This window comes from Lactuca sativa, chromosome 2, assembly GCF_002870075.4.
Source record: "Lactuca sativa cultivar Salinas chromosome 2, Lsat_Salinas_v11, whole genome shotgun sequence".
Classification (NCBI taxonomy): Eukaryota; Viridiplantae; Streptophyta; class Magnoliopsida; order Asterales; family Asteraceae; genus Lactuca; species Lactuca sativa.
Window position 1 is genome coordinate 91,423,313 of NC_056624.2, and position 72,089 is coordinate 91,495,401.

Sequence of the window (72,089 nt, forward strand, 5' to 3'; positions counted from 1 at the left end):
CTAATAACTTCAATTGAATTTCATTCTCAATACACAAAATAACTCCTTCATTCGATTTTCTCAATTTACTAAACAATCTCGAATTTCTTTCTTTCCAAATGTGAGCAACACAGCTAGCAAAAATCCATTTTTTGATCAAATTTTCAATAGATCTCGAATTTAAGACTGACGACAATTTAAGAACAAGATCATTCCAATTAGAATAAGAGATGTCAATTCCAGCCTTAGAACAACAATGTTTCCAAATACTATGCGAGAATTCACATTGAAAGAAAAGATGTTCATGAGAATCAGGAATTTTTAAACAGAAAGGACATAGAAAAGAGCCTGATTTCTCCCAGCATTTAACTCGATCTTGAGTTTTCAGACGATTCAGAACAGCAAGCCATAAAATAAATGCATTCCTGGGAATACAGTTACTGTACCAAACACAGCTAACCCAGCTGACTTTACTCCCAAAATTATTGATATCTTTCCAAACATGTTTGCAAGAAAATTTTTTATTCACACCATTCAAATCCCTCCAAACAGTAATATCCTTTTGATTACCATTATTACAAAACATGGGAGCATCTTTCAGACCAGGAAATTTAATTACCCAATCAGCAGGCCATCTATAAGCATCATTAGTCAAAACATCACTGACTAAAGATTTTTCACTAAATCCATTTCTAAACCAATCCCTCCTTGAAATAATTGTACTTAATATGCCAATTGGGTGCCACCAATCATGCCATAAAGAAGTAATTCTACCATCACCAACACATAAAGAAGTACTTAATATGCTTAATTCTTGAGTTCCACAATAGAAGTCTTTGCAATTTAAGCAAATGGATGATGAGCATTGTTTAATTCATGTGTTCCATAATAGAAGTCTATACATTCTAAGCAAAGGGTTTTTGAGCATTGTTCAATTCATGAGTTCAACAATAGAAGTCTATGCAATTTAGCAAACCTTTGATGAGCATTGTTTAATTCTTGTGTACCATAATAGAAGTCTATGCAATTTAGTAAAGTTTTGATGAGCATTGTTTAATTTATGGGTTTATAATAGAAGTAGTCTATGCAATTTATCAAAGCTTTGATGAGAATTTTTTAATTCTTGAGTTCTACTGTAGAAGTCTATGCAACTTAGCAAATCTTTGATGATTATTGTTTAATTCTTGAGTTCCACAATAGAAGCTGATACAATTCAGCAAAGCTTGGATGAGCATTGCGTAATTCTTGAGTTCCACAACAGAAGTAATCTATAAAATTTACCAAAGCTTTAATGAGCATTGTTTAATTCTTGAGTTCCTCAATTGAAGTCTATGCAATTTAGCAAATCTTTGATAAGCATTGTTTAATTCTTGAGTTACATAATAGAAGTTGTCTATGCAATTTAGCAAAGCTTTCATGAGCATTGTTAAATTCTTGAGTTCAACAATAGAAGTCTATGCAATTTAGCAAAGCTTTGATGTGTATTGTTTTATATATTGAGTTCCACAATAGAAATGATGCAATTTAGCAAAGCTTTGATGAACATTGCTTAATTCTTGAGTTCCAAAATAGAAGTAATCTATGAAAGTTACCAAAACTTTGATGAGCATTGTTTAATTCGTGAGTTCCATAATTGAAGTCTATGCAATTTAGCAATGTTTTGATGAGCATTGTTTAATTCTTGAGTTCCACAATATAAGTATTCTATGGAATTTAGCGAAGCTTTCATGAACATTGTTTAATTCTTGAGTTCCACAATAGAAGTCTATGAAATTTAGCAAAGCTTTCATGCCCATTGTTTTATTCGTGAGTTCCACAATAGAAGTCTTTGCAATTTAGCAAAGTCTTGATGAGCATTGTTTAATTCTTGAGTTCTACAATAGAAGTCTATGCAATTTAAGCAAAGGATGGATAGGCATTGTTTAATTCTTGAGTTCCATAATAGAAGTCTATGCAATTTTGCAAAGCCTTGATGAGCATTGTTTAATTCTTGAGTTCCACAACAAAAGGATATGCAATTTAGCAAAGCTTTTATGAGCGTTGTTTAACTCTTTATTTCCATAATAGAAGTCTATGCAATTTAGCAAAGCATTGATGAGCATAGTTTAACTCTTGAGTTCCATAGTAGAAGTAGTTTATGCAATCTAGCAAATCTTTGATGATCATTTTTTAATTCTTGAGTTCTATAATAGAAGTCTATGCAATTTAGCAAAGCTTTGATGAGTATTGTGTAATTCTTGAGGTCCACAATAGAAGTCAATGCAAATTAGCAAATCTTTGATGAGCATTGCTTAATTCTTGAGTTCCACAATAGAAGGCTTTGCAATTTAAGCAAATGGTTGATGAGCATTGTTTAATTCAGGTGTTCTACAATAGAAGCCTATGCAATTTAGGAAAGATTTGATAAGCATTGTTTATTTCTTGTGTTCCACAATAGAAGTCTATGCAATTTAGCAAAGTTTTGATGAGGATTGTTTAATTCATGAGTTTATAATAGAAGTAGTCTATGCAATTTAGCAAAAATTTGATAAGCATTTTTTAATTCTTGAGTTAATAGAAGTCTATGCAATTTAGCAAAGCTTTGATGATTATTGTTTAACTCTTGAGTTCCACAACAGATGTCGATGCAATTCAACAAAGCTTAGATGAGCATTGCGTAATTCTTGAGTTCCACAACAGAAGTAATCTATGAAATTTACCAAACCTTTAATGAGCATTGTTTAATTCTTGTGTTCCACAATTGAAGTTTATGTAATTTAGCAAAGCTTTGATAAGCATTGTTTAATTCTTGAGTTCCATAATAAAATTTGTCTATGCAATTTAGCAAAGCTTTGATGAGCATTGTTTAATTCTTGAGTTCAACAATACAAGTCTATGCAATTTAGCAAAGCTTTGATGTGTATTGTTTTATACATTGAGTTCCATAATAGAAGTGATGCAATTTAGCAAAGCTTTGATGAACATTGCTTAATTCTTGAGTTCCAAAATAGAAGTAATCTATGAAAGTTACCAAAACTTTGATGAGCATTGTTTAATTCGTGAGTTCCATAATTGAAGTCTATGCAATTTAGCAATGTTTTGATGAGCATTGTTTAATTCTTGAGTTCCACAATATAAGTATTCTATGGAATTTAGCGAAGCTTTCATGAACATTGTTTAATTCTTGAGTTCCACAATAGAAGTCTATGAAATTTAGCAAAGCTTTCATGCCCATTGTTTTATTCGTGAGTTCCACAATAGAAGTCTTTGCAATTTAGCAAAGTCTTGATGAGCATTGTTTAATTCTTGAGTTCTACAATAGAAGTCTATGCAATTTAAGCAAAGGATGGATAGGCATTGTTTAATTCTTGAGTTCCATAATAGAAGTCTATGCAATTTTGCAAAGCCTTGATGAGCATTGTTTAATTCTTGAGTTCCACAACAAAAGGATATGCTATTTAGAAAAGCTTTTATGAGCGTTGTTTAACTCTTTATTTCCATAATAGAAGTCTATGCAATTTAGCAAAGCATTGATGAGCATAGTTTAACTCTTGAGTTCCATAGTAGAAGTAGTTTATGCAATCTAGCAAATCTTTGATGATCATTTTTTAATTCTTGAGTTCTACAATAGAAGTCTATGCAATTTAGCAAAGCTTTGATGAGTATTGTGTAATTCTTGAGGTCCACAATAGAAGTCAATGCAAATTAGCAAATCTTTGATGAGCATTGCTTAATTCTTGAGTTCCACAATAGAAGCCTACCCAATTTAAGCAAAGGGTTGATGAACATTGTTTAATTCATGAGTTCCACAATAGATGTATATGCAATTTAAGCAAAGGTTTGATGAACATTGTTTAATTCATGAGTTCCATAATACAAGTCTATGCAATTTAGCAAAGCTTTGATGAGAATTGTGTAATTGTTGTGTTCCACAATAGAAGTGTATGCAATTGAAGCAAAAGTTTGATCCGCATTGTTAATTCTTGAGTTCCACAATAGAAGTCTATGCAATTTAGCAAAGCTTACATGAGCATTGTTTAATTCTTGAGTTCTACAATAGAAGTCTATGCAATTTAACAAAACTTTGATAAGCATTGTTTAATGCTTGAGTTCCACAATAGAAGTTTATGCAATTTAGCAAAGCTTTGATGTGCGTTGTTTAATTCTTAATTTCCACAACAAAAGTCTATGCAATTTAGCAATGTTTTGATGAACATTGTTTAATTTGTCAGCTCCATTATAGAAGTAGTCTATGCAATTTAGCAAAACTTTGATGAGCATTGTTTAATTCTAGAGTTCTACAGTAGAAGTCTAGGCAATTTAGCACAGCTTTGATGTGTATTGCTTAATTCTTGAGTTCCACAGTCGAAGTCGATGCAATTTAGCAACGCTTGGATGAGCATTGCTTTATTTTTGAGTTCCACAATAGAACTAATCTGTGAAATTTACCACAACTTTAATGAGCATTGTTTAATTCTTGAGTTCCACAATTGAAGTCTATGCAATTTAGCAAAACTTTGATGAGCACCGTTTAATTCTTAAGTTCCACAATAGAAGTGTACGTAATTTAGCAAAGCTTTGATGAGCATTGTTTAATTCTTGAGTTCTACAATAGAAGTCTAAGCAATTTAACAAACTTTTGATGAGTATTGTTTAATTCTTGTGTCACACCCTAAAACCGGATGGCGGAAACGTTCGGGGGTGGAGGTCGTCATGTACAATATCATAACAATGCAAAATATTGCAACAACATCATCCATTGCATTAATAATATAATTTCATACATGTGTGTTCTTTAAGTGTAATAAGACACCAAAACATGAATCAAAATAAAAGACGAGTCTTGAACGCTCCGTCTTCTCAAAACCAGGTCATCGTACCTGTCTACTGGTGACCTGAGAATACAGGTTATTTTGAAAGCGTAGATCAGCATTTAAGCCGGTGAGTTCATAAGTATTTAATGTCAATATTTGTATAAATTTGAATGTCACACCCCAAAACCAAGAACGACAGAAACGTTCTGGGGCGGAGGACGTCATGTAATATATCACAACAGTGTAAAGTAGTAAACAAGAAACAACATCATCCATTGCATTAATAGTAAGATTTTAGTACATGTGTGTTCTTTCATAGTATAAGACATGAAAATAAGTAATCAAAATAAAAGACGATTCTTGACTGCTCCGTCTTCTCAAAACCTGGTCATCGTACCTGTCTACTGGTGACTTGAGAATACAAGTTATTTTGAAAGTGTAGATCAGCATTTAAGTTGGTGAAGTCATAAGTATTTTAGTTTCATTGATTAGTAAAACTTGTAAAGAAAAGACTTGTAAATGTTTGAAGAATAAGTTTGTATAAGTATGAAAACCCTAGAAAATCCTATATTCCTACTAGTATAAAATGTAGTCTTCTACCAAGACTCAACTGTTTTGAAGGTTTGCTTCTCTTTATAAATGAAGGTTTTTCCCCTGTACAACTAATATTATCAAAATATAGCCTACCTCATCGTTTAGGTGAATGTGTTACAAGCTAAATGTAATAGGAAAATTATATAATCATTTAAAATCGTATTCTTTTGTCTTAGGATAAACATGGCATGGTAACTCACCGAACAGTATAACCGTAGACATCTGTCGATGTGCAGTTTCCCATTGTAGCTAATAGTCGGGTGTAGAATGGTCAGTCCCGTATAGTAAGTATAAGTATCTATTCATATAGTATGTAATAGTATCTCTTCCTATAGTATGTATTAGTATCTCTTCATAGTATGTATTAGTATCTCTTCATATAGTATGTATTAGTATCTCTTCATAGTATGTATTAGTATAGACTCATGAATGAACAAACTCTTGCGTGATTCCTTGTACTAGGAATAGTAAGTAGTATCTCCTAACTTTACCTATTATAGTTACTAGTAATGTAAGTGTATAACTGAAAGTATGCCTTTACTACCCAAAGGTACTGAATTGACTGATAGAACTTTTATAACTATACATATATAGGCAGGCATTTGAAAATATAAAAGTCTAAAAGAAGTTTTGTAAGACCTTTGAAAAGTTTAATAATAAGAATTGATGACTTGATGTCAATTTATATAACGGTTTGAAAGCAGTTTGTTTGATATAACCAGTTTAAAGTATAAGAATTTTGTCTGAAACACAATTTGAGATACATGGATGCCTTTGTTTGAAACCCAATAGTAACAGAGTTTTAAAGGAAAAGATACAGTACGTAAGGTAGTTTGATAAAGAGTTTAACATGTAACAACGTGTGAGAAATCGTTTTCAAGTAGTTTACTTGGTAACACCGCTAAAAGTGTAGTAAATCCATAGTTTGATAGTTATTAATCACATGTGATTGATATAATAATTATCATGATTCAAATTGTATCCCCCCCCCCCCCCGCATAAAAGCAATTAAAAACATTTAAAAGGTTAGTTAAGGGGTATGAACTCACCTGTAGCGAGTGGACTGTACGGAAGTGTTGGACAAGGTGCTAGGTGTCAAGTAAGGACTTGAACACACACAATGATCCTATATAACATATAATAACATATATATATATATATATATATATACATATATATATATATATATATATATATATATCCAATTAGTCATGTAACAACTAATTAACTAAGTTAAGACACCCTAGGACAGGGAAACACTTTGATTCAAGTGCTATAGGTATCAAAGGGTTTCATCTAAAGGTTGCATGGCATGACATTGGAGTTTATGGTCCAAGGACCACTCCTTATGGAGTTTACGGCCTAAGGTCATTTCCCCCACGAGTTTACGGCCGTAAACTCATGGTACTAAGTGCCATTTGGTGATTTAAGGTCTTATAAGTCAAGAGCAAGCATTATATGTTCAAGTCCAATCCTTAGGAATAATTAGGGGCACAATATCACCACCTTATAGAGTTTACGACCGTAAAATCTATGTGGATGTGGTTTCTTTGATGTTTAAGGTCCTAAACACTTCAAGGAAGTGATCTAGAATAGTGTCCAAGGCTTAGGAAGGGACTAGGGTGCACTGTGCCCTACTTATAAGGGTTTACGGCCCAAGAGCATGCCTTGGCCGTAAATACCTTTGATCTTATGATTTCTTGGTGTTTTCTAAGTGTAAAAAAGTTCAATCAAGTTCATAACAAGCTAGGACAAGTGTACTTACAAGATAGAAGCTTGATTGGGTGTTTAAGGTCCAAGAACACTAGTGTGTGTTCTTGGTGTTTCTTGAAGATCTAAACAAACATGATTTTCATGGATGAAATCAATGTATGAAGCTAGTTAATAAGGAGTATCAACTGATAAAGGGATAGAACACTTACACTTTTAATGATCTAAGGATGGAAAGTTGGTTGGTACTTGAGAGAGAATGGAGGAAAATCGGCCAAAGAAGTGAAGGAATGAAACAAATGGCCAAAACTTGACCATATAGGGTGAGTTTACGGCCCACATGGAGTTTACGACCGTAAAATCCAGTGGGGTGGCCGTGAACTCATGGTCATGGTGTTTTAGGCCTGATCTTTGTACTATAGCTTCAGCAGATAAACCCCAACACTTATCCCTTAAGTATACAAGGCTAAGAACGCTCAAACAGACTCTAAATTGTGCTAAATGATAGCAGGAATGAGTTTGACTTTCAATGAAGTGTTTGACTATATAAGATAGAAAATTTCGGGTTGTCACATCATCCCCCCGTTAGAGGGAATTTCGTCCCGAAATTAGAGTTTAGGTAAAGGAGTAGGCACGATTAATCGAGTAAAGAGATGGGGATAATTCAGTCTTGATTGATCCTCGTGCTCCAAGTGAATTCAGGTCCTCACTTGGCGTTCCAGCGAACCTTCACTAATGGGATGCGGCTTTGCTTCGTCTGCTTGACCTCTCGGTCCATGGTCACTACAGTTCTTTCATGAAGGCAAGGCTCTCGTTGATCTCGATCTCGTCGAGTAGGATTTCAAGAGTCTCGTCGGACAGACACTTTTTCAAGTTTGAGACGTGGAAGGTAGAATGTACGTTACTGAGTTTGCGGGGTAGATTGAGTCGTGGATGCTTCTATGCTTTTTCTTACTACGAGAGTAGATAAGTAGGTCATTTACAAGGACAATGACGAACTGATCCAAGTAAGGACAACATACCCTATTCATCACGTTCATGAATACTACGGGTGTATTGGTCTTATCCGAGAGGTATCACTACGGACTTGTAGCGTCCGTATCGAGTTCGGAAGGCTGTCCTCGGGACATTCTACTTCTTAATGCTCGTAACTGGTGATACTCGGATCTCAGATCCATCTTCGAAAGGTAATTCGTTCCTTGTGGCTGGTCAAACGATCCATCTATGCGAGGCAGAGGGTAATGATTCCTAATGGAAATCTTGTGGAGGTCTTTGTAGTCGGCGCGCATACTAAACAATCCGTCTTTCTTCTTGACAAACTAGACTGGAATTCCCTAGAATGAGGAGCTCCGTCTTAATAAGCCATTGTTGAGCAGTTCGTGAAGTTTGACCGGGCAATTCTTGCATCTCTGTAAGTGCTAGACTATAGGTCGATTTAGTTGTAGGGGAAGCATTTGATTAGATTCTAAGTTTGTTCGCATGTCGGTACGATCACTCGTAGTCTTGAGTAGTCTCTGTCCTGAAGTTCACATTAGAAGTCCTACATGGTTTAACGATCATAGTCTTGTGTATACGAGTCGTATATAATTAAGATTGAAAAGGTAGTCGAATCAATGATTCTTCTTTAAGCTCACATCCAAACAAGGAAAAGAAGTTAAAGCGGAATTATCAATTCTAAACCTGTAGAACCTTGATTATATACCACCCTTGTGTATACATTCTTCAGCGATAGATCAACCGTAAGGGTCTTTGGATTGAACTTGACGTACTGTACGAGTGGTATTCCGGGGAGGTTTGCTGAGGTTTCTTCGGGAAGGTTATGAAATATAGGATATCCGACACATGAGTATCTCGGAGATCTGGAATGACGGCTTTGCTAGAAAGGTGATTATGGAGAAAGAGATGTGCACACGAAACTGGTATTGTGAGGATCGGATTGACTCAAGTTGTACGATAAAATTGGACTCTCTTGGAAATAAAGGCATTAAACTAGATCATAAAGGCGTTATAGACAAAACATAACAGTACAACTTTTAACAGTGTTTCAGTACATTAGATTAACTATAAGACTACTGCTGCGAACAAGGTATACTTAAAAAAAACAAGTATACGCTGCACGAGAGTCTCTTGACCAACGGGATCTAGCAAAAGATAAGACTAGAGTTGCACTAGTTTTTAAAAGTTTGAAAGCATACTTAATTATTGCCGATTGGAAGTGTACCTATATTATAGTAGGGTCCTTTGTTGCCTTTTTTCCATTCTGAGGTCAAACTCCTCCTGTTCCTCCGTCACTCTTCACTGTGGGGCAATCCCTTTTGAAATGTCCCATTACGCCACATAGATGGCATATCCGAGAAATTTCAACATTGGTGGTTGAAGTTATGTGATGGATCCGAGTCCTGCAGAAGTGTGACAACTCGAAATTTTCATTTGTATAAACTCTAGAATCAAGCACCTCAAAAATTTGCCAAATTCACCTCAAAACATTTTTGGCCGGATTTAAGCCCGTTCAAGTATTTCATTTTATATTCGTCAAGCAAACAAAAATAAGGAAGTATACTTTAGAGTTTGCCATATATCACATAAGTCATGAAACTCCAAAAGTTTGGAATTTACGGATGTAAAAAAATGGAGTTTACGGCCGTAAACACCAAAGAACACCCAAGATTCTCTCTCAAGTATCATATCACTTTTCTGTCAAATCCGCCAAAATGTAAGTGTTTTCTTCCTAGATTCGTTCATATAACACTTAATCTAGTGTTTTTACACGATTTCATCCATGAAATCTTGTCTTTTTCGTAGATCTTCAAGTGTTCATCAAGAACACCAAGAACACACACTAGTGTTCTTGGCCAAAATCGATCATTCAAGCTCCTAGATCGTAAGTACACTTGCCCTAGCTTCTTATGTGCTTAATATGAACTTGTTTATACTCAAAAATCATTAAAATCCCCATGTTCATATGTGTTTACGATTTGGGGAGACCTCCAAAACCGTAAACACCTTCAAAGGGTGTTTAAGTGCCCTTAACACCTTCTATGGCTTGTATAAGTGACTAGAACCTTGCATGCCTAAGATAGAACCACCAAAAACACGAAAGGAATGGGCAAACATGAGTTCACGGCCGTAAACCCATGTGCTTACGACCGTAAACTCCCAAGGAGTGGTCCAAGGACCATAAACTCCAAAGAAGGGTCATTTTGAGCCCTAGTCACTTCCTAAGCCCTTGATTCGAGTCTAGCATAATTCCTTGAGTGGTATATGACCTTTGAACACCCAATGGCACCACTTCCATGAGTTTACGGGCGTAAACTAATAGGGGAAGTGGTCTAGAAACCATAAACATCCCTAAGGGCCACCATTTGAGGAGTAAACTCCAATGTGAGGCCATACTCTCTTTATATGCAACCCTTGGTACTCCTAACACTTATAGCAAAGTGTTTTCATGCTTTAGGATGTCCTTACTTGCATAATTAGTTGTTAAATGACTAATTTGATACTTAAATGTATCATTACATGTTAAATAGGATTCGCGTGTGTGTTCAAGTCCTCACTTGACACTTAAGATCCTATACCGTCCGTTCATCCGAGTCACCCACGTCAGGTGAGTTCATACCCATGAATTAACCTTTTAAATGATTTTAAATGCTTTTATGGGGAGGATAAAGGGTGAACTATAGAGTTATTATATCAATCACATGTGATTAATAACTGTATAGCAAATAGATTTCTACATGTTAAACTGTTTTATCCAGCTAAAGGTTTTGAAAGCTTGTTTTATAAACTGACATCAAGTCATAAATCCTTATTTATAAGTTTTTCCAAAGTTTTTACCAAAACTTCTTTTTATACTCTTGTATTGCTAAATGCATGTCTGTATATGTATAGTTATATAAGTAATGTTTAAAGGACTTAGGAAGGCTAACTCACTTTAATTCCTTTTCCTTGTTTGGATGTGGCTTTAGGGTATCGGTTATCTGTCCGAAGTTCGTTTAAATAGTAGTTATATATCATGTATACATATGTAGTCATAATAGTTCCATCAGCCAGATCATCATCCTTTAGGTAGCAAAGGCATCTATATAACTTCTCAAGTAAACTATAATAGGTATAGTTTAGAAACCAACCATAACATTCATGAAAGAGAACTTAGTTATACCTATATTCTAAACACTTATACTTTTTAATAAAGAGAAAGGTTATAGAAATCGAACCACGAGATACATCCTCATGACACGGATTCCACCATTGCGAGCTATAGTCCGACCGACCAAGCTAAGGGGTGACAAATGTCACATTCATTCCGACACCAGCAGGTCGTCAAGTATTCGATTGTCAATCAGTATGGTTACGAGTATCTTTACGTTTACCTTATAACTCATGGCTTTAAGGTAATAAGTGTCATCATGGTATTTCCTATATATATATATATATATATATATATCTTCCTAGTTATACACTAGGCCACGTTTAAATCTTTAAATAAACCTACTTAGGATTAAAGATTCTTTTAGACTTTGCAAGACGTATCGCTCATTTGATACTGTCTGGAGTATGTACTTCTTTCTTTTAGACTTTGCTAGACGTATTGCTCATTTGATACTGTCTGGAGTCTGTACTTCTTTCTTTTAGACATTGCTAGACGTATTGCTCATTTGATACTGTCTAGAGTTTGTACTTCTTTCTTTTAGACTTTGCTAGACTTATTGTTCATTCGATGCCATCTGGAGTCTGTACTTCATCCTTTTTGACCCTCCGAGGTGTGTTGTTCATTCAATACCACCCTAAAGTCTGTATTTGATCCTTTTAGACTTTGCTAGGCGTGTTGTTCATTCAATACCACCTGGAGTCTGTATTTATTTACCCTTTTTAGACTTTTCAAGGAATCCTGCCTGGAGTCTATGTTTTGTTTACCTTTAGACTTTGCTAGGCGTGTTGTTCATTCAATGCTACCCGAAGTCTGTGTGTTATTTACTTTTAGCCAGCAACGTTACTGCTGAGGTAAAAATGTTATTTCCCCTATTACTTGTGATTATGATTTTCTCACATATTCTTTAAAGTATAAATCATATTTTTATAATGATAGTACCTTTAAGGAGAAAATGTTTCTTAAACATAAAACAATTGGGTCTTGGTAGAAGACTACTATTATTAGAAAATATAGGATTTTCTGGAAATGATTCTAATACTTTGTAAACTCAAATCACCATCATTGTGTGAGATCATTTTAGAAGTAAAACATGTATTTATACCAATGTCATTAAATACTTATGAAGTCACCAGCGTTTAAAAATGCGGATACTCGCTTTCAAAAATAACTTGTATTCTCAGGTCATCGGTAGACAGGTACACTCCGAGAGCTTTTGTGAAGACAGCCTAGTGCCGAGCTACATTATATGTTATTCTCTATATTTACCTTGTTGTTGTTGCTAAATGTAACCTATGCAAAATTATTATTATTAATGCAATGGTTGTTGTACTTTGATTACTATGCTGCATATGTTGTGATACTTGACATGACGTCATCCATCCCATAGCGTTTCCGTCGTTCTCGGTTTTGGGGTGTGACAGATTGGTATCAGAGCATTGTTTATAGTAAGCTCAGTATATCTGATCATAAAAGATATACAACCTATAAATACATTGGGATAAAACACTCTGACCAAGAATTATACTTTAAAATATAACCATATTTTACAAAAGTATAAGAACATCCAAAATATATAAAAAAACAGAATAAAGTATCAAAAGGAGAACAAGAATAAAAGTCTTTGGATGTTGACCATTACTTACAAACCTAGGCAGTTATGTAATCGTAAGCTGGAATAAATGTAACCTGATCAACTACATTTATTCGAGATGCGACTAACGTGTGCTTGGGAGTGATGGTGATGTTGCAACAAGTCTGAAACTTACCAAATAGGAATGCTAGAGCCAAACATAAAGTTTAACATACTATAGGAGTATTTTATGATACTAAAAGATTTATATTAATCCCAGAAGCATATTCAGAAGCTAAGAATCAAACATGTAATTAAAATACTATAGGAGTATTTTAGGAACCATGAATAACCTTATGTGAAAAACTAAAAAAAGATCCTTCTTGATATACCTATGATTACAGAGTGTATACTCCCAAGGTTATATATAGTTGTGACAACCCGAAATTTCCATTCTGTACAACATACCAAGTTAATAGAAGTCAGAACAGTTACTGTTAATTTTCAGACTATTTGGGATAAGTTTAAGTATTTTATGATTAACACTTTAGGAGATGCCAGGAGAGGGGATGCCCTAGGGTTTATTGTGCAACAATAACATTTCATACTTCAAGAAATTGGAATTTACGACCCAAACATGGAGTTTGCGGTCGTAAATCCCAAGGGGTATATATATGGCCCTTAGCCATTTTTATTCATTTGTTCCATTTCCAACTAGAGAAAAACCCGATTCTCTCTCAAGGATATTCAGTCTTTCATCCCAAATTGTAAGTGCTTCCATCTTAGAGTATAATAGGGCTTGTTATATGTCTATACATCAAGAAATCACGAGGAAACAACAAGATCACAGAGTTTACGGCCCAAGAACACCTTGGACCGTAAACCCTTCTTTAAGGGCCAAAAGTGTGCCCTAGTCCCTTCCTTTCCTTGTGAAACTAGTCTAGACTCATACCTTAATGTGTATGGGACTTGAAAGCACAAAAATACCATGGTCTATATGAGATTACGGCAGCAAACACAAAGGGAATTGGTTCTAGGGCCATGAACTCCTCAAAGGAGGGAAATGGTGCCCTAATCTCTTCCAAGTACTAAACCATCAAGTATAAATACTTCTAAGGGACATGTAAGGCTTCAAACCATCAAATGATCAAAAGATTAGGAAATTACGACCGTAAACTCAAGGGTTTACAACTGTAAACTCAATGGGTTAAGGTCCTTGGGGAGTAAACTCAAGAAAGGGGTCCTTTGAAACCCTAAACCCAATAGCCTTGTCCTACAACAACTTAGATGCAACCCTTAGGACTTATAACACTTATATAAGGTGTTTAGCATGTCCTAGGATGTCTTAACATTGTCAATTAGTAGTTTAAAGTCTAATTAGATGTAACAACCCGAAGTTTGTACCATCATTTGTAATCCTTTTTCGTAACCCTTTTCATTAATCCATTCGCCGCTTTCATTTTCGTTTCCGTTTACGCAATTATATTAGGTCATTAATTTGAGATTATTATTATTAATTAATGGGTGTTCCAACACATTTAGAACTCGTATTAACACCCTATTATAGTAAACGGAATATTTTTAGAATCGACCATATCAGGTTACGGCAACTTGATCAGGTGCGACCAAAAGCCCCGTCTAACGTCGGTATCAAGTAGAATTCCACCGTGTCCAAATCTTGAACACTATTTAAAGGAGATTAAGCTTCCATTTGAAGCTTTTGCTCTCTCTCACTACTCTCTCTCTCTCTAACCTCTCTCCTCAACCAAAGATTCAAGTCCAAAAACATCAATTTAAGGCTTCAAATCTTCAAGGTAACTTCCCTAACTTGTTGTTCAACCTCATTAGCCTTCAAATCCGAGTTTAATCAATGATTTAGGACCTTAAACATGAGTTTACGGCCCTGGAACATGCTTGGGCCATAAACACATAATAAGAGGGTTTTTGAGCCTTAAAACCCCTCCAAATTAATCTTGGGACTTAGATATGACTTCATGGCTTACCAATTCGGACTTAGAACACCTTAATCATCATTTTTGAGGAGTAAACATGAGTTTACTGCCCAAGAACATGCTTGGGCCATAAACTCATCCTCATGGAGAGTAAACTCATTTCCAAGTGTTTAAAAGCCATTTAAACACACCAATAGCCTTGGAGTAAATTCTAGAATCAACCACAATCAGTTTGGTGGCCTTAAACATGATGAAATCCACTCATTTGAGTGTTCACGGCCGTAAACTCCCCAAGAATGAGTTCCTGGGCCGTGAACTCACTTACACAAGTCGTATGATGCTTAAATCTCATTCTAAGGCTTGTATAAATTGTTTTGAATCACATGTGATTCGTCTAAAGCAATTAAATCATCAATATAAGAAGGGTATAGGAGCTTACAGCCGTAAACTCCTTGTTTAGGGCCGTAAACTCCCATTGATGGTGTTCTTGGTGATTTAATTCCTTCCTAAGCCTTAGATAAAATCATACCAATATTCCTCAAGTGCTATCTTGCTATTTAGCATCATAAATCCCTCATCCATGAGTTCACGGCCGTGAACTCATGTGTATGTAGTGTTTAGGGCCGAAAACTCCATAAGGAGCTTACTCTTGAAGAGTAAACACATTATCCAAGTCCCACACGTCCGTAGATGTCACCCGGGTCACTCCAAACACTTGATTTGAAGTGTTTTCACTCATTGGAGTGTATTATCATATCTAATTAGTGGTTTAAAGTCTAATTAGATACATTTGTATATCATTTCATATTACATAGGAACCGCGCACTTTATCAAGCCCTGAACCGACGCTTAGCATCCAAACCGTCACATTTTCTCGTCTGGTGAGTTCATACCCCTACCATTTTTCACTGTTTTTCACTGTTTTCAGGCGGGAATACAAGCAAAGTACATATTCTTTTAACACTGATAGTCATAATAGATAACCGTTTGAACATGCAGAACACGTAAACATATTATTTGTGAAACATGTTATAAAATGTTGTATTTTATATTTTCACAAACGGTTTTTCACATTATATCAGTTAAAAGCATGACATTGAACCTTTAACATAAAATTTAGTACACTGTTTTGTCCTTGGTAACACTCCACAGAGATACGCGAGTGGAGGATTATTGTATTATTACTAGTAAATTTTTTATTCCTATAAATTGGAGACACGTCCTCGGTGAACACTCCACAGAGATACGCAAGTGGAGGACCACATCTGTAACCAGAATCTCTTAGATAGGGAGCGTGACTTGAGTGTATAGATCTATACGGGGCTGACTACCCCACACCTGGCTGCTAGCTACAGCCGAACCGAAAGGTTCAAGGGTGACGAAAGTCATAAGGTGATGTGGACTACTTATTGGCATATCTAGTCTATTGTATGGTTATGGAACTCACAATTAGGATAACAGAGATTTACTAAATAGTAATAATGAATAAAGTAATTAATTTACTTTGTACATATTAGTTATATATATATATATATATATATATATATATATATATATATATATATATATGTGTGTGTGTGTGTGTGTGTGTGTGTGTGTGTGTGTTAAAACTAATACATTTCACAAGGACAACCAGGTTTTTAGTATACATCTTTCACATTTGGTAACCAACATTCAGGAAAATATGGGATTTTCCTGGGGTAACATTTGTACATAAACAGAAACGTGTAACAAACCAGTTAACTAAACTTTACAATTCACAAGAGTAAACATGTTTTCAGTGTACCTCTTTTACATTACATTTTGGGATTCAATAACCAACTTTTAAGAAAATATGGGATTTTCTTGGTGTGTATCATTTTCAAAAAACAGAAAGGAAACCGTACATTTTCAGAAAACAAAACCGCTTATGAACTCACCGGCGTTATGCTGATTTTCAAACTACTTGTATTCTCATGTCCGCATTAGACAGGTACCCGATAATCCTTTTGGCGAAGATGGAATGCGTAGAAGACATGTACTGTTTTTGTTCATATATATTATGTATCACACTTGTACAACTTACTTTTGAAACAAATGTAAACTTTTATATGTAATGTAATGGTTGTTTACTTTACTTACTATGTGCATTCGATTTGATACTCAATGTGGAGTCAACCCCGGAAATGTTTTCCGCCTTCGGTTTTCGGGGTGTGACATTGGATACATATATGTGTGATTATATGTTAACTAGGATCTTTGAGTATGTACAAGTCTTCACTTGACACTTAGTAGTCCTACATCGTTCAGTTCATCCAAACCATAATCAATGTTTTAAATGATTTTAAATGCTATAAGGGGGGGGGGGGGGATACAAGTAGAAAACAACATGCTATAGAATCAATCATATGTGATTCATAACTGTGTTTTCATCCAACTGATTTCACATACTTCAAAATGTGATACATGAAATGGTTTTCTGTCTTAAAACATTTTGTTATCAAATGAATTGCTTTTGAAATGTTTTATAAAATGACATCAAGTCATTGTTATTTATTGTTCAAAACTCTTAAATGTTTTACAAAATCTCTTTCATGTCCTTGGTCAAATCTATATCTATACACTTATGTTCATATATATATATATATATATATATATATATATATATATATATATATATATATGTATGTATATGTATTGATATGATAGCTTTCATTCTTCATTCAGTTCCCACACTCTTGAGTAGCAAGGGTGTATAAACCTTCTTGGACCACAGATACATTCCAGTAAACTATTATAGGGATAGTTTAGGGGATACAAAATATTATTTCTATTACAAAGGAATTACACCAGAGTCAGTTCATTCATGAGTCTATACTAAATGCTATATGAAGAGATACACTTACCTGCATCCTCTTACATGGATACACTTACATGGATACTTATACCTAGATACTATTACATACTATACATGCAGATTAGTTCTGTCTATCCTAGTACAAAAGGATACAATACGGGATTAACCATTCCTGTACCCACCTGTTAGCAACAGAGGTAATGAACATCTACGGATGCCTACGGTTAATACTTATACTAGGGGTACCTTTACGGGACTAACCATTCCTTCGACCTGCTGTTAACTACAGAGGAAAATGAGCATCTACGGTGGTTCAAGGTTACTACTTTTCAGCAGTCGCAATGTCGTGTTTATCCTAATACAAAAGGATAATACTTATATGGCTATATTTTCCCTATTACTTTTATTTTGTGATACGTTCACATAAACGATGAGGTAGACTATATATTGTTAATAGTAGTCATGCAGGGGAAAACCCATCTTTGTTACAGCAAAACATTCAAGTCTTGGCAGAAGACTACTTTCAAAACATTCAGGTCTTGGTAGAAGACTACATTCAAAACATTCGGGTCTTGGTAGAAGACTACTTTTATACTAGTAGGAAATAGGGGATTTTATAGGGTTTTCACACTAATATCAAATGTTTCAATCAAAACTTTACATGGCATTCATAACAGCTTTCCAAAACAGAGTAATGATACTTAAATACTTATGAATTCACCAGCTTTATGCTGATCTACTCTTTCAAAATAACTTGTATTCTGATACGTGTATGGGCTGTTTTGTATTGAGATTGAATAGTGTTTGAGACAAAAACAATAAAAGGATAAATTTGATAAACAAACTAGACCTATAGCTTGTAAATCTGAAGACAAACTAAGACCTATTAGTTTGAATTCGATCAACTCAAGGATCACGTCCAAAAGATGATAATTTGTGAACTATGACAATAATTCAAAGTGACAAAAGGGTTCTTTGATTAAAATTCGTCTATTCCTTTTTCCATGCATAAACTTGGCTTTATATGAAGCCTTTATTACAAATTTGGTGGTTACAAGCCAACCAACCAATTATTCATTAAAACTAGTAAATGAAAATTAAGGAAACTCTTGAAATAACACAAAAAAAACGTCTAAGACACTTGAGGATGAAGAAAAAACGTTTATGCTTCATTAAGGAGCCATAAGAAGCATTAATGAGCCATCAGAAGCATTAAAGTGTAACCCTAATGCACCAAAGAGTGATAAAAACGGCTAGGAGGCTTTATGAAGCAAAAAGTAACGTTTGTAGCACTTATGAATCCTTAAAAATGTTGCCCTACCCTTCATGCAACCCTAATTCAATTTGTGGGTTACCATGCATAACCCAACCATTGAGCCCAAGCCACCTTCTAGCCCACTAGTAATCACTAATCCATCACCTTTTAGGCTTTCATAATCCATGCATGGATCATCCCCTCCCCCTTTGAAAGGAATTGACCTCAATTCATCAAGTCCATCATTATCAAGATAAGGTGAAAGATCTCCCACATTAAAGGTAGCATGCATTCCATGGTCTCCTCCCAAATCCACATTGTAACCATTATCATTTTCAAAATTTGTCACTTCCACGAATGTATCATTCCCTCCTTCTTCGAAAGGAATTGTCCTCAATTCAGTAAGAACCAAATTTTGTTGTTCTCCCATATAAACCTTCCATGACAGCAGGTCTTGAAAACATATTTTAATTGCGGAATGTGACCTTTTCTTTACTCCAAGTTGGTCTCTTCTCCACATACACATTTTCTTCAAATAACTAAAAGAACTCGCCAAATGAAATCCTAACCGCGTCTTCCATTTGTGGATGAAAAACCACTTCCGTACATTCCCATGAACTTGGCCCTGCAAATTAACCTTGCAATAATTTAAATGGTTAATTGTAGTCATTTTAAAGAATGGATCATGGTTTGTATTTGTAAGTTGATGAGCAGTACGCCTTAATATCATGGTTTCCCAATTTAAGGCACACCAAAAGAATATGAGTCCAAACTTCATGAGCATCCTCCCATGTAAATACTTGGGACTTAGATCTTCATATTGATTAATTCTTTCTTCTTTGCTCGTAGAAAGATGGTTTGTAGAAAGATGGATACCATCGTTCGTCTTTCTTTCACCACAAACTTCAAGCCTTCGCTCTTGGTGTTTTTGAACAACGAATGACGAATTAATTAAGATATCTTTTGTTTGTGGACAACACAAAAAATTGGCATACGAATTGTCACACAATGTCTTTTTTCGTGACTGATTGCTACCACCATGAACACATCTTGTTTTGGAAATCATCATATCGTCTTTTGGAGGGTACAAAATTCTACCATCATCCAAAAATAATTTGTCTTGCTGTTTTTGAGCCACGAATGAAAAGTCTTCATCTCTAATTGCACAAAACTTTTTATCAAAAGTAATACGTAAGTCATTTTTCTCCTTTTGATCAATGAATGAAGACAAAACAAAAACATCATTATTAAGATCATAATTAGTAAAATCCAACCTCTCACCATACTTCTTCTTGTCACTAAGGCCTTCAAAATGCAAAATATAAGCATCCCATGGCATCCAAAGTGTAAAAATCTCCCACACTTTGTAACGAATATAAAGATGAAAAATGTAAATACCCCACACTTTAGAAAAGGAATTGTGTTCATAAAAGATATGAGAACCTGAATTTTTGTGGCACTTATAGTCATTGGTTCTCAAGGTTGTGAGCTCTCGGAATGATTTTAGTTGTTCAACAAAAATCACCATTTCTTCAACAATTTTGTGCATATCAACAAAATTGATTTCTTCCACAATTGCTTCAACAATTTCATCTCCGATCACAAAATTAGTTCCTTCTTCAATTTCGTCAATAAATTCCTCTTCAACCAAGAAATGTATTCTTTCACAAAATTCCCCTTCTCCATCGGTGTCGTAGATGGGACCGAAATCTTCTTCCTCATCTTTTTCAATTTTCTCTTCCTCTATATCTTCTTCATCATATAGCTTGCGCAACATTTTTGGACAACAACTGAATTCAAACAAACTTAGCAGATTTTTTTTTTGAACAAGAACTTAGTTACACCCAATCGGAACTAGGCTCTGATACCACTTATGATACGTGTATGGGCTGTTTTGTATTGAGATTGAATAGTGTTTGAGACAAAAACAATAAAAGGATAAATTTGATAAACAAACTAGACCTATAGCTTGTAAATCTGAAGACAAACTAAGACCTATTAGTTTGAATTCGATCAACTCAAGGATCACGTCCAAAAGATGATAATTTGTGAACTATGACAATAATTCAAAGTGACAAAAGGGTTCTTTGATTAAAATTCGTCTATTCCTTTTTCCATGCATAAACTTGGCTTTATATGAAGCCTTTATTACAAATTTGGTGGTTACAAGCCAACCAACCAATTATTCATTAAAACTAGTAAATGAAAATTAAGGAAACTCTTGAAATAACACAAAAAAAACGTCTAAGACACTTGAGGATGAAGAAAAAACGTTTATGCTTCATTAAGGAGCCATAAGAAGCATTAATGAGCCATCAGAAGCATTAAAGTGTAACCCTAATGCACCAAAGAGTGATAAAAACGGCTAGGAGGCTTTATGAAGCAAAAAGTAACGTTTGTAGCACTTATGAATCCTTAAAAATGTTGCCCTACCCTTCATGCAACCCTAATTCAATTTGTGGGTTACCATGCATAACCCAACCATTGAGCCCAAGCCACCTTCTAGCCCACTAGTAATCACTAATCCATCACCTTTTAGGCTTTCATAATCCATGCATGGATCATCCCCTCCCCCTTTGAAAGGAATTGACCTCAATTCATCAAGTCCATCATTATCAAGATAAGGTGAAAGATCTCCCACATTAAAGGTAGCATGCATTCCATGGTCTCCTCCCAAATCCACATTGTAACCATTATCATTTTCAAAATTTGTCACTTCCACGAATGTATCATATTCTCAAGTCACCAGTAGACTGGTACGATGACCAGGTTTTGAGAAGACAGAGCACAGACAAGACTCATCTTTTATTTTGATTACATATTTTAGTGTCTTATTACAATGAAAGAACACACATATATTAAAACTTTACTTCTAATTCAATGGATGATGTTGTTGCTTGTTTACTACTTTACACTGTTATGATACTTCACATGACGTCCTCCACCCCTGAACGTTTCCGCCGTTCTTGGTTTTGGGGTGTGACAATAGTGAGGATCTCATAGTGTAAGAATGTGTGGTTTCGCTCTACTTCCTTTTCCTTGTTTGGATGAGGATATAGAGTAGTATCACATATTCGAAGGCCTATCAGATCTAAGTTATATATAATTTGTTTACCCTATGTAATTGCAGCAGGACTCGATATGGATCACCTCGTGAAATGTTTTAATAATCTCTTAGGATTCCTTAAACATTTCCATTCTCGCACGAACCCTTTAGAAAACCTTATCCACTTCAATGTTCGATAGAAGAGTCGGTTCAGACCCATAAGAGGTTTATTAAGAAGGTTTCCAATCAGGAAATAAATGAATAAGGACGAGACTGTTGAAACCACCATGTGCATATACCTTTAGGGACAGCAGTGGAAATTCGCCTGAACTTCCGAGATTTCAGTCATCCATCATAAAGTGATGACACTTAGATTCAGAAACGGAAGTAAGATGGAGTAGAAATTCAATATGTCTACAAGAGAAGAGAACCTTAGATAAGTACCCAAAGAAAGCCAACGCATGTTCTAGTCAGGGATAAGAGGTGGACAGAGGGAGCCAATACATGGAACACGAGAAGTGTCTTTTCCTCCTTATCGTCACGCTAATAAATCCATAAAATAATACAATTTAGTGAGTTAGTGATTACACTACTCACACTATGTGTTAGGCAAATCGTCTTTCCCGTCGCGATTAAATACGAATAGATCGGATATCAACCCATGAAAGATATACTAACTATAAATACATTGGGATTAAAACACTCTGACTAAGAGATTATACTTTTAAATAGTAAAATATTTAAGTAAGTATACGTGCCTGCATTCATACTAAAATCGGTGTCACAATGACAAGAACAAAGTATTACGATTGTTGAATATCACAATTAAGCCTGGGGATATATGGTCAGTCTTGGGAGTGGCATAGCCTGATCAACTATGCTGGTCCAAGGAGTGATTAGCATATGCCCAAGAATGGTTGTGATGTGGCAACAAGTCTAAAAACTTACCAGCTCAACCACAAAGAAATACCATAGGGGTATTTGGTCTTATTGTAATTACTTATCTGAGAACTAAATAGATTTTTTTTATTATGTCAATAGTTGCTTAGTCGATACACTAAGGTTATATGTACTAGGATGTCATAGACTTAGAATCTGTGAATATTTGTCTTATGTCCTGTCCTCGTTGGGTTGGGGGCTTAGGGTTAGGGTCACTTATTCGAAGGTCTATCCTATCCTAACTACATATAACTGGTATGCACTAAAAAAGTATTGAAGCAACTGATAAGGATCATCTTATAATTATCTAAGTTAGTTCGTCTATTTAGTTAGTTCTTATTATCCCTTTTCTCGTGTAGATATCATGGTTGGATTCCATCCCCACGACAACCCGTACTACCCTAACCACGACAAGGCTGGATGGCTCAGAGAGGAGCCAGAGAATGATCACCCAATCCCTTCGAATGATCACTCAACTGAAGACTTTTCTAGTAGTTCTCGACGTCGATAGAATCTCATCGACCTCTCCTTCAGATATAACCTAGTTTATGTAAAATTCTGGTCTAATTTCCTATCGTTATAAATCTTAGGTCTATTAAGTCTTGATTATGTTGTTGTCCTGTCAAAACTTTCCCATCAGTGGTTGATGTAAGGCCTACTCCTAGGCAACTTTTCCAGAACACGTTACATCTATAATCCAATATTTTTGATAGATACCTAATCTCATGGAAATTATTATCCAAATGTTTTCACCTTTCAGTACTAAACCCACATTCAAACGTACTATTCAATTGTGTTGTTGGACTATGGAGAGTTAGTCCATGAGCCACTGTCCTTATTTATTTATTCTTACCGTGTTGTCATCTTTTAATCGTATAGTCAAAAGATGCCGCCTCACAGGAATCCAAGGCGTAACCCTAATAACGAAACGCCTATACCACCTCCTCCTTTCGACGCTGCCATGTTCCAAGCAGCCTTCACGGCTGCAGTAGCAGTTGCCGTGTCAGCCATCAATGCTCTTGTCCCTAGTGGATCGGGAACGGGTGCACCTTCTTCTCACCATGGCAAGAGCCATGGGCATCCCAGGGAATGCACCTACAAGGACTTTACAAATGCTAAACCCCGAATCTTCAATGGAACTGGTGGGGTTATGGTCTTAAGGCAGTGGATTGAAAAGACAGAAGCAGTCTTTGAGATTTGTGCTTGCCCGAAGGGCAACAAGGTCAAGTTTGCTACTTGTACTTTTTCTGACAGAGCGTTAACTTGGTGGAATGGCAATGTTAAGTCCCTGATAATATCAGTGGCAAATTTTATCAGCTGGGAAAACTTGAAAGCCATGCTAATGAGAGAGTACTGTCCTCGAGGGGAAATACAAAAACTCGAACAGGAACTCTGGGGTCTAGAAATGGTTGGTTCCGACATATCAACCTATATGAATAGATTCTGTGATCTGGCACTTCTATGCCCTGATATGGTTGCTCTCGAGAGCAAGAAAATAGAGAGATACATCTGAGGACTATAACCCCAGATCCAGTCAAGTGTGTTAGCATCCAAGCCTGTCACTTTTGACAGCACCAAGGAGCTGGCACAATCTCTCATAGATCACGGGAAACGCCAGAACCCGACAATCCCTACGCCCCAGCCACAAAAAGGACACAACAATGGCAACAAGAAGAAGGGGTGAAACAAGAGGAAAAGCGGGGCTTCGCAAGAGTCCTCAAAGAGACAACAACTTGTGGCAATCAATGCTGCCACAGTAACCCCTGTTGTTGATGTGATCTCACCCAAAATTGAGGTTTGAACACGTTTCGCCCGATCGTTCTTTTGGATAGAATAAAATGTATTTTATTTGGATACTTTGTTGCTAGGATTAGCCTTTAGTTTTGGTATTTACTTGACATTTGGATTTTGGTCATTTTTGGGGTTTGTCCAAAAATGACATAACTCTTGTTTTTCTTTTTCTTTTTTTGAATTTATAAAATCTTTGCCAAGGCTTCGGCCTTTTTCCCAAAAAAAAAAAAAAAAAAAAAAAGGTGGAAACCGTGACCCGTTGTCTATAAAGAGACAAGAACCTTGGTATAAAACGCCACAATCAACCCACCAAATTGATTGATAAGTTTGAACGCCACAAGCTATGAAAACCTGATAAGTTCTAAAGTTCACAAAGAACGAAAAAAGAGTTAAAAACTCACAAATTGTATTCAAAACTTGATTGATTTCAAATGGATACAAATACCACGTTTTTATAGTGTGGGAAGAGCACCTAAAGAGCCATGAATTAAAGAAGTGTCTTTAATTTAAGGCATTTAACCCCCAAGTTTAAAACTATGAACCTAGACATGGTTTATCACAAGGTTCATGTAACCTAAGACCCTTTTATCTCCCCAACACTTATTTAGGATATATAAAAACGAAAATTACATAAAAATATAGAAAAAAAACGAAATGGGCTTATAAAGGCTCTTATTGTATCTTGTAAATCACTCTTGGACTTGAATTATGGTAATCCAACTTTGATTGGGTCCAATGGGTCTCCATACACTTTCTTGAGTACAAACTTCTCTAACCAATCCATTTAAAGCCTCTTTGAATATTTTAGCTCGTGCCCTCGTAACTGGTCCATCTGGCATTTGATTTGGATCCTTTGTTGACAGCTGTGGGTTTGCATCATTCTCCTCCTCTTGAAAAGGATTTGTCCTCAAATCAGAACCTACATCAAAAGGAGCTAGATCAGTTACATTGAAAGTTGCACTAACATTATACTCACCCGGCAGGTCCAATTTGTATGCATTGTCATTGATACGCTCTAAAACTTGGAAAGGACCGTCCCCTCTTGGAAGCAATTTTGAACGTCGTTGGGCTGGAAATCATTCTTTTCTCATATGTAACCAAACCCAATCACCCGGTTCAAAAATCATCTTGCGTCGCCCTTTATTCGCTTGTTTTGAATATTGCTCCGTTCTTCTTTCTATATTTAGTCTTGCTTTCTCATGTATCTGTTTCACAAATTCAGCCTTTTTGTTTCCATCTAAGTTAACCTGCTCAGAAAAAGGCAAAGGTGATAAATCCAAAGGAGTCAAAGGATTAAAACCGTATACAATTTCAAATGGTGACATTTTTGTAGCAGAATGAGTGGCACGATTGTATGCAAACTCAACATGTGGCAAACAGTCCTCCCATGTTTTGATGTTCTTCTTTATTAAAGCCCTCAACAAGGTGGACAACGTCCTATTCACCACTTCTGTTTGACCATCCGTTTGTGGGTGGCAAGTTGTTGAAAACAAGAGTTTTGTCCCTAATTTTGCCCACAAAGTTTTCCAAAAATAACTCAAAAACTTAGAATCCCGATCTGAGACAATGGTTTTTGGCATTCCATGCAACCTGACAATTTCTCTAAAAAACAAATCAGCAATGTGAGATGCATCATTAGTTTTATTGCATGCAATAAAATGAGCCATTTTAGAAAACCTATCAACAATCACAAAAATAGAGTCCTTTCCACTTTTGGATCTTGGTAGACCCAACACGAAGTCCATTGAAATATCAACCCATGGTTCACATGGTATTGGAAGTGGAGTATATAAACCATGATGTTGAACCTTGGATTTGGCTTGCTTGCACACAATACAATTATTGCAAATTCTTCCAACATCCACCTTCATTTTTGGCCAAAAGAAATGTTCCTGCAAAGTAGATAATGTTTTTGCGATCCCAAAATGTCCCATAAGGCCTCCACTATGTGCTTCTCTAACCAGAAGCTCACGCAAGGAAGATTTAGGAATGCAAAGTCTTGATTCTTTGAACAAAAAAGCATTATGTAAGAAAAACTTTTCAAAAGAGCATTGTTCACAAGCTTGGTAAATCTGACCAAAATCAACGTCATTGTGGTATAATTCCTTGATTTGTTCAAATCCTAAAATTTTGAAATCTAGAGAAGAAAGTAGAGAGTGTCTACGTGACAAAGCATCAGCCACAACATTTTCCTTACCTTTCTTGTATCGGATGACATAAGGAAATGTCTCAATGAACTCCATCCACCTAGCATGTCTTTTGTTTAATTTGTGTTGTCCTTTTAGAAACTTTAAGGACTCATGATCTGAATGAATTACAAATTCTTTAGCCCACAGATAATGTTGCCATGTTTTCAATGCTCGGACCAAAGAATAAAGCTCTTTGTCATAAGTTGGGTAATTTAAAGTTGCCCCACTTAATTTTTCACTGAAATATGCCAAAGGTTTACCCTCTTGCATCAAAACAGCACCAATTCCAATTCCTGATGCATCACATTCAATTTCAAATGTTTTGTCAAAATTAGGCAAAGACAACAAAGGAGCATGAGTTAAGTGAAACTTGAGTTGTTGAAAAGCATGCTCTTGTTCTTTGCCCCATTTAAACCCAACATTCTTTTTGATGATTTCTGTAAGTGGTGATGCTAAAGTGCTAAAATGTTTGACAAACCGGCGATAAAAACTTGCCAGGCCATGAAAACTTCGAACTTCACTTATAGTCTTTGGAGTTGGCCAATCTTGGATGGCTTTTACCTTTTCTTCATCAACAGCCACTCCTTCGGAGCTCACCACATACCCAAGGAAAACAACTTGGTCAGTACAAAAGGTACACTTCTCCAAGTTAGCATATAGCCTTTCTTTCCTAAGCACACTCAAAACACATGTCAGATGCTCAAGGTGATCTTTTGGACACTTTGAATAAATCAAAATATCATCGAAGTAAACAACCACAAATTTGCCAATATATTCACGCAAAACATGGTTCATTAATCTCATGAAGGTACTAGGAGCATTAGTTAGGCCAAAAGGCATTACTAACCATTCATATAAACCATGTTTTGTTTTAAAAGCTGTTTTCCACTCATCACCTTCTTTCATGCGAATTTGGTGATACCCGCTTTTTAAATCAATTTTGGAAAAAAGTTTTGCTCCATACAACTCATCAAGCATATCATCGAGTCGGGGAATGGGATGACGATACTTTACCGTAATATTGTTGATGGCACGACAATCTACGCACATTCTCCAAGAACCATCCTTCTTTGGCACCAACAAGACTGGAACGGCACAAGGGCTCATACTTTCTTGAACCAATCCCTTTGCAAGTAACTCTTCAACTTGCCTTTGTAGCTCCTTGGTTTCTTCAGGGCTTGTTCTATAGGCTGGTTTGTTGGGAATAGACGCCCCAAGCATAAAGTCAATTTGGTGTTCAATCCCACAAATTGGTGGCAATCCATTTGGAACATCCTCAACAAACAAGTCTCCAAATTCCTGCAAGAGAGAGGTAACATCGCTCGGAAGAGTTCCGGCCGAAATGTTAGTGGCTATTGGAGCTTCTTTGAACAAAAGAAGCACAAAATGCATTTCTGATTTAAAAGCTTCTTTTATCTCACTTTTTTTGCCAGTGCAATATATTTATTTTCCTTTTTTTCTTTCCCTCTTTTTTTCATGTTTTCTTTGTTTTTTTCACTCTTTTTTTTTGTTCACTTTCTTTTTTTTGTTCATTTTCTTCTGTTTTCTCACTCATTTTTTTTTGTTCATCATCTTTTTTTTTCTCACTCTCTTTTTTTCCTTCGCTCTCTTTTTTCGCATCTTGTTGAAGTTTTACTTGATCTTGGTAAACTTGAATTGGTGACATTGGTACAAGAGTTACCGGTTTTGTTTTGTAAACAAAAGTGTATTTGTTAGTGAAACCGTCGTGACTTACGTGTCTATCATATTGCCATGGTCTACCTAGCAGCAAGTGAGTGGCTTGCATAGGAACAACATCACACAACACCTCGTCTTCATATCTTCCAATCCGAAATGAAACCATCACCTGTTTTGTAACTCGCACCTCACCACTATCATTGAGCCATTGAAGTTTGTATGGTTTTTGATGCTTCATCGTGGGTATACCTAACTTTTGAACCATGGAAGTACTTGCAACGTTAGTACAACTCCCACCATCAATTATAACACTACATACCTTGCCTTGAACATAGCAACGAGTATGAAATATATTCTCCCTTTGGGCATCATCTCCCTCCTTGGATTTAATGTTTAGAGCTCGTCTTGCAACCAACAAATCACCTTGAACAGCCACCTCTTCATCATCACTACAATCTTCCGGTGAAACTATAGAATCTGATTCACTCGCCATTTTCTCTAACCACCATGGTAAGCTTATTTGGACATTGACTTGCAATATGACCCCTTCCTTGACACTTGAAACACTTTATGTCACGATTCCTAAAAGTAGAAGAATCAGTTTTTCCTTTTGAAGAGTTTGTTGTTTTAGGATCAGATTTGGAATTAGAAGAAGAAGTAGGTGTATTTTCTGATTTTTTTGAAGTACTAGCCTTCCAAGTGTTATTTCGAGACCCGCCACCTCTTTTTAATTGTTTTTCAATTTTAACAGCCATATGGACCATGTATTCAATTTCAACATAATGTTGCATCTCAACGCGATCACGAATTTCAAGATTTAAGCCATTTAAGAATTTGGCCATGGTTGCCTCAGGATCCTCCTCAATATTGGCACGAACCATCATAACCTCCATTTCTTTGAAGTAATCATCAACACACTTGCTGCCTTGTTTTAAGCTTTGAAGTTTATTGTGGAGATCACGAAAGTAATGACTTGGCACAAACCGTCTTCACATGACACTCTTCATTTCATCCCATGTCTCAATAGGCCTTTCTCCATTTCTCCGTCTAGTGATTAGAAGTTGATCCCACCATGTTAGTGCATAATCAGAAAACTCAACTACGGCTAGTTTTACCTTCTTACAGTTGGAATATTCATGACAATCAAATATGAACTCCATTTTTGTCTCCCATTCAATGTACGCGTCCGGGTCTGATTTGCCTTTGAAAGAAGGAACTTTCATTTTAATAGAACTTAAATTGTCATCTCTTCGTGACCTCCTTCTATTTGGTCGCCTTTCAGGTTCCCAACCATCATCCTCCTCTTCCCCGTTAGAAACCTGTGATGATGCTCGAGATCGAGTTCTTTGTACTTGTGCCTCCATTCGGTCCATTCTTTCATGTACTTGGTTAAATTCATTTGTCATCAAACGTCGCATCTCATCCATCATAGCTTGAACTTGAAGGTTTGGTGGGGGGTTTTGATCACCCATCTTATATTTCTGCCAAAAAAAAATAAAATAATAATAATAATAATAATAATTTACTTCCTCCCAACACTCACTCACGTGTTTCTCTCAAAAATAGTTCACTCAACCCTCGTGTATCCCTCGAATGGCTTTTACCCTCTTTTAGTCTCACCACACAGCCTTTTAACACTCCCTTTTAACTCTTAAAGTTCTAAACAAACTAATGAAGCAATTATCAAATTTGAACTTGTGGCCTTGAGGAATTCAAACTTACCAAACAAATCAAAAGAAATTGTATCCAAATTAAAGTAACCTCAATACACGAAAAGAAAGCCAAACAAACTTGGCTTTGCTAATGATGAAGCAAACAATGAGTTATTTTATTTTATTTTTTTGAAAAAAATGACTACACTTGCAATTCAAATTGACTTTATAGAAAAAAAAGGCTTTACTTGTTCCTCCTCTTCTTTCTTTCTTTTTTTTCCTTTTTTTTGTTTTTTTTCTCTTTTTTTTTTCTTTGTAAATCTTTTTTTTTTTTTTTGTAAATATTTTTTTTTTGCTTTTTTTTTTCTTTCTTTTTTTTTTTTTGCTTCTTTTCGTTTTTTTTTTTTTTTACCTTTGATTTTTTTTTGAGGAAACTAATAGCCAAATGAAAACATAAAGGAAACAAAAGAAATGTAGAATATAGAAGTTTAACAACTTAGAAATTCAAAAGTCGCTAGTAAGAACCTTGACAACTTGTGACAAGACCCGCTACCAATATGCGTCTTAGAACTCAAGTAATCAAGGAAGAAAACAAAATAGATATGCAACACAAAGAACTGGCTCTGATACCAAATGATGTGATCTCACCCAAAATTGAGGTTTGAACACGTTTCACCCGATCGTTCTTTTGGTTACAGAATTGTAAAACAAAGGTGGAAACCGCGACCCGTTGTCTATAAAGAGACAAGAACCTTGGTATAAAATGCCACAATCAACCCACCAAATTGATTGATAAGTTTGAACGCCACAAGCTATGAAAACCTGATAAGTTCTAAAGTTCACAAAGAACGAAAAAAGAGTTAAAAACTCACAAATTGTATTCAAAACTTGATTGATTTCAAATGTATACAAATACCATGTTTTTATAGTGTGGGAAGAGCACCTAAAGAGCCATGAATTAAAGAAGTGTCTTTAATTTAAGGCATTTAACCCCCAAGTTTAAAATTATGAACCTAGACATGGTTTATCACAAGGTTCATGTAACCTAAGACCCTTTTATCTCCCCAACACTTATTTAGGATATATAAAAACGAAAATTACATAAAAATATAGAAAAAAAACGAAATGGGCTTATAAAGGCTCTTATTGTATCTTGTAAATCACTCTTGGACTTGAATTATGGTAATCCAACTTTGATTGGGTCCAATGGGTCTCCATACACTTTCTTGAGTACAAACTTCTCTAACCAATCCATTTAAAGCCTCTTTGAATGTTTTAGCTCGTGCCCTCGTAACTGGTCCATCTGGCATTTGATTTGGATCCTTTGTTGACAGTTGTGGGTTTGCATCAGTTGTCCCTGCAAACCCCTTACCAGCAAAAACTTATGCTGGAAATCTTCTGAGGTGCAACAAATGCAACTTCCATCACCACGGACCTTGCAAGGAAATGCAGTGCTCTAACTGCAACAGGAAGGGGCATACAACTCGTTTATGCAAAACTCCAGCAGGGCCGACCTCCCAAGTTCCTAATGCCGGTGTGGGCCAAGCTTGCTACGGTTGTGGCAAGGTGGGCCACTACAAGAGGAACGGCCACGAGGAAGCCATAGCTGATCCTACGATAGTTACTAGTACGTTTCTCCTCGATAACTCTTATGCTTGCATACTTTTCGACAGTGGTGTAGAGAAAAGTTTCGTAAGCCATAAAATTGCACACCTACTTAAACAAAAACCATGTACATTAGATAAATCATTCATGGTAGAAATGGCCAACGGGAGAACGGAAAGTACTAATTGCATATACGTAGGTTGTACTTTAACTTTAGATGGCCATACTTTCAAGATAGACCTCATGCCAGTCCCAATTAAATGTTTCGACGTTATTATCGGTATGGATTGGTTGAGTCTTCTTCGCGCCAACATCATGTGCTTTGAAAAAGCAGTTCCTCTTAACCTTCCTAACAACGAAACCTTAGTTATCTATGGTGACAAACCTAGTACGAGCCTTCGCATCATTTCGTGCATCCAATCTCAGAAGTGCTTACGAAAGGAATATCTTGCATTCCTCATGCACATCGTCGATACGAGTCTAGAAGTAAAAGACATTCAGAACATCCCCGAAGTACGCGACTTTCCTGACATCTTTCCAAGAGAACTTCTCGGATTACCACCACAACACCAAGTCGAGTTCAGAATCGACTTAGTACCAGGGGCTACTCCCATAGCCAAATCTCCTTACTGTCTGGCACTGGAAAAGATGTAGGAACTTTCCAGTCAGCTTAACGAACTTCTCAAGAAGGGATTCATAAGGCCAAGCTTCTCACCATGGGGAGCACCGGTCTTGTTCGTCAAGAAGAAGGATGGATCCTTTCGTATGTGCATCGACTTCAGGGAACTCAACAAGCTTACCATTAAAAATCGGTATCCCTTGCCCCGCATAGACGATTTATTTGATCAACTTCAAGGAGCCAACTACTTCTCAAAGATAGATCTACGATCCGGATATAACCAACTACGAGTGTTAGAGGAGGATGTTCCCAAGACAGCCTTTTGAACTCGTTATGGGCACTACGAATTCGTAGTGATTCCATTCGGATTAACTAATGCGCCCGCAGTATTCATGGATTTAATGAATAGGGTGTGTCGTCCTTACTCGGATCAGTTCGTCATCGTCTTCATCGATGACATACTCATCTAATCTAGAAGTAAGGAAGAACATAGTCAACATCTCCGCAGAGTCTTGGAAACATTACGATCGGAGAAGCTCTACGCGAAGTTCTCTAAGTGCGAATTTTGGATTCGAATAGTCGAATTCTTGGACCACGTTGTTAGCGAAGAGGGAATACACGTGGACCTTTCCAAAATCAAGGCCATTGAGAACTGGTCAGCACCGAAGACACCTACAGAAATTCGTCAATTTCTAGGTCTCGCTGGCTACTATCGCAGGTTCATTCAGAACTTCTCCCGCATAGCGAAACCTCTTAAGACATTGACCCAGAAGGGCGTGGCCTTTGACTGGGAAGAGAAACAGGAAAGAGCATTCCAAACACTCAAGCGAGCCTTGTGCACCGCACCAATACTATCCCTCCCCAAAGGGATAAAAGACTTCGTTGTGTATTGCGATGCATCAAATCAAGGACTCGGATGTGTTCTGATGCAACGAGGTAAGGTCATCGCCTATGCCTCGAGGCAGCTAAAGACACATGAGGTTAACTACACCACCCACGATCTTGAACTAGGAGCAGTTGTGTTTGCTCTGAAGATCTGGAGACACTACCTGTAGGGTACAAAGAGCACGATCTTTACAGACCACAAAAGTCTGACATTTTCGACTAGAAGGAGCTCAACATGAGACAACGACGGTGGGTCGAGCTACTTAATGATTACGAGTGCGAAATTCGTTATCATCCGGGTAAAGCCAACTTAGTAGCTGACGCCCTTAGTCGGAAATAATACTCTGGTCGTAGAGTCAAATCTTTGACTCTAACTATCCATTCACACTTGTCCATGCAAATTAAGGAGGCTCAGCTCGATGCTTTGAAACCTGAAAATGTGGCAGGTGAATCCCTGAGAGGGATGGATAAGAACTTGCAAATCAAGGGTGGTGGAGCCTTATACCTCATGGATCGGATCTAGACACCGAAACACGGTGGCTTCAGAGACTTGGTCATGACCGAGGCACACAACACTCGTTATTCCGTCCACCCAGGTTCAGATAAGACGTATCTGGATCTTAAAAAGTTATACTGGTGGCCTAACATGAAAGCAAATATTGCTACCTTTGTAAGTAAACGCCTTCCTTGCGCGAAGGTAAAGGTCGAATACCAGAAACCCTCCGGTCTTCTACAATAATCGGAGATACCAAAATAGAAGTGGGAGCGGATCACTATGGACTTCATAACCAAGTTCCCCAAGACAACGGGTGGACTTGATACCATATGGGTCATCGTCGACAGATTGACCAAGTCTGCACACTTCCTACCCATCAAAGAAACCGACAAAATGGGAAACTTACGAGAACCTACATTAGGGAGATTGTACGACTGCACGGTGTTCCCATATCCATTATCTCAAACAGAGATAGTAGATTCACTTCAAGGTTCTCACAGTCGCTATAAAGTTCCCTAGGAACTAGGCTGGACATGAGTACAGCCTACCATCCACAGACCGATGGACAAAGTGAGAGAACTATCCAAACCTTAGAAGATATGTTGCGAGCCTGTGTGATTGACTTTAGGAAAGCTTGGGATACTCATTTACCCCTTGTCGAATTTTCCTACAACAACAGTATCACACGAGCATAAAGGCAGCTCCTTTCGAAGCCCTCTATGGCCGAAAGTGCAGATCCCCTCTGTGCTGGGCTGAGGTGGGTGATACCCAGTTAGCTAAGGGACGAGCTCCTGAAAGCACTCTAATGGGTCCGAAGATCATTTGGGAAATGACAGAGAAGATCGTTCAAATTCGTGAATGATTGAAAGCCTCTAGAGACCAACAGAAAAGCTACGCTGACAAGCGAAGGAAACCATTGGAATTCCAGGTGGGCGACCGTGTTCTACTGAAGGTCCCACCCTGGAAGGGCTTGATACGCTTCGGAAAGCGTGGGAAGCTCAATCCAAGATACATAGGGCCTTTCGAGATTCTTACCCGAATTGGCCCCGTAGCTTACAAACTCAATCTACCGCGCGAACTCAGTAACGTACATTCTAGCTTCCACGTCTCGAACTTGAAAAAGTGTATGTCCAACGAGACTCTTGTTATCCCACTCGACGAGATCGAGATCAATGAGAGCCTCAACTTCGTGGAAGAACTAGTAGAGATCATGGACGAGGTCAAGCAAACAAAGCAGATTCGTATCCCGATAGTGAAGGTTCGCTGGAACGCCAAGCGGGGACCTGAATTCACTTGGGAACGAGAGGATCAAATGAAGCTGAAATACCCTCATCTTTTCGCTTAATTATTTGTAACTTCGTAATTGCTTAAATTCTAATTTCGGGACGAAATTCCTTCTAACGGGGGGATGATGTGACAACCCGAAATTTCCAATTGTACGAACATTATCTATTCAATAGAAGCTAGTCCAGTTTCAGTGGTTTTCATACTTTTCCGAACAAGTTTGTGTACATTAGGGTTTACGTTTGAGGAGATATCAGGAGAGTGGATGCTCCTGGGTTTGTGAAATTTGAGCATTCCAAGTTTCATAATGTTACAGTGCTATTTCCAGAATAAAAATATTTTCTGCCAAAATATTTCAGGACTATAAATAGATTTCTGAATTTAATTAATTCATTATTCACAATTCCAAATAGAGAAAAGCCATTTTCTCTCTCACGGATCTTCGGGTTTTCATCCCAGATTGTGAGTCTACTTTCCTAGATGTGTTTCATTACTTGTTATATGCTTTATAACATCATTTACATGTCTAAAATGCAAGATCCGGGAGTTTACCGCCCAAGAACGTTCTTGGGGAGTAAACTCCAAAATGGAGCTTTAAGGCTACCTAGTCCCATTTCCTTGATAGAAAACTAGTTAGGGACTTAATGAATGATCATTAGAGGCTTGAAATCATTTAAGAACCACAAGTTATAGGAGTTTACGGCCAAGGATATTTCTTGGGCCGTAAACCCCTTTTCAAGGGCTATAAGTGCCCTAAACCAACCCTAAAGCTTAAGGACAATTACCCTCTAATGCTTGTAGCTATTTTGGACACCAAAACACTTCAATATCATTAAGTTTTAGGAGTTTACGGCCAAGATATGCTCTTGGGCCGTAAACCCCTTTTCCAAGGGTAAAATGCACCCTAAACACCCCTAAGGCCTTAAGACTTTTACCCTTGAATACATAGGACTTGAATGGGGATTAAACTACATTAGAACCATCCCTAAAAGGGAGTTTACGGCCAAGGAACATCACTTGGGCCGTAAACTCCAAGTGAAGGCACAAATGTGTGCCTCTTGTCCCCTTTAGCCTTAGATAAAAACATGGAAGCTATCCTACATGTGCAAGTGCCTCAAATGAATTAAAACCAACACCCCATAGGAGTTTACGGCCGTAAACTCTAGCGGATATGGTCATTAGGCCGTAAACTCCTCTATGGAGAATTCTAGGGCCTTAAACTACTTCAAGAATTATTCCAACAATGCTAGGCTTATTCTAGGATTAATATAGCACTTCAAAACACCCAAAACCACCAAGTGAGGAGTTCATGGCCGTAAACTCATGGGTTCACGGCCATAAACTCCAAAGGTGGGGTTTGTTGGGTGGTGAACTCTTATACAATGTCATTTGGTGCTTCAAACCCTTTTGCCTTGTCCCGTAGCAAATTAGATGCAACCATTAGGACCTTTAACACTTATGCAAAGTGTTTTACATGTTCCTAAGTGTCTTAACTTATTTGTTAAGTTATTATTTGGCTAATTAGTTATATATATGCTTATTATATGATAACTAGGCTCGTGCGTCTAAACAAGTCTCCGTTTGCCACCTAGCACGATATCCGACACTGCAATTCAAACAGCTCACCACAAGTGAGTTCATACCCCTTTAATCAACCTTTGAAATGATTTTAAATGTTTTAAATACTTTATGGGGGGAATACAAGTCAAACACTTATACTTATTGCTTCAATCACATGTGATTGCATTTAATCACATGTGATTAATAACTAGGAAACCAATGATTTTTACCACTGTTCAAACTGTTTATCAAACTGCTTTACTTTGAAATGTTTTACAAACTCTTTTACTTTCCAAACTTATTTACAAACTGTGATTCAAACCTATGTTCCTTATACTTAAACTGTTTATCAACTTATGCCTTCAAATTGTTTTATAGATTGACATCAAGTCGATCTTTTCTTGAAATTCTATTTATGTTTCAAATGTCTTATGAAAACTTATTTATGCCTTTATCAATTGCATGCCCATATATGTATAGATGTATAAATAATGTTTAAAGGGCTTAGGAAGGCCATCCGCCCTATTTCCTTTTTCTCGATTTGGATGTGGTCTGGTGGGATTTTGAATGACCATCCGAAGGTCGTTTCAATATTAATTATATATCAAATATACATATATAGACATAAAAGTACTTCCATATACATACGTACTAGACACATCATTAGTTAGTTACCATCGGGGTAACACAGGATCGTACATATACAGCTATACTAGAAACATGAACATATACAACTATACTATGAGTACATATACAGCTATACTAGAAACATGAACATATACAGCTATACTAGAAGCATGAACATATACAGCTATACTAGAAACATGAACATATACATCTATACTAGAAACATGAACATATACATCTATACTAGAAACATGACATATACATCTATACTAGAAGGAGAACATATACGATTATACTAGAACGAGAAACATTACATATACATGAACACGTTAACAATTGTGATCCACTGTGTCGGAGCATGCCTTAAATGTCATGGCCCGAGTTGTAGCCAGAATTCTCTTGGAGGGAGAGCGTGAGTTTGCGTATAGATCTATACTGGATTGACTATCCTACACCTTGCTGCTAGCTACAGTCGGACCTGCAGGTCTGTGGGTGCCAAACGTCATTTTCTTTATTACGACCATTCATTATGTCGTTGTTACCAGTCGATAGCATGGTGCAATTTATCACATATTACCTTAATATAAATCTGGTTTAAGGTAGTTAGTACAGCAGTAGTTCCTAGCATACAAAACTACAGTACTACAATGATTTACCCATTACATATTTTAGTGATAACCTCACTTAAGCATAAATGTACAAACTATATTTTATTAAATGATAGTTACACTTGGGAAATTACACACTTTTACAACAATCGAGTATACAAAACAGTTAAGCCTTGGTAGAAGGTTACTTTAATAGAAAATATAGGATTTTCTGAGAGATTCAAACTTTTACTAACACTTTCAAACACTTACTTACATTTTTACAAACTTATACATTGAGACAGGTTCAAACGTTTTTGACAACAAACATTGACACTAAAATACTTATGAACTCACCAGCTTAATGCTGATAAACTCTTTCAAAATAACTTGTATTCTCAGGTCATCAGTAGACAGGTACCGAGGCCAGCTTTTGAGAAGATGGAGCGTATTCAAGACTCATCTTATTATTTTGACTTACATTATTTTGGTGTCTATAACTGTACAGAACACACTTGTATTAAAATTATATATTTAATGCAATGGATGATGTTGTTTGCTTATTTACATTTACTGTGTTGTGATACTATACATGACGTCCTCCGCCCCGGAACGTTTCCGCCGTTCTTGGTTTTGGGGTGTGACAGATTGGTATCAGAGCATTGTTTATAGTGAATCAAGTATATCAACCCATAAAAGATATACTAAACTATAAACCCAAAAGGGATTAAAACACTCTGACCAAGAGTCTATACTTTAAATATTAAAATATTTAATTAAGTATACTAGTCTGCATTCATACTAAAATCAGTGTCACAATGACAAGAACAAAAGTATTATGATTGTTAAATATCACAAGTGAGCTTGGGGATGTATGGTCAGTCCTGGGAATGGCATAGCCTGATCAACTATGCTGGTCCTAGGAGTGATTAGCATATGCCCTAGAATGGTTGTGATATGTTAACAAGTCTAAAAACTTACCAACAATACCACAAGAAGATCAGTAGAACTTAAACTTAAAATATAATAGGTGTATTTTGTACTACTAGTTACACGTATACTATATTCTTATACCTCTCTTCTTGCGTAGATTTAAATGGTTGGATTCCATCACGGCGACCCGTACTTTCCAAATGAAGGCAATGTCGGGTGGATCGATGAAGAGCCCGAAGATGAGCATCCAATCCCTTTGGATGATCACCTCGCAGAAGGCTTTTCTGATGGATCCGACTCCGAGCCTGAAGTCAACAACCTATCGCTTGTAGGTCAAGCCCCGAACAACAACCCTCGACCAGCTTTTCCAGGTCCTACTCCCATGTGGGCAAACAACTTGAATCGCTGGAGCGATGAACAGGGTCAACCCTTACCATACTTTGGAGACCGAAGCTTCTACAACGTCAGCGATGGTGGCTCTGCTGACCGAGCTCTGCCTGTCATTATCCGCAGAATAGCTCGTATTGTCGAGCAAGGTCGAGCAGCCATCGACCGGGTTATGGAGATTGATGCCAACTCGGGTATCAACACAGTCCGCGTCCGTCGTCTTGAAGAAGACATGGAACGGACCCGGAGAACCAATGAAACCCTGCAGCAGCAGCTGGCTGCCTCACGAGCTGAAATCTTGGAACTTCGAGCTTGTCAGAGGGCTCAAGATCGACACCTTCAAGAGGTGTTTCGTCAAGTGTCCGACCTCAGGGCTCGCCCGGGGAATTCCCATCGCCGTTAGATGATGTCTAGTACATCTCTGTCTTTTGATTAAGGAATAGCCTTTAACATCTGTGCTCTAAGTAGCACTTGTCTGTAAAATATTCCTAACTTTCGGTACTCTAATTAGGAATCTAAGGACTGTCAATCTGGTCTGTATGGTATGATGTAAGACCTACTGCTAGGTCGATTTTCCCTGAACTTATTACATCTGTAATACCAGTATGATTGACATCTGTCTAATATGTGGGAAAAATCTATACACTTGTGTTTTCCTACTAATATTCCATATCGTGATTTCAAACACTCATTCACTGTTGGGCTATGGTTAGTTAGTCCATGTGTCACTCTCACGTTGCTTACAAATTGATTCTTACCATCTTTCTTATCTTTATAAACTTATAGCTGAAAGATGCCTCCTCGCAAATCTCCCAGGAATAGGAATAACTCTGTACCTCCACCGCCTCCGGTCATCGATACTGCAGCTCTGAATGCTGCCGTAGCTGCAGCAGTGGCAACTGCCATGGCTCAGTATCACTCATCTGATGCCAGCAGAGGTGGAACCCCTGTGGAATCAACCCCGGTTGAAACCCCTGTGCGCTCGCGAGAGTGCTCATACAAGGATTTCACAAATTGCAAACCAAAGCCTTTCTATGGCACCGGTGGAGTCATAGCCCTCTCGCAATGGCTCGAGAAGACTGAATCAGTCTTCGAAATCTGTTCATGCCCTGCGGCGAGTAAAGTCAAGTATGCCGCATGCACCTTTGAAGGAAAGGCCCTAACGTGGTGGAACGGCCACGTTAAAGCACTAACTCTAGTCGTAGCCAACGACATAGGCTGGGAAACGATGAAAGACCTCATGATGGAGGAATACTGCCCGAGGGGCGAAGTCCAGAAACTGGAATAGGAACTCTGGAACCTGACCATGAAGGGCACCAATGTGATCGCTTACACTGCCCGATTTAGCGAACTGGTGGCCCTCTGCCCCAATATGGTTCCCACTGAGGGGAAGAAGATCGAACGGTACATATGGGGGCTAGTGCCTCCGTATCAGGGGAATGTCTTAGCATCAAACCCCACTACCTTCGACAGTGCCAAGCGTTTGGCACAAAGACTCATTGACCATGGAGTCAAGACCCCTGCAACCACAACCACCCTAGCCATCCCAGAACCCTCCAAACCCGCTGACACTAAGCGGAAATTCTGGGATGAGAAGAAGAAACAGCGAGCTGCCAAGAGGCAGCAAATCGTGGCAGTACATGCCGCGGTAACCCCTACTGCTGTTACTGCTCCGGGGAAGCAGTATGCTGGAAGTTTGCCGAAGTGCAACAAATGCAACTTCCATCACAACGGCGCCTGCCGTGATTTGCAGTGTTCTAACTGCAACAGAAAAGGACACACCGTCCGTTTCTGTAAATTCTCGGCGCAATCGATCTCTCAAGTGCCTGGCTCAGGCGCGAGCCCAACTTGCTATGGATGTGGCGAAACAGGCCACTTTAAAAGGGACTGCCCCAAAGCGAGGAATGTTGGAGGAGCAGGGAGGGTACTAGCTATAGGCCACAGGGAAGCAGTTGCTGACCCGACATTGGTGACTGGTACGTTCCTCCTTGATAACTCCTATGCATGCATTCTGTTCGATACTGGAGCGGAGCGAAGCTTCGTAAACCACAAATTTGCTCGCATGCTTAAGCAACAACCACACGCACTTAATGAACAATTCACAGTAGAAATGGCCAATGGGAAAACTGAAAGTACAAATAGCATATACTTAGGTTGTACCTTAACTTTAGATAAGCATTCATTCCCAATCGACCTTATGCCAGTCTCAATAAAAAGTTTCGACATTATTATCAGCATGGATTGGTTAAGTCTTCATCGTGCCGACATCATGTGCTACGAGAAAGCAATCCGTCTAAACCTCCCGTCTAATGAAACTCTTATAGTCTACGGCGACAAACCTGGTGCGAGTCTTCGCATTATATCAAGTATTCAAGCACAGAAATACCTGCGCAAAGAATACCACGCATTCCTTGCTCACGTCGTCGACACGAACCTAGAAACGAAAGAACTAAAGAACATCCCAGTAGTGAGCGACTTCCCCGACATTTTCCCAGAAGAACTATCCGGGTTACCTCCGCAACGACAGGTCGAGTTCAGAATCGACTTAGTCCCAGGAGCTACCTCAGTAGCCAAGTCGCCCTACTGTTTAGCACCAGCTGAGATGCAGGAACTCTCTGGTCAACTTAACGAACTGCTCAGCAAGGGCTTTATAAGACCGAGTTTCTCACCTTGGGGAGCACCGGTCTTGTTCGTTAAAAAGAAAGACGGATCATTCCGTATGTGTATTAACTACAGAGAACTCAACAAATTGACGATCAAAAATCGTTATCCCCTGCCACGCATAGATGATCTATTCGACCAACTGCAAGGGGCGATCTATTTTTCCAAGATTGATCTGAGATCCGGATATCACCAGTTACGAGTGCTAGAGGAGGATGTGCCGAAGACAGCCTTCCGAACTCGTTACAGACACTACGAGTTCGTGGTGATGCCATTCAGATTGACCAATGCGCCCGCAGTCTTCATGGATCTGATGAATAGAGTATGCCGACCTTACTTGGATCAGTTTGTCATTGTTTTCATTGAGGACATCCTGATCTACTCCCGAAGTAAGAAAGAGCACGACGATCATCTGCGACAAGTTCTAGAGACTTTACGAAAGGAGAAACTTTATGCGAAGTTCTCGAAGTGTGAATTTTGGATCCGAAGAGTCGAATTCTTAGGACACGTGGTAAGCGAAGAGGGAATCCACGTGGACCCACCCAAAATTAAAGCCATTGAGAACTGGTCAGCACCCAAGACACCTACATAAATTCGTCAATTTCTAGGCCTCGCTGGCTACTACCGCAGGTTCATTCAGAACTTCTCCCGAATAGCGAAACCTCTTACGAACCTGACCCAGAAAGGCGTGGCCTTTGACTGGGAAGAGAAACAAGAAAGAGCGTTCCAAACGCTCAAACGAGCCTTATGCACCGCACCAATACTATCCCTTCCCGAAGGAATAGAAGACTTCGTAGTCTATTGCGATGCATCAAATCAAGGACTCGGATGTGTTCTGATGCAGTGAGGTAAGGTCATCGCCTACGCCTCGAGACAGTTGAAGACACATGAGGTTAACTACACGACCCACGGTCTTGAACTAGGAGCAGTAGTGTTTGCTCTGAAGATCTGGAGACATTACTTGTATGGAACGAAGAGCACTATCTTTACCGACCACAAGAGTTTACAACATATTTTCGATCAGAAGGAGCTCAACATGAGACAACGACGGTGGGTCGAGCTACTCAGTGATTACGAATGTGATATTCGTTATCATCCGGGTAAAGCCAACGTAGTAGCAGACGCCCTAAGTCGGAAGGAATATTCTGGTCGCAAAGTCAAGTCATTATCAATAACCATCCATTCACATTTGTCTAAGCAAATTCAGGCGGCTCAACTTGAAGCCATGAAGCCCGAAAATGTGACGAGTGAATCCCTTAGGGGAATGGACAAGAATTTAGAAGCCAAGGGTGACGGAGCATTATATTTCATGAACCGGATCTGGACACCGAAACACGGTGGTTTCCGAGACTTGGTCATGACCGAGGCGCACAACACTCGGTATTCCGTCCACCCAGGTTCAGATAAGATGTATCTGGATCTTAAAAAGCTATACTGGTGGCCTAATATGAAAGCAGAGATTGCTACCTTCGTGAGTAAATGCCTTACTTGCGCAAAGGTTAAGGTCGAGTACCAGAAGCCCTCTGGTTTATTGCAACAACCAGAGATCCTGGAATGGAAGTGGGAGCGGATCACTATGGATTTCATAACCAAGTTGCCCAAGACAACGGGTGGACTTGACACCATATGGGTCATCATTGATAGATTGACCAAGTCTGCACACTTCCTGCCTATCAAAGAAACCGACAAGATGGAGAAACTTACGAGAACATACATTAGGGAAATCGTACGGCTACATGGTGTACCTATGTCCATTATCTCCGATAGAGATAGTAGGTTCACCTCAAGATTTTGGCAATCACTACAACATTCCCTAGGAACAAGGCTGGACATGAGCACAGCGTACCATCCACAGACCGACGGACAGAGTGAGAGGACCATCCAAACACTGGAAGACATGTTGCGAGCCTGTGTGATTGATTTTGGGAAAGCATGGGATACTCATTTACCCCTTGTCGAATTTTCCTATAATAACAGTTATCACACAAGCATCAAGGCTGCTCCATTCGAAGCTCTCTACGGCCGAAAGTGCAGATCCCCTCTGTGTTGGGCTGAGGTGGGTGATACACAATTAGCTAGGGGGCAAGCTTCCGACAGTACTCTCACCGGTCCGGAAATCATTCGGGAAACGACAGAGAAAATCATTCAAATCCGTGAACGATTGAAAGCCTCAAGAGACCGACAGAAGAGCTACGCCGATAAACGAAGAAACCCTTTGAAATTTCAGGTGGGAGACCGAGTCCTTCTCAAAGTCTCACCCTGGAAAGGCTTGATACGTTTCGGCAAGCGTGGGAAGCTTAATCCGAGGTACATAGGGCCTTTCGAGATTCTTGCAAGAGTCGGCCCCGTAGCTTACAAACTCTACCTACCCGACACACTTCGTAATGTACATTCTACATTCCACGTATCTAACTTGAAAAAGTGTCTATCCGACGAGACTCTTGTAATCCCACTCGACGAGATCGAGATCAACGAGAGCCTCAACTTCGTGGAAGAACCTGTAGAGATCATGGACCGTGAGGTCAAGCAGACGAAGCAAAGCCGTATGCCTATCGTGAAGGTTCGCTGGAACGCCAAGCGAGGACCGGAATTCACTTGGGAACGCGAGGATCAAATGAAGCTGAAATACCCTCATCTTTTCGCTTAATTATTTGTAACTTCGTAATTGCTTAAATTCTAATTTCGGGACGAAATTCCTTCTAACGGGGGGATGATGTGACAACCCGAAATTTCCAATTGTACGAACATTATCTATTCAATAGAAGCTAGTCCAGTTTCAGTGATTTTCATACTTTTCCGAACAAGTTTGTGTACATTAGGGTTTACGTTTGAGGAGATATCAGGAGAGTGGCTGCTCCTGGGTTTGTGAAATTTGAGCATTCCAAGTTTCATAATGTTACAGTCCTATTTCCAAAATAAAAATATTTTCTGCCAAAATATTTCAGGACTATAAATAGATTTCTGAATTTAATTAATTCATTATTCACAATTCCAAATAGAGAAAAGCCATTTTCTCTCTCACGGATCTTCGGGTTTTCATCCCAGATTGTGAGTCTACTTTCCTAGATGTGTTTCATTACTTGTTATATGCTTTATAACATCATTTACATGTCTAAAATGCAAGATCCGGGAGTTTACCGCCCAAGAACGTTCTTGGGGAGTAAACTCCAAAATGGAGCTTTAAGGCTACCTAGTCCCATTTCCTTGATAGAAAACTAGTTAGGGACTTAATGAATGATCATTAGAGGCTTGAAATCATTTAAGAACCACAAGTTATAGGAGTTTACGGCCAAGGATATTTCTTGGGCCGTAAACCCCTTTTCAAGGGCTATAAGTGCCCTAAACCAACCCTAAAGCTTAAGGACAATTACCCTCTAATGCTTGTAGCTATTTTGGACACCAAAACACTTCAATATCATTAAGTTTTAGGAGTTTACGGCCAAGATATGCTCTTGGGCCGTAAACCCCTTTTCCAAGGGTAAAATGCACCCTAAACACCCCTAAGGCCTTAAGACTTTTACCCTTGAATACATAGGACTTGAATGGGGATTAAACTACATTAGAACCATCCCTAAAAGGGAGTTTACGGCCAAGGAACATCACTTGGGCCGTAAACTCCAAGTGAAGGCACAAATGTGTGCCTCTTGTCCCCTTTAGCCTTAGATAAAAACATGGAAGCTATCCTACATGTGCAAGTGCCTCAAATGAATTAAAACCAACACCCCATAGGAGTTTACGGCCGTAAACTCTAGCGGATATGGTCATTAGGCCGTAAACTCCTCTATGGAGAATTCTAGGGCCTTAAACTACTTCAAGAATTATTCCAACAATGCTAGGCTTATTCTAGGATTAATATAGCACTTCAAAACACCCAAAACCACCAAGTGAGGAGTTCATGGCCGTAAACTCATGGGTTCACGGCCGTAAACTCCAAAGGTGGGGTTTGTTGGGTGGTGAACTCTTATACAATGTCATTTGGTGCTTCAAACCCTTTTGCCTTGTCCCGTAGCAAATTAGATGCAACCATTAGGACCTTTAACACTTATGCAAAGTGTTTTACATGTTCCTAAGTGTCTTAACTTATTTGTTAAGTTATTATTTGGCTAATTAGTTATATATATGCTTATTATATGATAACTAGGCTCGTGCGTCTAAACAAGTCTCCGTTTGCCACCTAGCACGATATCCGACACTGCAATTCAAACAGCTCACCACAAGTGAGTTCATACCCCTTTAATCAACCTTTGAAATGATTTTAAATGTTTTAAATACTTTATGGGGGGAATACAAGTCAAACACTTATACTTATTGCTTCAATCACATGTGATTGCATTTAATCACATGTGATTAATAACTAGGAAACCAATGATTTTTACCACTGTTCAAACTGTTTATCAAACTGCTTTACTTTGAAATGTTTTACAAACTCTTTTACTTTCCAAACTTATTTACAAACTGTGATTCAAACCTATGTTCCTTATACTTAAACTGTTTATCAACTTATGCCTTCAAATTGTTTTATAGATTGACATCAAGTCGATCTTTTCTTGAAATTCTATTTATATTTCAAATGTCTTATGAAAACTTATTTATGCCTTTATATTATCAATTGCATGCCCATATATGTATAGATGTATAAATAATGTTTAAAGGGCTTAGGAAGGCCATCCGCCCTATTTCCTTTTTCTCGATTTGGATGTGGTCTGGTGGGATTTCGAATGACCATCCGAAGGTCGTTTCAATATTAATTATATATCAAATATACATATATAGACATAAAAGTACTTCCATATACATACATACTAGACACATCATTAGTTAGTTACCATCGGGGTAACACAGGATCGTACATATATAGCTATACTAGAAACATGAACATATACAACTATACTATGAGTACATATACAGCTATACTAGAAACATGAACATATACAGCTATACTAGAAGCATGAACATATACAGCTATACTAGAAACATGAACATATACATCTATACTAGAAACATGAACATATACATCTATACTAGAAACAGGACATATACATCTATACTAGAAGGAGAACATATACAATTACACTAGAACGAGAAACATTACATATACATGAACACGTTAACAATTGTGATCCACTGTGTCGGAGCATGCCTTAAATGTCATGGCCCGAGTTGTAGCCAGAATTCTCTTGGAGGGAGAGCGTGAGTTTGCGTATAGATCTATATTGGATTGACTATCCTACACCTTGCTGCTAGCTACAGTCGGACCAGCAGGTCTGCGGGTGCCAAACGTCATTTTCTTTATTACGACCATTCATTATGTCGTTGTTACCAGTCGATAGCATGGTGCAATTTATCACATATTACCTTAATATAAATCCGGTTTAAGGTAGTTAGTACAGCAGTAGTTCCTAGCATACAAAACTACAGTACTACAATGATTTACCCATTACATATTTTAGTGATAACCTCACTTAAGCATAAATGTACAACCTATATTTTATTAAATGATAGTTACACTTGGGAAATTACACACTTTTACAACAATCGAGTATACAAAACAGTTAAGCCTTGGTAGAAGGTTACTTTAATAGAAAATATAGAATTTTCTGAGAGATTCAAACTTTTACAAACACTTTCAAACACTTACCTACATTTTTACAAACTTATACATTGAGACAGGTTCAAACATTTTTGACAACAAACATTGACATTAAAATACTTATGAACTCACCAGCTTAATGCTGATAAACTCTTTCAAAATAACTTGTATTCTCAGGTCATCAGTAGACAGGTACCGAGGCCAGCTTTTGAGAAGATGGAGCGTATTCAAGACTCATCTTATTATTTTGACTTACATTATTTTGGTGTCTATAACTGTACAGAACACACTTGTATTAAAATTATAAATTTAATGCAATGGATGATGTTGTTTGCTTATTTACATTTACTGTGTTGTGATACTATACATGACGTCCTCCGCCCCAGAACGTTTCCGTCGTTCTTGGTTTTGGGGTGTGACACCTGTTAGCAACAGAAGTACTACGGATGCCTACAGTTAATACTTATACTAGGGGTACCTTTACGGGACCAACCATTCCTTCGACCTGCTGTTAGCTACAGAGGAAAATGAACATCTGCGGAGGTTCAAGGTTACTACTTTTCGGCAGTCGCGATGTCTGTTTATCCTAATACAAAAGGATAATACTTATATGGCTATATTTTCCCTATTACTTTTTTTTGTGACACGTTCACATAAACGATGAGGTAGACTATATATTGTTAATAGTAGTCATGCAGGGGAAAAACCATCTTTGTTACAGCAAAACATTCAAGTCTTGGTAGAAGACTACTTTCAAAACATTCAGTTCTTGGTAGAAGACTACATTCAAAACATTCGGGTCTTGGTAGAAGACTACTTTTATACTAGTAGGAAATATGGGATTTTATAGGGTTTTCACACTTATATCAAATGTTTCAATCAAAACTTTACATGGCATTCATAACAGCTTTCCAAAACAGAGTAATGACACTTAAATACTTATGAATTCACCAGCTTTATGCTGATCTACTCTTTCAAAATAACTTGTATTCTCAGGTCACCAGTAGACAGGTACGATGACCAGGTTTTGAGAAGACGTAGCACAGACAAGACTCGTCTTTTATTTTGATTACATATTTTAGTGTCTTATTACAATGAAAGAACACACATGTATTAAAACTTTACTTTTAATTCAATGGATGATGTTGTTGCTTGTTTACTACTTTACACTATTATGATACTTCACATGACGTCCTCCACCCCTGAACGTTTCCGCCGTTCTTGGTTTTGGGGTGTGACAATAGTGAGGATCTCATAGTGTAAGAATGTGTGGTTTCGCTCTACTTCCTTTTCCTTGTTTGGATGAGGATATAGAGTAGTATCACATATTCGAAGGCCTATCAGATCTAAGTTATATATAATTTGTTTACCCTATGTAATTGCAGCAGGACTCGATATGGATCACCTCGTGAAATGTTTTAATAATCTCTTAGGATTCCTTAAACATTTCCATTCTCGCACGAACCCTTTAGAAAACCTTATCCCCTTCAATGTTCGACAGAAGAGTCGGTTCAGACCCAGAAGAGGTTCATTGAGAAGGTTTCCAATCAGGAAATAAATGAATAAGGACGAGACTGTTGAAACCACCATATGCATATACCTTTAGGGACAGCAGTGGAAATTCGCCTGAACTTCCGAGATTTCAGTCATCCATCATAAAGTGATGACACTCAGATTCAGAAACGGAAGTAAGATGGAGTAGAAATTCAATATGTCTACAAGAGAAGAGAACCTTAGATAAGTACCCGAAGAAAGCCAACGCATGTTCTAGTCAGGGATAAGAGGTGGACAGACGGAGCCAATACATGGAACCCGAGAAGTGTCTTTTCCTCCTTATCGTCACGCTAATAAATCCATAAAATAATACAATTTAGTGAGTTAGTTATTACACTACTCACACTATGTGCTAGGCAAATCGTCTTTCCCGTCGCGATTAAATACGAATAGATCGGATCTCAAAACCTCGATTGAGAGTGTTTAGCCATAGGTTTTCATGAGCCTTTTCTTCTATGATCTTCGATCTGAACTTCTCTCAAGTCTTTTCAAAGTCGGAGAGTGAACCTCTCCAATTTAAAGACAAATCAGTAGGAACGACACCCATTTTATAGCTTTCCGATACACTTACTCCTTCCCTGTTACCCGGAATGCATCATAGGGATGTAGGTCGACGCTCAGATAACCATAACTCAAGGCGCGGGAAAATTTATGCCTATCATTGTAAAGAAAGATACGTCCAGGGTTAACCATCGTCTATCATCAACTTGTGTTCCTTTTCTTGTAGGAAAAACCATGCCTCCGAAGAAGCATCACCAACCCATTAGTAAGACACCGGTCCTTCAATTCGATGAAGCTACGTTTTGAGCTCCAGTTTCGGCAGCCGTAGCAGCTGTCGTGGCTCATCTGAACGTTAACAACGCCGATGTTAGCAGGAGCCCTATCAGGAATCTCGATCAAAGCAATGGACAGCAGCAACCAACACCGGTGTGTACAACCACCCAAGAACCCCAACCAAACCCATTGAAAATAAAGTTTAAGAACCAGGAGGGAAGTACCTCGACTCAAGGACCTTCCGAAGGGAAACGAGCTAAAGTGGTCAATGCCTCTGTCAACCCTCCTATCTCGACTCCAAGAAGACCATACCTAGGAAACCTTCCCTGCTGCAGCAAGTGTGACTTCCATCATCATGGTATATGTTGGGAACCCTTTTGTGTTAGGTGCAACATGAAGGGGCATACCGCTCGCTTCTGTAGAACCCCGATTGAGTTCATTACATCAACCACCAATGAGGGGACCAGTCTAGTATGCCACCTATGTGGTGAAATTGGGCACTTCAATAGGGACTGCCCAACGGAAAGAAATGACAAGGGCGCAGGAGGAGTCTAACCCTAATGCCTAAAGGAACATCAAAGAACCCGATAGAAATTTTGGTACGTCTCTTAATCCTAAGCAGTTAACCGAAAACATTAAATGATTAATTCTAATTGTAATTACTCCCTCGTTAAGGTGAAAGTCGCAGCACTGTTCTAACACTCAAAAACCCATCAGGATAAACTATGATGGCCTAGTATATACGTTAAGGCCATTTATAATTAAGATTGATAGACCTCGAGTGAGTGATGCTGCCTCATCTCCTGTTCCTCGTTGGGTTGTGGATTTAGGGCGGAGTCGCTCAGTTAACAATCCTTGTAACCTTAATTATGCCTGACTAGTGTATACTAGGCGATTATGGAGAGGCCTCACGAGAAATCCATTCTTGAAAAATACATTATTCCGAAACATTAGGACCCCCTCGAGTTCCTCGTCAATTCCATCGGTCCAAGTATCGGCGGTAGTGATACCATGGACGAAACCCGAGACGCTAAGAACTTATGTGCCATGTTCAACACATGGTCCTATCGATCTCCATTCCATATCATGTCGATGTTTGTTAAATTCGACACTGCCATCAATCATGGTTTGACTTGGTGCGACCATGTGAGAATTCCTAGTGCTGTGTAAAGAGAACTTTCACCATAGCCTATTCATCAAATAAAGGTTCTTCTGAACCTAATAAGAAAACCTAATGCGAACCGTCAGTCATCTCTATTATCCAAACCTTCCGAAGTACCCAGGAGAAGGGTACCACGTGCTGTTGACCAAACCCTCTTTGGATATTAAAACCAGAAGCAGAAGACACCGTAGATTTTATGGAAGACAATAACCGCCCGAGGCCTACTCAATAGATCCTCCGGAAAGACCATTTGCACTACGCAACCAGGTTCGTGAATCAAGAGAAAGAACTCATGGAATTAACTTACTACTATGGAGTATATGTATTAGAGTGGTATATAATTTAAATCAATAAGATTTAAGATGTGTGCTTCCTCCCTACCCCATGTTCCCTGTTTGGTTGTAGGTCTGGGGTGGGGCCACACATCTGAACACCCCGTCGATCTCAATTATATACGACTTGCATACATCGAGTATTTGTGATTAAACCGAGTATGAGGTCTACCATGAACCGTATAATAAGACCCTTCATCCTATCCCATAGAAAAGGAGTTGGAGTTGAGAGAACCACTGCGGTTCGAGCTAATAAAATGACTACAAATTCGAAATTTTTTGTTATCCCGGTTAAGCCAACATAGTAGCTAACGCCCTCAGTTAGGAAAGCAACCCAAGTCGTATGAGTCAAAGCATTGACTACGACCATCCATTCGCGCTTAATCCCACGAATTAACCATCTCAGCAGAGATCCTGGAAACCTGGGAGCTGTAATAGGTTAAATTCTGAGGAGAGTGGATGAGGAAATTAGAAGTCCCGAGTGACGGAACCCTACACTCTCTAGATTTAATCTAGATCAAGAAAACTCAGAAACACCGGAAGAGTAGCTGCAAGGGATACTCGCACTACTCAGGCACTTCGTCCATCCCATTACAGACGAGTAGTGCCTAGGACCCACCGCCGCTCCATGCACAGACTTCTTTTGTGGAACTTAAGAATTAAACAATGGTCATCTAACCTTTGCTTAAATTGCATAGACTTCTATTGCGGAACTCGTGAATTAAACAATGCTCATCAAAGCTTTGCTAAATTACATATACTTCTATTGTAGAACTCAAGAATTAAATAATGCTCATCAAATCTTTGCTAAATTGAATAAATACTTCTATTATGTAACTCAAGAGTTAAACAATGCTCATCAATGCTTTGCTAAATTGCATAAACTTCTATTATGGAAATCAAGAGTTAAACAGCACTCATAAAAGCTTTGCTAAATTGCAAAGACTTCTATTGTGGAACTCAAGAATTAAACAAATCACATCAAAGATTTGCTAAATTGCATATACTTCTATTGTGGAACTCATGAATTAAACATTGCTCATCAAACCTTTACTTAAACTGCATAGTCTTCTATTGTGGAACTCATGAATTAAACAATGCACATCAAAACTTTGCTAAATTGCATTGACTTCTATTGCGGAACACAAGAATTAAATAATGCTCCTCGAAGCTTACCTACATAGCATAGACTTCTATTGTGGAACTCACGAATTAAACATTGCTCATCAAACCTTTGCTTAAATTGCATAGACTTCTATTGTGGAACTCAAGAATTATACATTGCTCATCAAAGCATTGCTAAATTGTATAGAATCCTTCTATTGTGGAACTCAAGAATTAAAGAATGCTTATCAATGCTTTGCTAAATATCAAAGACTTTCTTTGTGGAACTCAAGAATTAAACAATGCTCATCAAAGCTTTGCTAAATTGCATAGATTTCAATTGTGGAACTCAAGAAGTAGACAATGCTCATCAAAGTTTTGGTAAATTTCATAGATTACTTCTATTGTGGAACTCAAGAATTAAGCAATGTTCTTCAAAGCTTTGTTAAATTGCATCACTTCTATTGTGGAACTTAATCTATAAAACAATACTCATCAAAGCTATGCAAAAATGCATAAACTAATTCTACTATTGAACTCAAGAGGTAAAAAATGCTCATCATTGCTTTGCTAAATTTCATAGACTTCTATTATGGAAATCTAGAATTAAATAATTGTCACACCCCAAAACCAAGAACGGCGGAAACGTTCTGGGGCAGAGGACGTCATGTATAATATCACAACAATGTAAAGTAGTAAACAAGCAACAACATCATCCATTGCATTAATAAAATAATTATTATACAAATGTGTTTTGTCAAATTTTGATAAACACTAAAGCATAAATCCAAATGAAAGATGAGTCTTGAACAAGCTCCATCGTCCTTTCTCCTTGCATCGGTACCTGTCTATGATGACCTGAGGATACAAGTAATTTTGAAAGCGAGTATCAGCTTTGAAGCTGGTGAGATCATAAGTATTTTAGTGTCTTAATTTGTATGTAAGAATTTGTTTGTAAATGAACTGTAAGTATGAAAATGTTTGTAAATGAACTATAAATGTAAAATGTTTGTAAAACAATTGTAAACGTTTGAAAAACCCTAGAAATCCCTATGATTCCTACTATTATATAAAGCGTGTCTTCTACCAAGACTTAACTGATCTCGATGTAACCTTTTACCAAGGCATCTAGTGTCTGTGTGTGTGTCTCTAGTAAGAGTGTGTATTTTCCCAAGTCCGACTATTATTAGCCAAAAATATAGTTTTCTACATTATCGTACGTCGTGTGAAATATTCACGAAGTGACTGTAATGGGAAAATGAAATAGTACTATGGTGTAGTACCGAACTACAACCGTACCAATTACCTTAAGTCCAAGGTAATACTTATGAGTACTGTAGCATTTGAAATAAATGACTACATCGGTACCCAACTGCCTTATTTGAGGGATAAGGTATAATGTGATGTCTAGATCCCAGACTATACGCTCCCCTATCAAAGGGATTTTGGGACCTACCCATGAACCCTGCATGTATGCAAGCATGAGCATCCACATTACTATGATCATGTATACTCGATATAACGATCACAATTGCGTTGTGATTCATTCGTATAATTAGATCATGAACTCGTTCCATGCTATAGCACCTAGTGACGTCTGTCCTATGTATATGTAAGCGTACTCATGTAAGTATGATCATGTAATTGTACTGATGTAAGTGTGATCATGTAATTGTACTTATGTAAGTGTGATCATGTAATAGTATAGTAATGTACTGTAATGTTCCACGTGTGCTAGTTGTAATGTGTGTTCTCTCTATCTAGCAAGTATAGTAATGTAATGTAATGTTATAGCTGTCATGTACGTGCTCTCTACCTAGCAAGTATAGTAATGTACAGTAATGATCTAGAAAGTATTGACTCATGAATGAACTGACTCATTGTATGATATTGCGTTCTAGTAATAGTTCTAGTATCTTCCTAAACTACCCATATGGTAGTTTACTAGTAATCTAACTGATACGTATGGACGTGGAGGTATACCCTTGCTACCCAAGGGCATCTGATGAACTGGAAGGGCCTTTTATGACTATATATGTACACATGATATATAACTAATATTTAAATGATTTTCAGACGAATACCCGATATCCCACCAAACCACATCTCAAGCGCGAAAAGGAAATAGGGTGGATAGCCTTCCTAAGTCTTTTAAACATTTCTTATATAATTATACATATAGAGGCATGCAATTTATAATATAAAAGCATAAATAAGTTTTGTAAAACATTTGAACATAATTAATATCTTAAGAAAAGATCGACTTGATGTCAATCTATAAAACAGTTTGAAGGCATGGGTTTGATAAAACAGTTTAGTATAAAGAAACATTTGTTTGAAACACAATTGTAAATAAGTTTGAAATGTAATATACAGAGTAAAATGTGCAGTGTAATAAGGAGTTTAAAACATATAAAATGTTTATAAAAATCATTTGAAGGAATCTGTTTGGTAAAACGGCTAATGTGTAGTAAATCATTTGAATGCTGCATATTAATCACATGTGGTTGATATAATAACTAGCAATATTCTACTTATTAATCACATGTGATTGATATAATAACTAGCATGATTCTACTTGTATCCCCCCCATAAAACATTTAAAAATGGTTTAAAACATTATTTAAGGGGTATGAACTCACCTGCAATAAGTGACTGGAATTGAACGGACTGTTATCGTAAGGAAAGATCAGACAAGTGTTTGGTGTCAAGTGAAGACTTTAGACACACACAATGATCCTAATTACATATGAAGACATATGTATATAAATAATTAGTGATTAAAACACTAATTATACAAGTATAAACATTTAAACGCAAGGGAAAACACTTTTGGCCAAGTGCTAGGAGGCTAATGCGTTGCAACAAAGGAGTGCAATGCCCCTAATGGGAGTTTATGGTCTAATGGCCATATGTTTTGGAGTTTACGGCCCAGGGGAGTAAACTCCTGGCCGTAAACTCTCAACCAAGTCTCTAAATGAAGCTTAGAATTATTACAACTCTAGTGGTGAATTAATTCAAGGCTTAAACAAGTGTTTGGGCTTCCTATTAACTCCTTTGAGGAGTTTACGGCCCAGGGACCATATTCCCTTGGAGTTTACGGCCGTAAACTCCCTTGGGAGGGTGTTTATGGTGTTTTCAAGTCTCTAAATTAACTAGGAACTAAACTAGGCTTTTGTACTTGGCTTTAGAAGAGTTTATGGCACCATTTGGCACCATTTAATGGAGTTCACGGCCCTAGAACCTTTTGGGCCGTAAAATCCCTTACTCTTGGTGTTCTAAGTGTGTTATCTAGTCCAAAACTCATTTAGGTACATGCCCAAATTAGTCTCTTGGCTTAAGGAAGGTTTTAAGGGCATTTTGGCACTTAAACATGGAGTTCACGGCCCAAGAACACCCTTGGCCGTGAACTCACTTTTCATCATTGATTTTAATTGTTTTTGGTGTCCTAAACATGCAATGGTGGGTTCTAGTTCGAGTTCTAAAGCTTTGAGGGTCATTGGAACCCTTTAGGACCTTAAAATGGAGTTTACTCCCCAAGTGTTCTTGGGCGGTAAACTCCCAAATCTTGGGGTTTTAATCCTATTTTGATGTTTTCTAGTCATATACACACTAGCATACAAGTCTAAGGTAGTTACAATTCACGGGGAAAGGACTAAGTAGCATTTAAGCTACTTATTGGAGTTTACTCCCCAAGAACGTTCTTGGGCGGTAAACTCCTAAATCTAATTGTTTTGTTATGAAATTGATGTTTCTAAACACAATCTAAGCTATATAACATAACTAGATCGAAGTACTCACAAATTGGGATAAAAACCCGAAGATCCGTGAGAGAGAATTTTGACTTTTCTCTAAATGGAATTCAACAAATGAACCAATTTGGTTCAGAATTCTATTTATAGTCCTGAGATATTTTTGGCAGAAAATATTTTTATTCCTGAAACAAACTCTAATGTCCTAGAGTATTGGAATAACAGTGTTGCACAAAACCCTGGTGCATCCACTCTCCTAATATCTCATTAAGTGTGAAATCCTGAAAACTGCCAGACTTATACTCGAAATTTGAGTTCTCACTGTAACTGTTCTACATCTATTGGCTTGATATGGTTTGTTCAGAATGGAAATTTCGGGTTGTCACAATAATGCTCATAAAAGCTTTGCTAAATCGCATATACTTCTATTGTGGAACTCAAGAATTAAACAATGCCGATCAAACCTTTGCTTAAATTGCATAGACTTCTTTTCTGAAACTCAAGAATTAAACAATGCTCATCAAGACTTTGCTAAATTGCATAGACTTCTATTGTGGAACTCACGAATTAAACATTGCTCATGAAACCTTTGCTTAAATTGCATAGACTTCTATTGTGGAACTCAAGAATTAAACAAAGCTCATCAAAGCATTGCTAAATTGCATAGAATACTTCTATTGTGGAACTCAAGAATTAAACAATGCTTATCAAAGCTTTTAAATATCATAGACTTCTATTTTGGAACTAAAAAAATTAAACAATGCTCATCAAAGCTTTGCTAAATTGCATAGACTTCAATTGTGGAACTCAATAATTAAACAATGCTCATCAAAGTTTTTGTAAATTTCATAGATTACTTGTATTCTGGAACTCAAGAATTAAGCAATGTTCATCAAAGCTTTGCTAAATTGCATCACTTCTACTATGGAACTCAATATATAAAACAATACTCATCAAAGATTTGCTAAATTGTATAGACTTCTATTGTAGAACTCAAGAATTAAACAATGCTCGTCAAAGCTTTGCTAAATTGCATAGACAACTTCTATTATGGAACTCAAGAATTAAACAATGCTCGTCAATGCTTTGCTAAATTGCATAGACTTCTATTGTCGAAATCAAGAATCAAACAATTCTCATCACAGCTTTGCTAAATTTATAGACTTCTATTGTGGAACTCAAGAATTAAACAATGCTTATCATGGCTTTGATAAAATTGCGTAGACTTCTATTGTGGAACTCGAGAATTAAACAATATTCATCATAGTTTCGCTAAATTGCAAAGTCTTCAATTGTGTAATTCAAGAATTAAACAATGCTCATTAAAACGTTGCTAAATTGCATTGACTTCTATTGTGGAACACAAGAAATAAATAATGCTCATCAAAGCTTTGCTAAATTGCATAGACTTCTATTGTTTAACTTAAGAATTAAACAATGCTCATCCAACCTTTGCTTAAATTGCATACACTTCTATTGTGGAACTCATGAATTCAACAATTGTCATCAACCCTTTAGTTAAATTGCATACACTTCTATTGTGGAACTTAAGACTTAAGCAATGCTCATCATTGCTTTGCTAAATTGCATAGACTTCTGTTGTGGAACTCAAGAACTAAACAATACTCATCAAAGCTTTGCAAAATTACATATATACTTATATTGTAGAACTCAAGAATTAAACAATGGTCATCAAAGCTTTGCTAAATTGCATAGACTACTTCTATTATGGAACTCAAGAGTTAATAAACGCTCATCAATGCTTTGCTAAATTACATAGACTTCTATTATGGAAATCAAGAATTAAACAACTCTCATAAAAGCTTTGCTAAATTGCAAAGACTTCTATTCTGGAACTCAATAATTAAACAATGCTCATCAAAGCTTTGCTAAATTGCATAGACTTCTATTGTGGAACTCAAGAATTAAACAATCCACATCCAACCTTTGCTTAAATTGCATAGACTTCAATTGTGGAACTCAAGAATTAACCAATGTTCATCAAAGCTTTGCTAAATTTCATAGACTTCTATTGTGGAACTCACGAATTAAACATTGCTCATCAAACCTTTGCTTAAACTGCATAGACTTCTATTATGGAGCTCAAGAATTAAATTATGCTCATCAAAGCTTTGCTAAATTGAACAGAATACTTCTATTGTGGAACTCAAGAATTAAACAATTCTTATCAAAGCTTTGCTAAATTACATAGACTTCTATTGTGGAACTCAAGAATTAAGCAATGCCCATCAAAGCTTTACTAAATTGGATAGACTTCAAATGTGGATATGAAGAATTAAACAATGGTGGTCAAATCTTTGGTAAATTTCATAGATTACTTCTATTGTGGAACTCAAGAATTAAGCAACGCTCATCAAAGCTTTGCTAAATTGCGTTGACTTCTATTCCGGACAACAAGAATTAAACAATACTCATCAACGCTTTGCTAAATTGCTTAGATATCTATTGTAGTATTCAAGAATCAAAAAATGCTCATCAAATCTTTGCTAAATTGCATTGACTACTTCTATTATGGAACTTAAAAATTAAAAAATGCTCATCAATGCTTTGCTAAATTGCATAGACTTTTATTGTTAAACTCAAGAATTAAACAATGCTTATCAAAGCTTTGCTAAATTGCATAGACTTCTATTGTGGAACTCAAGAATTAAACAGTGCTCATAAAAGCTTTGGTAAATTGCATAGAATACTTCTATTGTGGAACTCAAGAACTAAACAATTCTTATCAAAGCTTTGCTAAATTGCGTAGACTTCTATAACGGAGCTAAAGAATTTAACACTGCTCATCAAAATTTTGCTAAATTGCATAGACTTCAATTGTGGAACTCATGAATTAAACAATGCTAATTAAAGAATTGGTAAATTTCATAGATTACTTCTATTGTGGATCTATTGAATTAAGCAATGCTCATCCAAGCTTTGATAAATGGCATCGACTTCTATTGTGCAACTTAAGAATTAAACAATACTCATAAAAGCTTGTCTAAATAGCATAGACTTCTACTGTAGAACTCAAGGATTAAACAATGCTCATCAAAGCTTTGCTAAATTGCAATGACTACTTCTATTATGGAACTCATGAATTAAACAATACTCATGAAAATTTTGCTAAATTTCATAGACTTCTACTGTGGAAATCAAGAATTAAACAACATTCATAAAATCTTTGCTAAATTTCATAGACTTCTATTGTGGAACTCAAGAATTAAACAATCCTCATCAAAGCTTCTATAAATTGCATAGACTTCTATTGTGGAACTGATGAATTAAACCTTGCTCATCAAACCTTTGCTTCAATTGCATAGACTTCTATTGTGGATCTCGTGAATTAAACAATGCTCATCAACCCTTTGCTTAAATTGCATAGACTTCTATTGTGGAACTTGAGAATTAAGCAATGCTCATCAAAGCTTTGCTAAATTGCATCGACTTCTTTTGTCGAACTTAAGAATTAAACAATACTCATCAAAGCTTTGCTAATTTGCATAGACTTCTATTGTAGAATGTCACACCCCAAAACCGGAACGACGGAAACGTTCGGGGGCGGAGGAAGTCATGTACAATATCACAACAATGTAAAGTAGTAAACATGCAACAACATCATCCATTGCATTATTAGTATAATTTTACTTATAAGTGTATTCTTTCATAGTAAAAACATCATAATGAATACTCAAAATAAAAGACGAGTCTTGACTGCTCCGTCTTCTCTAAACCTTGCAACGGTACCTGTCTATTTGTGACCTGAGTACACAAGTTATTTTGAAAGTGAGTATCAGCTTTAAAGTTGGTGAATTCATAAGTATTTAATGTCGTTATCTATATAAGTATTAATGAAAAGTCTTATAAGTAAAAGTGTAAACGTTTGAATTCCCTAGAAAATCCCATATTTCCTATTAGTATAAAAAGGTAGTCTTCTACCAAAACTAGACTGTTTTGAAAGTAATCTTCTACCAAGACCTAAGAGAAAGAAAGTAACCAATTAAGTAGTCTTCTCACGAGACCAGCTGTTTGTATGTAGTCATCTCACGAGACCCGCTGTAAGTAAGTAGTCTTCTCACAAGACCCGCTGTAAGTAAGTAGTCTTCTCACGAAACCCGTTGTAAGTAAGTAATAATATGATTGGTAGTCCCTATTCTACGTTTGGAACTAAAGGTGACTTCCGCAACGAATCGCTAGGCCGAAATCCATATTTATTACCAAATCATATATAAGCCTAAACTATACCTATAACAGCTTACTAGGGATATATGAACGTATAGCTTTGCTACCCAAAGGTACTGAACTGACTGATCAGAACTATTATGTCAGTATATGTACACACGATACATAACTAAATATTTAAACGACCTTCATATGGATACCCGATACCCTCCAGACCACATCCCAACGAGGAAAAGGAAATAAAGCGGGTTAGCCTTCCTAAGTCCTTTAAACATTACTTATATAACTACGCATATACAGGCAAGCTTTTAACAAGGCATATATGTAAAAGTATCCATCCGGGAGTTTCTTTCGAGCATCTAGTTTAGTCTCACATCAAACCTTTCGAGATCTTCGTAGAGATTGATTCAGCAACCTTCAGGTTTCGAATGCCCTTAGAGCTTGGTAATATCTATCTAGACCATCACGTCTCGAATCCTTAGAAGCGTCTGCCCAACGAAACCCTAGTGATTCCTTTGAGGAAACCGAAGTCATTCGGGGTTGGAGCTTCCACGAGAAAGCAGATTGATATCGTAGATTGAGAGAGTCAAGAAGCGAAACCAAGACATGTCCCGATAATGAGAATTCGTTAAGAACGCCCAGTAGAGACCTGATTCCACTTGAGAAAGTGAAGATCCAAAGCAACAAATCCATTCGTGTTTCATTCCAATCCATGACCTGTATCTTATTCTTTGAATTTCGGGACGAAATTCCCTCTAACGGGGGGATAATGTAACAACCCGAAGTTGTTCATCGCCGAAAACCCGTTCTACCCGAATAACTCGTCGGAAATCGAAATGTCCCGTTATCGTTTTTGGGCTTAGTTAACTAAAATTATATATTTATTTTCATTCAATGAGGGTCCAAATCATTTAGGAACTCATGAATTTAGCCCAAAACATTTATTTCATAAGTTTTAGAAATATCCTCGTCGGGTGACGGAAACTCAATCGGGTGCGACCCAAAGCATCGTTTAAGGCCGGTATCGGGTAGAATTCCTCCGTGTCCAAGTTTTAGGAACTATATAAACATGTTTAAACACTCATTTGAAGCTTTTTCCTTCTCTCTCTACTCTCTCTCTAACCTCTCTCCTAAATCCAAGGATTAAGTGTCCAAAACTCAAATTTAAGGCTTCAAATCCTTAAGGTACCTTCCTAGCCTTAATCTATAGCATGTTTAGCTTCCAAATTAGACACTTAATCATGAAATTGGATAATATATGTGAGTTTACGGCCCAGGAGGCTGCCTAGGCCGTAAACACCATTTAGAAGAGTTTTTAGCCCTTAAACTCCTTCCTAGACTCAATTGGACTTTAGATATGGCTAAGGGACTTCAAAATATGGACTTAGAACACTTAAAACTTTGATTTTGAGGACTTTGAAGGAGTTTACGGCCAAGGCATAAGCTTGGGCCGTAAACTCATGTTAATGGGGTTTTTCATGCCTTTAAACCCTTCCAAATCACCTCTATGGCTTAGTTATGAATTATAGGACCTTGGTAATAGCATTTGGACACTTGAAACATAATTTTTGGGGGACTTAGATGAGTTTACGGCCAAGGATAGTGCTTGGGCCGTAAACTCCCCAAAACTTGGCATAAATCCAATTCTAAGGTGTTAGAAAGCCATCCAACACCACCAAAAGCCTTGGAATAAATCAAGGGACCAACCAAAAATACTTTAAGGGCCTTAAACACATCATTCATGGGATTTCTAAGAGTTTACGGCCAAGACCTGTTCTTGGGCCGTAAACTCCAAAATTTTTGGTGTTAGAATGCAAACTAAACACCCCTAAGGCCCTTAGATGAATTTTAGAAGCCATTATATGCAAGTTTTAGACCTTAAAACACTTTGTAGCACCCTATAGAAGAGTTTACGGCCATGAGGGGGGGTCTCATAGGCCGTAAACTCCATAACACCCCTCAAATGTCCCATAAAACTCATGTTAGGCCTTGGAATAATTCTATTAATCACATGTGATTTGTTTTAGCAACATTTAACACCATTTTCATGAGGATTAAGGAGTTTACGGCCAGGAGCCTATACTAGGCCGTAAACTCCCATAAATTAATCATTTTGGTGATTTAAAATCATTTCAAGTCCTTAAACCAAGTCTAGAAATTATCCCCTAAGTGTTAGAAGTCATTTAGCACCATAAACCACACCCACCATGAGTTTACGGCCGTAAACTCATGGGGAATGGGTGTTTTTAGACCAAAACTCTTATATTAGTTTACTCATGGAGAGTAAACTCAAGTCCCAAGTCCCTAGTGTCATTTCACGTCCTTAAACGCCACCCGGGTCCCTCCAAACACTTGTATCGGAGTGTTTTCGCGACTTGAAGCAAGTGTCCCTATCATATAAATAAACTAAGTCCTAATTAGATACAAATGTGTATCTTTACATTATAATTAGGAACCTCGTGTATTTACAAGCCCCGGATCCACTCTTAGCATCCAAATCGTCATACTTCTCGTCTGGTGAGTTCATACCCCTACGCCTTTTTCACTGTTTTTAAATGTTTTCAGGGGGGGGGGGGAATACAAGCAAACCAAAACTGTTTTCAAATCATAACATTTATGTGTTTCAAATAATATCTGGCAACCTTATAAACTCTTATACTCCTTATGTATTATGTTGAGCATAAGGAATGATTTATCAATTACAACTAAATGGATTTTAGTTAAGAAAATAATCAAACTAATCAAATTATTATGGGAATAATTTGGGGTTCTATGTTTCTCTTTATATCATGTACTGATATTTGTATTAAGTTATTAGATAAACTATGTCTGATTCAGTTTATCTCTATATCATTCGAATGTTTTGCCAGATAGTCTCATTATATGTATCTATTTTTCAATGTATCATGTCTTGAAATCTTTGTATGTATGGTATCGTATGAGAATCCTGTGAATAGTTTAATACTAGCTTGTGAGATAGTCACTACCCTTTATGGATGATCAAGTAAATCCTCTCCGGAAGTGTAACCAGAGTCTCCTGGAGGGAGAGCGAGGAATTTGTGAATAGATCTATTCGGGACTGACAATCCCACACCTTAACTGCTAGCTACAGTTAGGCGGGCACGCCTGGGGTGACAAATTCTGTATATCATTCGACGTCTGACTAACGTCAAGGAGGTCTCGTTGTCATATCAGCATGGTTACCCGACTCACAATACGTATTAATATAAACTTATTCACAACTAGGATCTGTTTAGAATCTATATCTTGTTCGGGATGGTAATCCCATGGTCTTGTAATCTATATCTCGTTCGGGATGGTAATCCCATGGTTTGATGTCTGTATCTCGTTCGGGATGATAATCCCATGATCTTGTGTCTACATTTCGTTCGGGATGATAATCCCATGGTTTTGAAACTAAATCTTATACGGGATGATAATCCCATGATTTTATCGAGCTATCTTATATCTAGTTTCGGGATAGTGATCCCATGGTTTATCAAGCTATTTTGTATCTACTTTCGGGATAGTGATCCCATGGTCTTTATCGAATTATCTTATAACTGGTTCGGGATGTAGTCCCAAGGTTTTCAAAATACTTTTTACTTTCAGTTCGTCTAAATTATAGTTTTGTATATTAAACTATACTATGTGTTATTCAATCAAACTTGTAATTAGGAAAATATGGGATTTTCCTGGGGTTAACTTATATCTTGTAATAGAACTGTAACGAAAGATAACTTAACTACTTTACATAAGAAAATATGGGATTTTCTTGGATATCAAACCTTTTCAGAAAACTAAAGGAAACCGATACATTTTCACAAAACAAAACCGCTTATGAACTCACCAGCTTTATGCTGATTTTCAAACTGCTTGTATTCTCAAGTCCAAGTTAGACAGGTACCCGACGATATCTTTTGGTGAAGATGGAGTGCTCCGAAGACTCGTCTCTTTTGTTCATATGATATATGTATAACTTTGTACAATTTACTTTTGAACCAAATGTAAACTTTCATATATATGTAATGTAATGGTTGTTTACTGTGATTACTATGTACATTGGATTTGATACACAACATGGAGTCAACCCCGGGAACGTTTCCCCCTTTGGTTTTCGGGGTGTGACAAATGGCCTCACACTTCATTATAAATTACTAGGAGGGTATTAGGGGCTTGAAACTTCAATAAACTCAAAGAATAAGAGTTCACGGCCGTGAACTCCCTTAGGGATGGTTCATGGGCCATAAACTCCATAATGGTGCCCTTAAAGACCCTAAACTCATTCATACCATTTAGATTTTGAAGTAGAAAAATCCCATGAGCAAGATTGAGCCCTTAGAACACCCTAGAACCCCTCACCATGAGTTTACGGCCGTAAACTAATGGGAGTTGTCCCAGGGCCGTAAACTCTAAGTTTAGAGTTTACTCTTGGAGAGTAAACTCCATTCCTAAGCCATTTGAGCCCTTAGTTGCTACCCGGGACACCCCAAACATTTAACCAAGGCGTTTTCCGCTCTTTAGGGTGCGTATACTTATTTAATTGGTATTATATGTACTAATTGTATGTAAACATATGTTATCATATGTTTAATAGGTCACTAAATGTGTCCAAGTCCTTACTTGACACCGAGCACCCAACCGGCGCCTTCGTCGGATCCACTTACACCAGGTGAGTTCATACCCCTGGATGAACCTTTTAAATGTTTTTATACGTTTTATAGGGGGGAATACAAGTTAAACATGCCAGTTATCATGTCAATCATATGTGATTGATAACCCGCATGCACAAGATTTTACCATAATGTACACTGTTTTATCGAGTAGGATACTATGATGGTTTCAAAAAGGTTTTCATTTGTTTCAAAACTCTTACTTATACTGTTTTATCTAAATTCATTTTAATCTGGGTTATAAAGGTTCCAAGGATTATTAAAGCTTTTCAAACTTATTTTACAAAAGAATACCAAATATGATTTTCTCGGAGTATAAAGGTTTTCATCGAAGTTCCCTTTCACGACGTATACTTTTACTTGTTAGTTACTGCTGCTTCGCTTTTACTTATTTAAAAATCCTACTTGATAACGCATTTCCTTCGTGATACGCTTATACCGGTTATTGTCTCTATATCGCTTATACTTGATAGACGCTTTTACTTCACCAGTTGTCGTTTCCACTTCGTGATACACTTATACTTGGTACACTTATACTTCACGATTCGATTATCCCACACTGTACGCTTATACTTCACGACTCAGATATTCCACTATATGCTTATACTACACAAGTCGGTTATTCCACACTATACACTTATACTTCACAATATGATTCCACTTGATACACACTCAAGCATAGTTAGATGTATGTATGTGCTTGTATAGATGCATATAAATAATGATTGAAGGACTTAGGAAGGCTTGTCCGCCCTATTTCCTTTTCTTCGTTAAGATGTGGTCTGGTGGGATCGGATGTCCATCCGAAGGTCGTTTGATTTATTAGTTATATATTATGTACACAAGCATAGACATATGGGTTTACTTCAGTCAGTTCAGTTATGAGTCTCTACCTCTAGTTCAGCACTTACATTAGAAACACACTATTTGAAACTCTCTACCCACTATTTGGGATGCATCTTCAGGACACGGCCTTCTCCGTCGTCTAGTTGGTAACCAGAGTCTCCTGTAGGGAGAGCGGACATTGTGTGTATAGATCTATACGGGATTGACACCCCCGCACCCTGACTGCTAGCTACAGTCCACGGCCTACCAAGCCAAGAGGTGACAAATGTCATATATATAGACGCTTATAGGGCGTCTGGTACTCTAGTGTCGGTTAGTATGGTTACGAGTATCCCAGGTTGCCTTATAATTCATGGCCTTAAGGTAACGGTATTTCACCGGCAATTTACACTGTATGCTGGTAACTCATTTCCAGAGTCACACTGTTTTGACCTTGCAAGATTTATCTTTCATTTGATATTGTCTGCGGTCTGTATTCTCTGTTTTGACCTTGCGAGATGTATCTTTCATTTGATACTGTCTGCGGTCTGTATTCTCTGTTTTGACCTTGCAAGATGTATCTTTCATTTGATATTGTCTGTGGTTTGTATTTAGTGTTTTAGACCTTACCCAGCTGTACCTTTCATTTGGTACCTTCTGGGGTCTGTGTCTCCATTTGTTAGACGGAACCAGGTGTGTCGTTCGTTCGATACTCTCCTAGAGTCTATGTTTCCTTTGCCTTAGTCAGCAATCCTCACTGCTGAGACATATGTTATTTCCCTGACTTCTCTTGCTTTCTTTGATAATCAAATTCAGTATTTTGATAATGATAGCGGTTAAGGGAAAACTACTTTTTACCACACTAACTCCGTCCAGTCTTGGTAGAAGACTGCTTTATTTAAAGAAAATATAGGATTTTCTGGAAAGTACTCTAATACACTGTAAATTCTTAAACTACTACATTATAAAGTTATTTGGATAAAAAGTCACTAAATGCTTATGAACTCACCAGCATTTGTAAAAATGTTGATACTCGCTTTTCAAATAACTTGTATTCTCAGGCCAGCATTAGACAGTTACATCCCGGAGCTGTTGATGAAGATAGATTAGTACCATGTTGTACTTATTATATTTTACTTGTATTACCTTGATGTATTGTAATGTAACCATGTAAAACTATTACCATTAATGCAATGTTTTGTTGTACTTTGATTACTATAATGCATGTGTTGTGATACTTGACATGACGTCATCCACCCCAGAACGTTTCCGCCGTTCCGGTTTTGTGGTGTGACACATTGTGTGTATAGATTTATACGGGACTGACACTCCCGCACCCGGATTGCTAGCTATAGTCCACGGCCTACCAAGCCAAGGGGGTGACAAATGTCACATTTATTCCGATGCTTGCAGGGTGTCAAGCACTCTAGTTTCAATCAGTATTGTTACGAGTATATCCATGTTTACCTTATAATTCATGGCCTTAAGGTAATGAGAATCAACACTGTACTTCGAGACATTCCACTTAGGGTTACCGGACGTTTTAGACTTTACTAGCTGTTTGGTTCCTTCGATATTGTTTGAAGTCTGTATTTCTTTGTTTTAGACCTTGCTAGCTGTATTGTTCGTTTGATACTGTCTGGGGTTTGTGTTTCTTTGTTTTAGACCTTTCTAGTTGTATCGTTCATTTGATGCAGTCTGGGGTCTGTGTTTCTTTGTTTTAGACCTTGCTACCTGTATCGTTCATTTGATATTGTCTGGGGTCTGTGTTTCTTTATTTTAGACCTTGCTAGCCGTATCGTACATTTGATATTGTCTGGGGTCTGTAGTTCCTTTTGTTAGACTGAGCCAGGTGTATCATTCATTCGATACTCTCCTGGGGTCTATGATTTCTTTTGCCTTATTCAGCAGTACTTTCTGCTGAGACATATGTTATTTTCCCTAGGATTTTACTAGTGATATTCTCCTACTTTCTTTAAAGTCAAATACCTTATTTTGGTAGTGATAGTATTTCAGGGAAAATTTCTCTTAAAAACATAACACTGTTGAGTCTTGGTAGAGGACTGCTTTTAATTAGAAAATATAGGATTTTCTGGAAAGGACGCTAATACACCATAGATTCTAAACTACTACTTTTTATAAAGTTATTTTGAATAAAATGCTTACTTACACAAATGACACTAAATACTTATGAACTCACTAGCATTTATAAAAATGTTGATACTCGCTTTCAAAATAACTTGTATTGTCTGGTCAGCAATAGACAGGTACACCCGGGAGCTTTTGTGAAGCCAGCCTAGAACCGAGCTGCATCTATACTAGTTTTTGTATTACTTTGATGTCTCTATAAAATGTAACTTATGTAAAACTATCACTATTAATGCAATGCTTGTTGTACTTTGATTACTATACTGCATATGTTGTGATACTTGACATGACGTCATCCACCCCAGAACGTTTCCGCCGTTCCGGTTGTGGGGAGTGACAGATTCGTATCAGAGCATTGTTTATAGTGAGTTCAATATATCAATTCATAAAAGATATACAACCTATAAATACATAGGGATAAAACACTTTGACCAAGCATTATACTTTAAAAAATAACCATATTTTACCAAAGTATAAGAACATCCAGAATCTAAATACTCGAACAAAGTATCACAAGAAGAACAAGAATAAAAGTCTTCGGATGTTGAGCATTACCGTCAAACCTGGGCAGTTATGTAATCGTAAGCTGGAATAAATGTAACCTGATCAACTACATTTATTCGAGATGCGATGAACGTGTGCTTGGGAGAGATAGTGGTGTTGCAACGAGTATGAAACTTACCAACTAGGAATGCTAGAGCCAAACATAAAGTTTAAAATACTATGAGAGTATTTTGGAATACTAAAAGACTCACATTAATCCCAGAATCATATTCAGAAGTTAAGAACCAGACAAGAAATTAAAATACCATAGGCGTATTTTAGGATCCATAGATAACCTTGTGTGAATAAATAAAAAGATCCTTATCGATATACCTACGATTACAGAGGGTATACTCCCAAGTTTATATATAATAAGGATCCCATAGACTACGAATGTGTGGTTTCGCTCTACTTCCTTTTCCTCGTTGGGATCTGGATATAGATTAGTATCACATATTCGAAGGCCTATCGGATCTAAGCTATATATAATTTGTGTACCCTATGTAATTGTAGCAGGACTCGATATGAATCACCCAGTGAAATGTTAATAATCTCTTAGGATTCTTTAGACATTTCCATTCTCGCACGAACCCTGTAGAAAACCCTATACACTTCAGTGTTCGACAGAAGAGTTGGTTCAGACCCAGAAGAAGTTCATTGAGAAGATTTCCAATTCGGAAATAAATGAACTAGGTCGAGACTATTGAAACCACCAAGTGCCTGTACCTTTTTAGGGACATCGGTGGGAAATTCGCCTAAACTTCCAAGATTTCCAGTCATCCATCTTGAAGCGATGACACCCAGAGTCAGGATCGGAAGTAGGACGGAGTAGAAATTCAATATGTCTACACGAGAAGAGAACCCTAGGCAACTACCCGAAAGAAACTAACGCCGATCCCAGTCATGGATATGAGGTAGATAGAGGGAGCCAGTACATGGAACCCGAGAAGCGTCTTTTCCTCGTATTAGTCACGCTAATACATCCATAAAATAATACAGTTTAGTGAGTTAGTGATTACACTACTCACACTATGTGTTAGGTAAATCTCCTTTTCCCGTCGCAAGTAATACGACTAGATCGGATCTCAAAACCTCGATTGAGGATGTTTAGCCATAAGTCTTCATGAGCCTTTTTCTTCTGTGATTTTCGTTTCGAACTTCCCTCAAATCTTTCCAAGTCGGAGGGTGAAACTTTCCAGCATAAAGATAACTTAGTAGGAACGACCCCCATCTTATGGCTTTCCGATATTCTTACTCCTACCTTGATACCCGGACTACATCATAGGGATGTAGGTCGACACTCAAACAACCAACATCCAAGGCGCAGGAAAAATTTATGCCTAATATAGTAAGGATAGATACGTCCAGGGTTAACCATCGTCTCTCACCAGCTTGTATTCCTTTCAGTGTAGGAAAACCATGCCTCCAAAGAAGCGTAACCAATCCACTGGCAAGAAACCTACTCTCCTATTCGATGAAGCTACGTTCCAAGCTGCAGTCTCGGCAGCCGTAGCTGCTGTCATGGCTCATCTGAATGCTAACAACGCCAATGTTAGCAAGAGCCCTATCGGGACTCCTGATCTTAGTAATGGACAGTGGCAACCAACACCTGAATACCCAACCACTCAAGAACCTCAGCCAACTCCACTAAAGAGAAAGTTCAAGAGAGAGAAAGGAGGTACCTCGGCCCAACGACCTTCCGAAGGTCAGCAAGCTGAGACAGTCAATACCCCTGTCAACCCTTCCATCCTGACTTCAAGAAGACCATACCTAGGAAGCCTTCCCCACTGCAGCAAGTGTAGCTACCATCATCATGGTATCTGTCGGGAACTCTTTTGTGCTAGGTGCATCATGAAGGGGAATACCGCTCGCGTCTGCAGAACCCCGATTGAGTTTATTACATCAACCACCAATGTGACGACCAATCCAATATGCCATCTATGTGGTGGGATTGGACACTTCAAGAAGGACTGCCCAACTGAAGGAAACGACAAAGGCGCAGGAGGAGTCTAACTCTAAATGCCTAGGGAGAAGCATCAAGGAACCCGGTAGATTTTGGTACGTCTCTCAATCTCATATAACTAACCGAATACATTAAAAGGCTAATTCTAAGTGTAATTACTCCCACGTTAAGGCGAAAGTCGCAGCACTATTATAAAAATTAAAATTTCATCAAGTAAAGCTATAATGGCTTGAGATATACGTTAAGGCCAGGTATAATTAAGATGGATAGACCTAGAGTGAGTGATGCTGGCTCATTTTCTGTTCCTCGTTTGGTTGTGGATTTAAGGCGGAATCGCTCAGTCAACAGTCCTTCCCACCTTAATTATACATAACTAGTATATGTTAGGCGATTACAGAAAGGCCTCGTGAGAATCCATTCATGAAAGGTACCCTATTCAGAAACACTCAGGACCCTCTACAGTTCCGCGTCAACTCTATCGGTCCAAGTATCCACGAAAGTGATACACGGGACGAAACTCGAGACGCCTAGAACTTGTGTACCCGTTCAGCACATGGCTCTGTCGACCCTCATTTTATATCATGTCGATGTATGCCAACTTCGACGCCCCTATCAATCATGGTTCGACTTTGTGCAACCATGTGTAAATCCCTAGTGCTGTGTAAAAAGAACTTTCACCGTAGCCATTTCGGCAGATCAAGGTTCTTCCGAACCTGAAAATAATGAAACCTAATGCAATCCGTCAGTCGTCCCTCTTATCTCAAACCTTCCGAAGTACCCAGGAGAAGGGTACCGCGCGCTGTTAACCAACCCTTCTTAGATAGATAGGAACCGAAGCGAAACACACTGCAGGTATTCCAGAAGACGATAACCACCCGAAGCATACTCCGTAGATCCCCCAGAAAGACCCTTCACACCTCACATTTAGGTTCTTGAAATCTAGAGGAAAGAACTCATGGGGCTGACTACTATAAAGTATATGCACTAAAGTGGTATATAATTCAGATCAATAAGATTTAAGATGTGTGCTTCCTCTCCACTCCTTGTTCCTCGTTAGGTTGTGGGTCTGGGGTGGAGTCGCACAATTGAACATCCTGTCGACCTCAATTATATATGGCTTGCATACACCAAGTATTAGTGGTTAAGCCAAGTATGAGCTCCACCACGAACCTCATAGTAAAACCCTTCATCCTATCCCATAGAATAGGAACTAGAGTTAAGAGAACCACTGTGGGTTGAGCTACTATAATGACCACAAATCCGAAATTTGTTGTCATCCCGGTTAAGCCAACATAGTAGCTAACACCCTCAGTTGGTAAAGAAATCTGAGTCGAAAGAGTCAAGGACATTGACTACGACCATCCATCCACGCTTAATCCCCCGAATTAAGCATCTCAGCGGATATCCGGGAAATCCGGAAGCTGCGATAAGTTAAACTCTGAGAAGAGTGGATGAGGAGATTAGAAGTTCCGAGTAACGGAACCCTATACCTCTAGACTTAACCTAAATCAAGAAAACTCAGAATCCAAGGAAGAGTCGTTGCAGAAGGTGCTCGCACTACTCAGGCAATTTGTCCACCCCGTTACCGACAAGTAGTGCCTAGGGCACTTTTCCCCCTCGCGTTGAAGAAGTCACCGTCGCCCTATAGACGATAGACTGCATTCTGCGAAGTGAATACTAGAATGCCAAGAACCACAGGATAACCTT

At 37.7% G+C, this 72,089-nt stretch overlaps 1 pseudogene; it reads right to left on the reverse strand.

Moving 5' to 3' along the window:
- Positions 1–24,797: 24,797 nt before the first annotated feature.
- On the reverse strand, positions 24,798–29,973 carry LOC128132340 (uncharacterized; annotated as a pseudogene).
- Between the last annotated feature and the right edge of the window lie 42,116 nt (positions 29,974–72,089).